This window comes from Rhinolophus sinicus, linkage group LG14 (assembly GCF_036562045.2).
Source record: "Rhinolophus sinicus isolate RSC01 linkage group LG14, ASM3656204v1, whole genome shotgun sequence".
NCBI classification, from domain to species: Eukaryota; Metazoa; Chordata; class Mammalia; order Chiroptera; family Rhinolophidae; genus Rhinolophus; species Rhinolophus sinicus.
The window spans coordinates 15,593,042-15,665,130 of record NC_133763.1 but is presented as its reverse complement, the minus strand read 5'-3'; the positions used below and the strand labels follow the sequence as shown (position 1 = coordinate 15,665,130).

Below are 72,089 nucleotides of genomic sequence, written 5' to 3'. Positions count from 1 at the left end.
TAGGGGAGGGTACACAGACCTCACGAAGCAGTGGATCTCATTTTATTCACATGAAATCTGTGGAAGATAACAAGGACTCCAACGCTTGAACAATTGGCATATAGATGCTTAAACATTGTTTTATTTGCACATGCTCTCTTTTATTAGATAATTGAGAAAGCCTAGCTGTTTATAGGTGTTGTCACTTTCGTGCCTTTGACAGTTTATTCGATTTCAAAGGCATCAACTTAAGTCTGCTGTTCACAATGGCTTTGAAAAGGTGTTAAAACTTCTGAAATTCATTGAGGGTTAACAGTATCTTTGCCTATGCTTTTTATTTCAAAATAATAGCTGATTTCTTTGGCAAGCCCATCATTTCTCATTTAATGGGTAGTACTTCAGTAATTGAACTAGCTTTTTGAAAGCTACAATGGCAGCTAAGGAATTTATAATAGAGGACTAAAATAAGATAAATGGGGAAAAGGATACATCTTTTTGCACATCTGGTTGTTATTGTTAATAATAATAACAGTAAAATTCAAGAAATTGAAACTCTTTTTTTATCATCGTTTAAAATATCCTTGGGAATGTCATATAAACTAGCAGTTGTAGTAGTGCAATGTGAATTATACCGTGTTTTCCCGAAAATAAGACCGGGTCTTATAGTAATTTTTGCTCCAAAAGGTACATTAGGGCGTATTTTCAGGGGATGTCTTATTTTTTTATGTGTAACAATCTACATTTATTCAAATACAGTCATGTCGTCATCTTCCGGAACATTGTTGTAATGTACTAAATGTGTCCGTCCGGCTGACAATCTTAACTGGGGCTTATTTTCGGGGTAGGTCTTATTTTCAGGGAAACATGGTAGTACAGTAGGAAAAAAAATGGCAATGGTGGGCTCTGTCTGACAATTGCTGCCTTCTATTTTGAAAGCCAGATAGTGACTTAAATATTTTTGGGCCATTTTATGAAAAAAGAAAAAAAAGAAGGAACTCATACTTTTAGGTAAGCTTTACCCTTTGTCCTCCTCCTCTGGTTGTCACATATTTCTATGTAGGGAATGGTGGTTACGGTGTGGCAGACAGACTCTAAGATGGCGCCCGCTATCTCTGCCTTCTGGTGTTCATGACCTGTGTCAACCTCTCTTCCTCAGTGCAGGCTAGTTTTAGTGACGTGCTTCTAACAAGTAGGATATGGCAGAAATCATGGGCTGCCACTTCTGAGATTAGGCTGTAAAACACTGTGACTTCCATCTTGGCTGTTTTCTCTTGCTCTCTCTTAGATCTCTCACCTGAGGTTGACCAGCTGCCATGTCGTGAGCAGCCTTGTGGAAAGCCCCACATGAGAAGGGACTGAGGCTTGCTAACAACCACACAAATGAACTGGGCAGCAGATCTCCTCCCCAGCCTCTTCTCCACTCCCCTGGGCTTCCAGCTAAGACCACAGCCCTGGCTGATAGCTTGACTTTTCTCCTCATGAGAGGCCTTGACCCAGAGGCACTCAGCTAAGTGACACTCTGATTTCTGACGCACAGAAACTGTGAGATAATAATGTCTGTTGCTTTAAACTATGAAATTTAGAGGTTTACTTGTTATGCAGCAAAAGATGACTAATACATATGGACAGCACGATGGGAATGATAAATTTTGGACCCTATGTCTCTCTGAAAAAAGGGGGTTATGACATGATCCCCAGGTGCCACTGTGGCATGGTGCTGAGAGCACAAGCGAGGGCTTATCTAACTTCTGGATTCTGAGTTTTGTTCATTTTCCTAGGTTCTTCATTGAAAGCAATGGAAATGGAATCTAGTCCACCAAAGCAAATTTATTGGAAAGACATCCAGGATGTATTGGGTGTTGGAGAGGGGACTGTAGGAGAAACAGGAGGCCTTGAGACCAGGTTTTGGGATAGATGGGGACCCACAGAGTTCCAGGGGCTGGGAAGAAGTGTGGTAGCCTTCTCCTAGCAGCAGCGTGGTTCAGCACACAGGCAGGGCAATATGGTATGACCTCTGATGTTACTCTCCGTCCTTACCTCACTCAAGATTCAAAATCCGGAGAGAGAACATTCAATTGGCTACACTTAGTTACATGCTCAACTCCTGGCTGCTTTGGTGCCCAGAAAAGAAGGATTGACTTTGTCAATGTAGGCAGACACCAGGGGATTTACACTCTGTGACAGAGACTGTAAGTCTTTCCCTACTTTCTGCTTTCCTTTTTTTTTTTTTTTTTTTGGTAAGAGAAGCTGGGCTAAAATCTACATTTTTCTCAGCCTCTCTCACACAAAAGTATATATATCTTAATTCTAGTCAGTAGATCATATGAGCAAAAAGGGTTTGTGCAACTTCTGGATTATACCCTTGAAAGGAAATGTACTCATGCTCCCTTGTTCTCATTCCTTCTTTTTATAGCTGAATGTAAATATTGTGGAAGGCCATGTTTGACCTCGTGGACAAGGGCCATACCCTAGGGAGGGCAAAGCAATAAAGTGGAAAGAGCCTGAGTGCTCAACCCTATTGAGCTGCCACTCAGGCCTGGGCCACCATCTCAAATGCTGTAAGTGAGAAATCACTTCTTTGTTATATGTTATACAAGAAATAACTTCTATGTTATAAGATAGAAAGAAACTCCTATCTTGTTTAAATAAGCTCTCATGGAAGCAGCCCAGTCTGTATTCTGAGGCTATAGCCATTGGGGGAAAGGTAAGGCCCTAAAAATTGGTGCCACCCAAATGGGGAAACACGAGCTGGGCAGCCAAATTGTCAAACATCCTTTATAGATAATGCCATTGCTTTGCTTATGAGGTGCATACCATTTTGTGAATTAAAGACTTCTTTAACTTTTGATGGTGGCACTAATATATTGGCAAATTAGAATTCTTACTTTGGACCTGTACCCTGGCAGCAAGTTTCATGTTTATCAGTTCCCCTGTCAACTTGCATGTTTTCACATCCTTTATCCTTTCCCCATCCATGAGCACCTTTTCATGAAAAGGACTCTTTGGATCATGGCATTTCTGAGCTGCATGGGACTTTAGTGAGCAAACAGCTAGTCCAGGGGGTCCCAAACTAGTCATGTAGCACAATGTCCCACGAAGCTTGTTGAAAATATGGACTCCTGTCTTAGCCCACCTACTTACCTGCCCCATTCACTCAGCAGGGTGGGAGTTTCAGTATTAGCTGCTCTTGGTGGGCACTCTCCAGTTCTTCAGGAAGGTAAAGAAGTCCTAGCTGCTCAGACATGCCTCATAAAGGAGTCTCTGAAAGGTAAAGGTGCCGTTTTACTTCCTCGTCAATGGTGCTGCCCTCAAGTGTTGATCATTCACTATGTCTTTATATGGATCAACGTGGCTTGCCATCCTACTTGCTCAGACCAGTATGATTCCTTTAATACTGAGGAGCTGCCCAGGTTGTCACCACCTCCAGACGTTGCCTACGCTTGTAAGGCCCTCTTATTATCGACTCCTTCCTGTCCCCCACTGGAGGTTTGGTATTTTGGACGGGCTGCCCAGAGCTGCCTGGGTCTCTTGGCCTGTGGAAGCTTGCCATCTTGCATTCTCCAGGGTTCTTCACCTAAGGACTGCCCATGGTGGGTTCCCATGCCTCCCTATCTCACCCTTGGTTCACAGAAGTTTTCACATCCTGCCCATCTGAGGAGATCCATGCTGATTCCCTTCAAAGCCTAAAACATAAAAGCTGGTAACTTAGAGGTAAGGAGCACAGAAAGCAAATTGAAATGGCCTGAAGGGCCAGTCAGGTAGTAACACAGGTGAACTGCTTGGCCTGCAGGGGCAGCTGCTACTCACATCTTGCTCATCTTGTTTGGAAATCACTGCTCAGTGTTGCCCAGTCTTCTGATTTTTCAGGGGAAGCTGACAATTTGAATTTAAAATAATGTGAAATAGCCCAATTAAAAAATATTGGCAGCTAATATTTAAACAAGAAATCACCCTAGGGGTTTTACATTTCAAAGCCAGATTTGCACTGTGGGTCACTGGTTTATAACCTCTGGCTTGAATTTAGCAGTACAGATCCTGGTGGAGAAAGGGGGGACAATCCTTTTAATTTGGTTCCAAGGAGTACAAAGCAAAAAGAGAAAACAAATAAGATACCCATTACTTTCTCAATAAATCATCCTCTTACAGGGATTAAGTGACAAATTGAATAATGATAATATACAAAGCACAGTGTCTGTCATGCACGCGTTAAGTGATTAAACTGTTTAAATTTTAGCTTATACCCTGAGTCACTTTCGGTGCTATCCTGCTTGCTTATTTCTGTACTAGCACCAAACTCTATAACTGTGGGTTTATAAGGTATTCGGTAGGACAAATTTTAGAAATGGTACAGGATTATACTGAAGTAAAATATTTTAATTTACTCACATACATGCACATATTTAAACAGATGAAACCATGAGCATCCAGCTTTTTCACCAGAAGGGATTTTAGAGTTCATTTCACAAATGAGGAAACTCAGGCCCAGAAAGATTTAAGTGGCTTGCTTAAAGTTTTTCAAGTAGTTGGTGGTTGTGTCAGATTAGAAGTGATGTGTTTTGACTTCTTGTCCAGGTCTTTTGTCTATACTGAGTTTCTCTATGGAATTATGGCTGATAATTTGACCCTCCAAGCCACTCCTCATGATTAAGGCTTTGGACACAGAGGATCCTATATCCATGCCACCTTGGCAGAGTGACATGCTAACATGTTAGTCTCTATGAGATTGCTCAAGTTATACTGGGGTGGGGAGTGGGTGCCAGGCCCAGGTGAGCTGTGTCACGATGCTGAGAGATGAACTGCTGGAAGGACTTGAAGACAGGCTTCACTAACTTCTTGACTTTTCCTCTGATCTGCTTTGTCACTGTAATAAACGCAGGTAGACAAGAAGAAAATGACAGATGTTAGAGACCACTTGCTGGATGCTTAAATTAAGGCAGCAACATGAATGTATATCAGTAGTAAGCACAGACTGTATTTCTATTTAAATAGATCAAAACTAATGCAAACATGATTTTAAAAAAGTATTTGCTCCCCATTGCATCAAGTCAAGTAAAATCCTATGTTTTTGTGCATTGTAGGCTTCCAGTGTGAGTTTAATTTACTATTCTTCACGGAGAACATTAGAAGTTCATGGCTATAACTGAGACTTGTACTAATGTAACATATTAGGTATTTATACGATTAGGTGGGTTATCGCAAATACAGCCTAGATTTTTGAGTCCACTCTCATTGGGTACTTTTGGGGGGATATGTATTTATATCTCACAATAATATCATCATCATGATAATATATCAGTTTGTAAACTCAGGTGAGGAATAGATGTAAATTCATTATTTTTATAACTAAAGCTAAATTTTAATTTTTTGTGTCAATCTGTTGGGGCTTATGAGAACTTTATTTCAACCTATTTGGGTTTCTCCTTTTCCCTCTGGTTCCATCATATTTGTGGGGGACTTAAATAATGCCAAGGAACTGGAAGGAGGGGCCCATCTGGTCCTCAGCTGTCATCTGTACATATTCGTATCCCCTGAGGCATCTGTTAACATACCTGGTCCTGGCTGATGATCCATGAGGGTCCTTGCTGTGTCACCCTTTGTTCCTGTGCTATAGGCCTCTTCAGGTTCAGCCTGCTGCTGTTCCTTCAGCACCATTCTCAAGGCCACAGAATCATCAACTTCTAAGCCACTCCAGGGCTCAGGTGACAATAGTGATACCAGGCCACTTAGACCACAGAGCATCATATGGGGTTCAAACTCCTCCTTATCAGGAGCACACCCAGGAAAAGTGTTTTGCGGTCATGGGTATGATGCTTACTGCTGTCTGCCCTCTCTGACTCTGCCATGTTCTTGTTTTCTACCATGAGAGACCCTCCTGGGAGAACTAGGAAGTGACACTGAGAGAGGCCAGAATGCTTCCCCCGTACCAAGTTTCCTCATGTCAACCTTAGACAGCCAGTGGCAAATAACACCTATGCCCTGTATTAGAATAACTTGATAAGTGTGATAAAATTATCTTTTTGATATATTACATATTGCTCTCACTTCTCCCATTATTCAGCTAGATCATTTCAAGTTTGTGGTCTTCGGGGTATCAAAAGGAAATAAGGAGGAATCAAAAGGAAAAAATAAAAGGAAATCAGTTCTTAGTTTTTGAGCATCGAAAGCTAGACCTGTCCTGTCCAATATGGTAGCCCCTAACCCATAGCTATGTAGCTATTTAAATGAAAACTAATTAAAGTTAAATAAAATGAAAAAAAAAAAATCCAGTTCCTCATTTGTACATTCTGGCAGCTCAGAATTACAGATCATTTCTACCATGGCTAGAATTGGACAGCTCTGAACTAGACCATAACATATAATGAGGAAAAGTGAAGCTTTCAGCCTCTGGGACTTGAAAGGATTTCCCAGGCTGCGGGGAGGGAAAAGGATGGAGAAGGTATTAGCAAGGAAAGAGGATGATAGGTCATCTGATAGGGATGGAATTCACATCTAGAGGTACTTAGTGCCCATTGGGGAACGCTGCCGACTGCTGGCATCTGGGAGCTGTGTGGGAGCTAAGTCAGTGTCTAAAGGCCATCTGGTCTCCATTCCAGACTTCACCACTCATGCCTGCCTTGAGGATTGTGTCAGGTGTTTTTCCCGGCGGCATGAGTCATAGGAGGACTGCTGGTCTGTGTCTGGCTTCAAGGCGCTGACAGGATTCATTCGAAGTGTGATGCTGTGGGTGTTACAGATGATGCAGAGGATAATAGTGTAAATTAAGAGGGTGGAAGTTGCTGGGAGCTGTTTGTTCAAAAAGAGATGAACAAAGCCGTGGTCAACTCTAGAAGGTTCAGTAAGGTTGCCATTAGGAATTCTCTTTCAGAGGTTCTCAGAGGGTCTCATTTAGTTGGCTAACCATTATTGTACCTGAGAGTTGTGGGAATAGAAAATGCAGATGGCAAGTGGTGGATGATTGTAATGCTGGGAGAGTGTTGTTCTGAAGCTCTGCCCCAGTCAATTCCCTCGAGTTGGAAAGCTCCTGGATTTCAATGTGGGGATCAAAACTGATCTCGGGTTATCCCTGGGAGACTTCTGCTCGCTCTAACCCACATTTATCTACCCCCCACCTTCCTGTGTTCCAATAGGTCACAAGATAATCTTCCCATGAAGATGTATCTTCATACGCCCTTATAACCTAGTTTTAATATATGTAAGATTATAATTTCCATGAAGCACGGACTACTCTTTGTCCCATTTGTCCCATTGCCATTCAGCACAATGCCATACGTCCTGTGTGGTAGATGACAGGGCAGGTGCTGAAAGAATGTAGATGGGAAAGAGCCAATTATCAGCCTGGGCCAGTTCAGTAAGGACAAAACAAGCAAACAAGTGATAAACTACCATATTTTGCCATGTATAATGTGCACCCACATTTTTGGACCAAGCTTCCAGGGAAAAAAATCTTTCGTTTTAAGTTTTTAATTCAAATTTTTATTTCTTTACGTTTAGGTCCTTGTTTTGTGTATTATAAAGGAATTTTAGCATTTATTTTTAAACATATTATGGTATAAGAAATTTTATGTAACAAATAATTACAAAACACAAGAACAGATGCAAGGTACAAAACATTTTATGTACGAGTAACAAATTTACAGTATTTATGCATCATAGAAGGCCAAGAACTCTTTGGTGCTGCATGTTTGTCATAAGTTCAACAAAACCAATTATCGTATTCCAGAGTATTATTTTGCATATGGACATTGTTTTTGATTTCTAGAGTTACACTTTTAACTCATAAGCATAAGTAAAAAAATTAAAACCATTTATATAGATACAGAATTAATACTACCCATGTATAATGTGCATCCTTGTTTTTCCCTCACAAATTTGGGCAAAGAAGTGCACATTATACATGGTAAACTACGGTAAGAACTGAAATCATTGCTAAGAACCATTTGCAGATGAATGGAAAGATTGAATATAACAGTTTTGAGTGATTTCAGATGGAAATTATTGTAACCTTGGCTTCTCATTCACCTTTGTTAGTTAGGACTGACCCCAAATTGCTTTTTGAGATGAATTTTACTTTTGACCTTGGTCCTCCTTTGCATGATATCATTGTGAAAGAAGAGCTCTTTTATTTAGGAACTTGTGTCTTTAAGCTCCTCAGCTTTGACCCAAGGAAATCACTGCAGTGACTGTTAAAGGACACAGGTCTGGGTATTAGTCAGCAACATAGATTTTCTGCCTTCGAACTGAATGCTGCCCCAAGTGTGTCCAAACCTCACTAGAGAAAATTAAAGTGTTTCTAGAGATTTATCTGAAGGCTATAGAACCATGTAGTCCTGTTCAATAGAAAAACTAAAAACTCTATCCTAAATGTTAAATTCGCCTCTTTTTAGTTGCAAGCAACAGAAAACCACTCTGACTAACAATGAAAAAGTGAGATTTATTTAAGTAATACTGGGGGAGCTCAGACAGTCAGAGAAGCAACTGGAAAACAAAGGCCAGGATGGGCAGGATCCAGGCAAGCTCATGGGACTTCAGCCGCAGAAGGAGCAGGCATTTCTCTCTAGGGTGCTTCTATATGATGCTTCAGTTTCTGTACCCTAAAGACTATTTCTGTTCAAGATGGAAATTTAGGGAGGATAAATATTTTTGGCTTGCTTGAGCCAACTATCTCTATCCTTGGACCAGTGAACCATGGCCAGGGAGCAGGGAGAGGTGTGTGTAGATGGGCATGGTCAGTGGCAGAATGCGGGCCACCACCACCTAATTGGTGTCTAATGCGCTGACCCCAATGCGCTGGTTACTCTGCCTTTGCTCCGCTAGAGCCATTTCCAACCTTCCCTTCTTTGTCTGAGTCACAGTACGAACTGCATCCCCTACTCTCTTTGCTGACTCTTCTAGCGCCGACAGGAACATAGGAGGCTGGGAGAAGAGAGACATCGGGATACTTTCCCCCACTTCCTCCTGGCATTAGGGCTGCTTCCGAGGAGGTGCTTTCCCCAAACCACGGTGTCACTGGGCAGCTCTGGCTCCACGGCTCCACTGGCAACATCGTGGCCCCTCAGCTCGGCGAGTTTTAACAACTTCCTAACACTGCTATGTTCCTGGGTCCTCCACACCTGTTATAGGTGTCCACACCGCTGCTCACACCTGTCAAAGGAGCTCATTTTTTAAAGGTCTGTTTATTTAAACCATTTGAATAAATTCTAGTTTACTCCAGAAACCTGACCTAAACAACTCAACTAAGTCATACCAAAAGGGAGGTGGGTGCCTGGCTGACACTCTACTGACCTTAAGGAAATTGCAGAGCTTTGGTGTGAAAACATTAATCCCATTAAGGGAAATGTATAAAAAACAAAACAAACAAACAAATAAAAAAACTCTATTAAATAAGGACATAGCTGTTTTCCTAGAAGTATGTTGTTGGGACAGGTAGGGAATATGGTTTTGCCTGGTCAGGACCCCTTTAAGGAACTACCATTGCTGACTCTGGATTGCATGGCACTGATTCTACCTCACCCCCCAGGAGACACAAGGACCTTACCTTGACCACATGATTGATTCAGAGGTAGACATGTGACCAAAGCTGGGACAACCAGAATCTATCCCAGGACTTATGCTGTATCAACTAGGGAAGGGGACTATTCCTCTTGGAGTTGCTAATTTGGTAGAACAGAAATCTGGAACTACTGGTGGTCATTGTTGCTTCTAAATGGGGACAGTCTTCTTAAAAATAAAGCTACACAAAGGAAGGCAGCCCTGAGATAAAGGAAGAGAGTCCTCACAGCATTACCTGAGCACCTGAATTCTGGCAATGCCTGAAATCATACATTAACTCATTGGATGTTTAGTTAGACTCATCAGTAAATTCTCTATTCTGCTTCAGCCAGTTTGAGTTCAGCTTTCTATCATTTGCAATGGAAAGAGTTTTGACCAATTCAAAATAATAATTGTTACTTCTTTTTTGAGAGTTCGCAAGAGAAATTTTCTTTGGGTCTCAGATCCAGGAATGGCTTTTTCTCTTCTGAGTAAATGCTTTGTTTGATGAGCACTTTGCATCATATAAGCAATTCTGCGTCGGACAAAAAGTTCAGAACCAAATTTTGGATTCACGTCCAGACAGCAGATGGGTTTTAAAAATGTACTGACGTTATTTATGGCCCTATCTTATTTTTTTCTACTTTTATTATTATTATTTTTTGCTCTGATTCAATCACCTATTTTATTTTACCTTGTTTTATTTCTGTAAGCATACCTAATTTATTTTTTAGCAAAGGCAGTATAGAAATAAATAAATAGGCCAAATGAGGATAAAATTCTGCAAGGTTCTGTTTACATTTTCATTGTCAACCAAGAACATCTGTTTCTTTGGAGAAGATATCTCCTTAGTGAATTACAAACATCACTGCCTGGCTGTAAGAGATAATGTGTATAATCTTGCATTTCTTAGTAGGCTTGTGGCTTTACTTAATCTCTTTGCCAAAAAATTATTGTTTTGAGGGAAAGCACAGGGCCTTATTTAGGTGGTTATATAATTTCTCCTCACAGTGAAAATGTAAACAGGACACAAATGCATGGATTCAGTAGAAATGGACCACCATGTAAGGGGCATCAGCCTAAATTGCTGGATTTGGCGTTTATTCTGTAACATTTTAAAGGTTTATGTTATTTTTTATATGTTGGTTCATAAATGTAAGATTGTGCTATTTAGGACAACATGGATGGATCTTGAGAATACCATGCTAAGCAAAATAAGTCAGACGGAAAAAGTCGAGAACCATAGGACTTCACTCACGTGGGATATGGAACTGAAAGCAACAAATTAACAAGACAACCAAACAAGTAAAACTCATGGACACAGACAAGAGTTTCGTGGTTACCACAGGGTAAGAGAGAATGTGGGGGAGTTAGAAGACAGTAAAGGGGGTCAAAAACATGGCGATGGAAGGAGAACCGACTCTGGGTGGTGAGCACACAATGCAAGGTGATGTACTATCGAATTGTACACTTGAAACATATAATTTTACTAACCAATGTCCCCCCAATGACTTTAATAAAAACACTATATTAAAAAAAAGATTCTGTGGTCAAGGGATGTTTCCTCTGTGCTCACTCTTTCTCTAATACTACTGAAGTCCAGTCCCTTATCGTCTTGTTCCTCAGTTTCTGTAAAGGTCCACTGAATTGGCCACTGTCACTCACGCCCTGCCTTTTGCAGGGTCCTCTCCACAGTGTTACCAGAGCAGTATTATTAAGTGATTGGCAGGTGTGCTATGGCTCGTTGAGGTCTGCACACTGCACTCTTCCCAGCACCGATTCTCCTTCTCAGTCACACCTGTCTCCTCACCATGTTCAGAACGGAATTTTGCTCATGCTTTTCTCTCACCTCAAAAATCATCCTAAGAAGTCCTCCCTCTTTCTTTATTCTTCCACATCTTACAGTTTTCAAGTTTAATCTCAGTGAAATTCTTCCCTGGTATTACACTCTGCACAATTCTTTCTTCTCAACAAACCTTCCTGGAGGCTATGTTCTGATTCTAGCATTATATTATGTACAATGGCATGTATTTCTCTAAATAATTACATATATGTGTTTCTTTTATATAAATAGTTTGTTTCTTAAGAACAAATTAAAAACTCATTGAGGGGAAGTATTAGGGCTTTATTTCCCTCTTCTTTCCAAAATATTTAGCACAGTGCTAATGCACAGTATGTATTTAATAAATGTGAGCTATGTGAACTAGGATTTAGGAGACCTAAAATTTAGTTACTGGTTTGTTTTTCCATTACTTATATGAATTTGGTCTATTCAAAATTTTACCTTTTGATTCCTCTTATTTCTTATTTAAAACAGGAAAAAAATGAATGTCCAGGGCTCTCTGAAAAGATAAATCACATAGCGGCAGCCAAACAAATGTGTGTGAACAAATGAGGGTGACTTAGCGATGATTTAAAGGCAGCTTGTATTAGATTGGATGAGTAATCCCCAATTCTACTCTTGGGCATAACCCTACATTAAAACTTTCAGGCTCCCTTACAGTTAAATGTGGCCACAAAACTGAGTTCTGGCCAATGGAATGTGAGTGGGTCGTATGTTTCACTGCCAGGCCTCGCTGACAAAATTCTCTTATACGTTTCTTTGCTCTTGTTCCCTGCATGCTGGTGGAGTGGGGAGAACTTTGTAGACTACCCTGGGAAGGGACAGGTAGAGGCTGTCCTCCTCTTGCTGGGCACACAGCTGGGCTATATTTCCTAGAGTTCCGTGCTGGTGCGAGTGACTGTGAGACCGTTCTGGACAATGGAATGCGGACGGAAGTCAAGTACCCAAATTCTGGGCCTGGTCTATCAAATCTTCCCACTCTTTTTATTCTCGGAATGGATGGAAACTCCAAGGAACTGAGGGGGGTGGGACCACGAGATGGAAATAGCCTAGATCCCCAGGAATAGCATGGAACAGATCACCTGCCCCCCTCTACGCTGTGAGGTGAATCAGAAGCTGAGTTTTCAGGGTTTATTTATTTATTTTTATAACAGCTAGCATTACTTACCCCAAGCAATACAAGTTTTACGTGCTAAGTAGAAGGATAAGTACCTTAGATAATTTTCAGCCCCAGCCAGCAAGACAACATTTTCTACCTACATTGCCTGAATTTTTGTCAAGCAGTCAGCAGATTTGGGTCACCCAGAGTATGAAATCTGGAAGCTTCCTGAAGATAGGGGGGCGTGTCTTTCTACTCCCATTATATCCTTAGCACTTAGCGAGTGCATGACACCTAGTAGGTGCTCAGTAAATACTTTCGGAATAAAGCAGTCACCTCAAGTGACCATGATAAAGGTGTGAATTTTCCTGATCCACTTTGTACCTGTGTCAAGTTGTATATACTCAGAGACTAAGAATTGCTTTAAAGACTATTATGCTGAACTAGGAACTCTGTTGATTCAGAGTGAGAGATATTAATGTAAATGGAAACTTTTTTAAAATTAATTATTTGATGAACAATAGCACTCAGAACTGAAATAATCCATACTATTACTTGATCTCCTTGGAAGAAAGTAGTATGTAAAGGCAAGATACAGTCACACACATACACAAAAACTAGAGCCATTACTTCTTAGCTGTTATAAAGTCCCACTCTGGGTGGACCGTAATAAGTGAATAGACAGTCATTCCTCAGCAGGGAAAGGGAGGCTTTGAATCATCTTCACACTAATTCCGTAAAATCTCCAGCTGGAGCTTGGTCACTATAGAGGATATTGGTTTTTAAGTAACTGTATAACCTTCATTTTGGCCATCAGAGATTGAACTTGCTGTGCAGTTGGCTGAGATTCTTCACACCTAGTTCTTGATTCACTAAAGCTACGTTTCTAGTGGTTTCCATGGAAATAACAGCAGAAGTGGCAGTATGTGTCTGAATTAGAGACGCCAACTAAGCTCTGAGAGGAGCTGCTTTTCCCTTGATACCCAGAGCCAGTCATCAGCATGGAAAGCATTGTAGGATGCCACAACCCCTGGCCAGGTCCCCAAAGCGACGGTTCCTCAGATGACTGAGGAAATGTGATATTTTGGCTAACAGCTCTGGTAATTAATTGAAAAACGTTTGCAGAGCCTAAATTACTTAGATTGGGTATCTAAGTAATTTAGACTTTGCAAAAGTTTTTCAATTAATTACCAGAATTGGTCTCCAGTTAATTGATCAAATATTAACACTTAAATTTAATTTAGACTCATGTATCTGAAGTAGTAGTTGGCACATGACTTTTATAAAAATGAATTTGTCTAGATTGTTAAAAATTCTTCAATCTTTTATTTAGGGAAAAAAGAAGCTTGAATATTGTGTATCTTAAGAGTATTCATTGGAAATATGTTCTCAAGTATTTCATGATAAATTGGAACTATATGTAGGTATTTTCATGAAATTTTGTAACTATGTTTAGACCCTGCTAATAACTTGCAGGGAGAGGTGGCCAACCTACCTAATCTTTTGTTGCTTTTGTTTCCAAATTTCAATGAAGTGGGGGTAATGAAGACTGAGATCTCTGACAGAAATGGTTATAAATTTCCTTAAAGAGAGTGCATATTTATTAAAGTCTGAGGTGTGATAAAAAAATATGGTGAATGTTTAAATAAAAAAAAATACTACAGTAATAGACACATTGCCATTAATCCCCCTCAAAATACTCCCCCTCTCTTCGAATACACTCATCCCATTGTTCTCGCCACTTTCTGAAGTAGTTCTGGAAGTTCTCTTTTGTGAGTGCCTTTAGTTGCACTGTCATGGCTACATCGATGTCCTGAATCGATTCAAAACCTTTTCCTTTCATGGTCATTTTGACTTTGGGGAAGAGCCAGAAGCCATACAGTACCAGATCCAGTGAATAAGGTGGATGAGGACACACCATAATGTTTTTTGACAGAAAATGCCATACCAGAAGTGATGTGTGACATGGAGCATTGTCATGATGGAAGATAAAACCATTTGCCCATTTCTCGGGCCATTTGTTACACACATCATTTCTTAAATGCTCTAATAAGCCCTTATAATATACAGAGTTCACTGTAATGTTCCTGGGTACAAACTCTGCTCGCACAATTCCACCAAGGTTAAAAAAAACAATTAATATCACCTTTCCATTGGATGGCACTCTGCAGCAGTATTCACCATATGTATATATATTTTAAATCACATCTTATATATTAACATGTAAATGTAACTAACATTTATTGAGTGACTGCTACAAATGTCACAAATTAGGCTGTTTTGGAAAAATGAATATTCTGCTTTATTAATTGTTGACATATAGTCCATACATGGCTTATCAATTTTCAAACAATTTGACACAATATGATACATTTTAGAGTTATTCTACACATAATTTTGTCTTTGATGATTCAGAAATCACTATTTTATTGTGTAATATGCATGGTGAATTATGAAAATCAATTTACAGAGTACAGTATAGTAAAGACTAAAAATGGGAGAGATTGGATAAGCATCCCTCCTAACTCTTTAAAATTATTTTAACTTAATATTAAAAATTATTATTTGACAATTTCATTTTTGCCATAAAAATAGAATTTAGGAAAATCATTCTGGTTATTTGACTTCCACTGGCTTAGATCATGACTAAAAAAGAAATTAATGAATTATAAAAAGTGAGCATGGTTAAATACAGGTAAATCTGACTAGTGAGAAAAAGACTAAAGATTTACCAGTGTACCTGGAGTAAAAACACTTCTTCTAATCTAATGGTTAAAATGTGTGTATGTGAATGAGAACTGGAAAGTATCTACTCTATATGCACAGAGGAGTAGACATGTATGTTAATTAAACCTGGGGAAATCACCAAGGGTAGAGTCTGATCATATTATCTTTAAAAACAGGGAATAAGATATTTTGACTAGATTTAGGGTTCATTATAGACTATGGAAATTCAGGCCAGGAATACAGTAAATGAAGTTCATTGATATTTCCCACATCATTTGATTATCTTACCCTTCATGTGACGCCAGTTCACTTTTTAAAAAATTTTTTATTTCCATGTTAGCAATTATTTTTTATATTCAAGTCACAGTACTCAGGATATTACAGCTTTTGATATTTGAATTTAATATCCTTATAGGACAACTGCTGAATCCATTAGTTAGCCATCTGGTTTAGGGTAGCTTCCCTGCTATTTCTTTAGGCTTTCAAATTCTTGAAATGTTTTGTACTTATGATCATTTGCATTTTAAATATGTGCATGCACGTTCATGTATATACTGACATCTTGCTGTAATATTTCACTCTTTTAGAAATGAATGAAATGAAAGAATGACTTCCAAGAGGAGTTAGTAATTGAAATGCCAAAGTGATCTCATTACAAAGTTTAGTGCCCAGGTGTATTAGTGTCTTATGGCTGCTGCAACAAATGACCACAAACTTGGTGGAGCACAATTGTGGAGGTCAGAAGTTTGAAATACATCTCATTGAACTGATATCAAGGTGTTGGCAGGGCTGCGCTCCCTCCAAAGACTCTAGGAGAGACACCTTTTCCTGGCCTTTTCTAGTTGCATTCTTCTTGTTGGCTCATGGCCCCTTCCTCTCTCTCTCTCTAAAGCCAGCACGTTAGATTTTGCTTCAGTCTTCATATTGCCCTCTGTCTCACTATAGTTAAATCTGATAATCTCACTATAGTTAAATCTTGTGGCTACATTTAGGACCCTCCTAGATAATCTGGGGTATTTTCTGCACCTCAAGATTACCTTGATTATATATGCAACATCCCTTTTGCCATATAGGATAACATCCATGTTTTCCAGGCATTAGAATCTGGATGCATTTGAGGGCTGTTGTTCAGCTGTGCAGGGAAGGGTTAACTCAGTAGCCTTGAGTTATTCAAATCTGGTACATTCCCAAAGTCTTCAGTTGTCCTTGGCCTGGCCTCTGGGAGATGCCCTCTGAGTATCCTACTTGATAGTTTTCTTTGTACACCTGAGGTCTTGGGCCATGTGAGACAGTCCATGCTAACAATCTGATTTATAAGGAACACCTGTTTCTGTATGTCTGCGGCTTTGAGCCACACTTTCAATTTGAGCTCTTGGAGGGAATGACTGGAGACTGAGTAGCTAAGGTCAGTTGCACAGATGCTGTATGCCTATGTGACTAACCTCTAATAAAATCTCTGGACATGATGACTCAGGTGAGACGATCTGGTTGGCAACACTTAGCATATGTGGTCACACATTGTTACCAAGGGAATTATGCACCGTGCCTGCATGACTCCGCAGGGAGATACATGACAACTAGAAGCTGTGCCTGGGTATTTCCTGGACTCTGCCCTCTGTGCCTTTCCTCCTTGCTGATTTGAATCTGTATGTTTTCACTGCAGTAAACTGTAACTGTGTGAATAACTGTTTTCCTGCGTCCTGTGAGTCCTTCCACCAAATCATGGAAACTAAGGGTGTTCTTCATGACCCTCAACATATCAGTCTGCCTCAGCAATCTAGTCCAATAACATAGAATGCAGGTTGATGTTAGAATGAGGGGTTTCTGTGTGTATTCAGTATATTGTTCAAATACAATATGTATAATACAGAAAAGACCATCTTTTGTAAAATATTAATCTTAATTAAAAATTGAAACATTTCTGGTATATTTAAACAAATACTGAGAGCCATGGAAATCAGATTCGATATTATTGTTGCTTTGGAAAGAATGAAAAGACAGTGGAGATATTACAGTTCTGTACATAAATTTATAAGCTCAAACCTCATATAAATACACAGAAATATCATGCACGTTTCATAAGATTAAAAATAAAATATATTCCTATAACCTTTTGAGAAATAACAGAAAAGGACTGACATTTAATTTATTGTGCTTTCATTGCCAATCCACCCAAATCTATTACAAAAGTAAGAAATAGGCATGAATCAGACTGTATTCCTCTTTGTGGTAATAACAATCTAATGAAATAAAAAATTATGTCGAAAATTATTTCCTTTCTTTTGGAAGGAAATGTCATTTCGAAAAGTGCTTGAGATAATAAGTAAGACCCTATAGGGTCTGAATTTTGGTGGAATGTTACTGAATGTAAAAAAGGAAAGAGGGAAAATGGAGCAAGCAAGATGGATATTTGTATCAAGCATTTCTCATTGTAACACTTTCAAATCTTTAATGAAATTGAAATCAATGAATGGCTGGGCTTTATATCTAATTAAATTCAGGAAGAGCTAAGAACAAGGAGGCAGATTGAAGCCTTAGAAAATAATCCCAAGTCAGGGTTCTCCAGAGAGACAATGCCAATAGGATACATACACGTATACCCTTTAACAATCTGTGTGTGTGTGTGTGGGGGGGGGGGGGCTAGGGACGCCCGACCCCTGTGCAGTTGAAAATCCACATATAACTTTTGACTCCCCCAAAACTTAACTATAGTCAACTCTTCAGACTCTTCACATCCGTAGATTCAACCAACTGTAGAGTGTTTTCAGTCCAAGTCTGGGAATCTGCGGTTGGGAATGTGAAAATACTGTATTTGCTCCACATTTGTTTTTGTTTTTTAAGGAGGGTGCAGCTCACAGTGGCCCATGTGGGGATCAAACCGGCAGCTTTGGTGTTATTAGCACCACTCTCTAACCAACTGTCGTGCGGGAGACCCTGCTCGCTGCGCCATTTGTCGTGCGGGGTGGCCTGCGGGGTCTCTGTTCCCGCTCCCCACACAAGAACGCAGGATATGGTGAGGCCGAAAAGGAACACCCACGGAGCCATAGGTAGGGGAGCCATACCACCACGGTCTCACTGGAGGCTGGGCCCACCGGACACCGACCTGCCATCCGCTTTTTTGCCAACCGACTGACCGACGACTCTTCTCCACTCTCTCCTCTGTTCCTCTCTCTCGGCTCTCCTCTTCCGCTCTCTTCAGCTCTGCTCGGCTCCTCGGCAATCCTCGGCAGTCCTCCGTAGTCGCAGCAGTTATACCAGCGGCCAATCGGCTAACTGGCCACAGCGGACAGCCAATCAGCCACAGCCGACGGCCATTCACCACCTGAGCCAGTACCCCTTCACGTGAGGCCGAGAGCCTGTAAACTACTCTCTGGGGCTCTGTCCCCACACCAACTAAGCTAACCGGCCACCCCAACTCCACAGTTGATTGAATCTGTGGATAGGAAACCAGCCAATACGAAAGGCTGACTGAATTTAGTGAAAAAAGTCCAGGTAAAAAATCAAACCTGTATTGTTCAAGGGTCAACTGTATATAGAGATAGGTAGAAGAGGAGATTTATTGTAGGAATTCTCCCCTATTTATGGAGGCCAAGAAATCCCATATTCTGCTGTCTGCAAGCTGGAGAACCAGGAAAGCTGGTTGTGTGATTCAGGGCATGTCAGAAGGCCTGAGAAATGGTGGGGGTGGGGTGTGGGGGGTGGGGTGGGGTGGTGGTGGTTCAGTGCTGATGTGTAAGTTTCAGTCTGAGGCCTAAGGCCTGAGAACTGGGGGACAGTGGTGTAAGCCCAGGGGTCCAAAGGCTGAAGAACTTGGCTCTGATGTCCCAGTTCACGTAGAGAGATTTCTCCATCTTTTGCCTTTTTTGCTCTATTTGGGCTCTCAAGGGATTGGATAATGCCCACCTACATGGGTGAGAGCCTCCCTTCTTAATTCTACTGATTCGAATGCTAATCTCTTCCCCTAAACCTCACAGATAGATGCAAAAATGTTTTACCAGCTATCTGAGCATCCCTTAGCACAGATAAGCTGGCACATAAAATTAACTGCTATACTAAGGAACACAGAGAAATCATAAAATAGCCTTTTAGCTGTCACAAAAACATAGAAATGGGACTTATGTCAAGTTTTCAATTTTTTTTTTTTTTTAGGTGGGAGGAGGCCTTCGCTCTCATCTGAGATGCATTTTATTGTATGGAATTACTGAACTAGATGAACCCTAGATCGAACCAGAAGTGCCTCCTCCCTGTGACTGAAATTACTGCAAGAGTGATTGATGCAAGATAGTCGAATCGGCCACACCTGAGACAAGGTGCTCTTGGGAGTACCAGTGCCACTTTTTGGTAAGTTGTGGGACTCATCATGAGTTCAGTTCTAAAGATTTAATGGGATAGTCTGTTGGACTCTAGATGTTTCTGATAAAGACCCAAGCATACTCAATGTTTTGCAGTGTTACTCGTTGAGGCCTAAGAAAGTTTCTTGTGGACAAACCAGTGCAGAGGATGCTCGGAGCTGCTGTTTGATTTAGACGGGCACTCAGTTTTATTTAATAAAAAAGAATCTTTCTTAGGAGGACCATGGCAAACATGCTTTGATGAGTTCAGGACCAGGTTAACTGTTATAAAATTCTCTTAATCCTATGTTGTACAACTCTATTTTTGTACAATTGTATGTTGTACAACAGGGGATATTGTTGTACAATTCTATTTGTACAACAGGATAACTTGGAATTCTGGCTGTCACTTGAGAAATTTTGTTAACTTCTCTATGTCCTGGTTTCCTCCCTTGGGAAATGGAGACGATACCAATAAATACCTAACAGGGTTATTATGAGATTTAAATGATACAGTATAGGGAAAACGTAATTTACTGTTCCTGGTATCGTGTTTCTCCGAAAAAAAGACGTAGTTGGAACATCAGCTCTAATGCGTCTTTTGGAGCAAAAAGTAATATAAGACCCGGTCTGATATTATATTATATTATATTATATTATATTATATTATATTATATTATATTATATTATATTATATTATATTAAAGACCCAGTCTTATATTATATTAAAATAAGACTGAGTCTTACATTAATTTTTGCTCCAAAACACGCATTAGAGCTGATGGCCCAGCTACGTCTTATTTTCAGGGAAACATGGTATATAGCAAACTCTTATTATTAAGTGCTTTAGGTGAGGAAACAGAATTTTCTGAAGACCAGATAGATGGCTCCTAAATAATTGGGACCCTGTTCTAGCAACTTGTGACATTTTGGAGCTTTAAGGTGCCTTAGATAGTGGAGGGTAATTTGAGTCGTTATTAAAATATGCCACTGAAATGATACAGCATAGGAGGCGCAGAAGCAGCAACAGTTGAAGTTTGTTGGGTCTGATATTAAGACTCATACTTGACTCCATGTCCTCCAGGGTCTGTTTCTATGGCAAAATGCCTGCAAATAGTCAATATTTGGTAAACTAAAAGTTTCTGAGACTTTTTTTCGTCGATTCCTGACCACACGCTAGGAGAAAAGACTTCTTCATACATGTGCACCATTGAGGTACCTTTATAGCAGACTGTACTAGAAATTACTTTGCAATGTCATTTGGAAAAATCGAGCTCTGCTAGAACATGCTGCTATGAGTGTGAAAAGTTTACAGAGATGTTTACCAGAGAAGAAGCTCTGGTAAATTTATGGGAAATGTTCAATTTTTGCTATTAGCAAAACCAAAAATAAGAGGGCAAAAAAGAGGCAACTAAGCTCTCAGGGAATAAGACAGAACAGTAGGATTGATTGTGACTTGAATCCCTGAATTAGACCTGGGGAACTGAAGGTGCATCGCGGGGTGAGGTCTGAGCAGCGTCTCCCTGAGAAGGGCCCTGGTTGAGACCAAACCCTTGATTTGCTTCCATTGAGGGGAGCCTGGTCACAGAAAGTAGAGCAGGGACCACTTGCAAACCCACTCCTGGTAGCTAGCAGGATGGCTGTTGTCACTTCACTTGCAGGATTATTTTGGGTGACTTTAATAGAGACTGGAACTTTACAAGTTTGGGATAATGCAGCTTTTCTTTCCCCAAGCCATTCATCGGCACAACCTCTGCATAGAAGCCAGTGGATTGAATGTGGAATCTAGAAGAAGGGTCATGGGTTCCTTGTGCTTCCTGCCCAGGTGGACGGGGGTGGCTAGCATGAGAAAGACTCCTACAGCAATGATGAGAACTATTCTCTATTTTACATGACCATGGAATTGAGATTTGGGCCTAGAATAAGCAGATTTTCAAGGGACAGGAATCCCATAGTCAATACTTAGGATCCAGTAATAATGGTAAATAAAATAGTTTCTAACTTAATCACATTTGGCGTATTTGAGATTCACTCTGTTTATATTGTTTGATTTAATGAATTGAGAAAGGAGTATTATTTTCATTTTACTAATGCTGAATTTAAGATCGGCAGAGACTGTTTTCACACCAAATGGGACTAACATGAATTTTGTGCCCTTCCCAGTATGACAAACTATTCAAATAGCACAGATTTTCAATCAGTGCTGCCTTACTCGTAGGCTGAGGACTTCCACAGAACTGGCCACAGATTACAGTGGTCACTGCCTCTGAAGGAGCATTGTATTTTATTGTTATTATACCATCCTTTTGCCATCTAGTCATGGATTTGCCCCATGGCTCCGCTTACGCTGCTGCCTGGAGATTTATGTCTGCAAATCTTTCTCTTTAACAGAATAATACTCTTAATAGGAATCATGTCTTGTACATTTCTGTAAGTTATACAGTGTCTAGCCCAATGCCATCTGCATAGCATGTTCAGTAAATATTTTTTTCTGTCTTAGTGTGAGATGAAACTGCCTTTGATGTTATCTTTTAAATTATATGTAGATAACACGCTTGTAAAATTTGTATCTTGCATGTGATTGTTCTATAATTTCTTGGATAGTTCTAGGATGTGGTAAAAATTTTTCTGGTAAGAAGATAGCACATATACAAATATAAAATCCCTGATGTTAGAATTTTCGTATCTCTTTTAGTGATATATTGTTTGGTAAAAGGAGGTAAGTAAAAGATAGTAGCAGTTGGTACTGTCAAGGGAAAAAGTTATCTGAGTGACCTTGAATTTCTAGTTTGACATTGACAGCTTCAGAGGTACAAGTGAGGGACTTCTAAAGAGAATTCAAGAGTGCTTTGACTGTGTTTGAAGCATTGTAGTAAAATTATTTGCTAAGAGGATACAATGACATTGAATGGGAATTCAAGGTCTAACTTGAGAGACTTTCAGTCTTAGCTATTCTTTTAGTCCTCATTTCTCAGGTATTAGTATTTATTTTCTCTGTTCTGTGTGGGGTGCTATAGTTAATTCTCTCCATTAATAAGTTTGAACTCTCCTTCCTCCCTTCTCTTCCCTTCCTTCCTTCCTTCCTTCCTTCCTTCCTTCCTTCCTTCCTTCCTTCCTTCCTCCCATCCTTCCATTAGGTTAGGGAAAGAAGACAGAAGGTATGATAATTTTTGTATATACCATAACTTTTTAAAAAAAGAAAATTGTGTATTTGAAAACATGAACAGAAGTAAATCGTTTCCTCCCACCAACATCAAATATTGATAATTTCCACCATGACAAGTAGATAACTAGAAAATTCTCCCTCTGAAAATATGTTTTTATGTATTTGACATAAAAGAAAATATTGATTTTGTTTAAACTTTCAGAAGAGTGTTTCACTTGAGAACATTAGTGAAAGACTGGTAGAAAGGCAGAAGCAGAAAAACTGTGATATCTTTTTTCTTTTTACCCATCATACTCTTAACAATTTTAGGTTTTTTTCTTCACACAGCTCTACACATTCTCACTTTCATATGGTCCCTCCAGCCTTCTTAACACTTACAGAATACTTGCAAGACTAAAGATTTTCCTATCTAAACCATGCATTTAAAAAAAAAAAAAAAGATTTTCACAGGTAAGAATAGAAACATTCTCATTAATTTTAATGAGTATCTAATATAATTGAGTTTCAGGGAGTTTTTTTTGTTTTTTAAACCGGAGTCTGAGTTGTTAAATGTCAGCCTTGGTATTTTCTTTGCTTTATCCAGTTTCTTAGAGAACTGCTTTAGAGAGTGAGAGAGGTGAAACATGTTCTTTTTCACACCTTTATTTTCTAAAAATAGGATGACCAACTGATTAATTAAAAAGGAAATAAAAAAGGGAAATAATCTGAATAATCATGCTGAAAAAAAACCCACCAAAAGAAATAAAACATCAAAACAAACAAACCAAAGACGTTTCTGGAAATTTTGAACAAAAAAAGAAAGAAAAGGAAAGAAAAAAGAATAAAGTAATCATTCACACTGTTAAAATAGCAGTACTGATCTTACTACCTGATTTTCTCTGTTTCTGAGATTTTTTTTTTTTTTTTTAAAGCATTGGAAATAGCTTCAAGAGATATGGCAGTTCAATCTTAGCTGGGGTCACAAACTTATCCCAAAGAGCCACTATATGTAATGGTGGAAATAACTGATGGTAAAGATATCTATAGATCTATATCTATATCTATATCTATATCTATATCTATATCTATATCTATATCTATATCTATAGTGCCCCAAAAAGGATACATCTTTTAAGAAAGGAAAAACAATGCAATTTTGGTATTAAAATTACACTGATGGTAGTAACCACTTTGAGCACCTCTTGTAATTGCATAAGTCAAAAGTGACTTGTATTCATCTTAATACAGATTTCATTCTTAAAATGTGTATACATTTTTTTTGCTCTCTCTCTCTCCATATATATGTAATTTTATTTTTTTTTGACATTCACCTGGGTGTCTTTTCACATCATTTCAACACCTTCCTTAAGAATATTTTTACAAAGACAATTTGAAAATACAGAGAAATGGAAAGAAGAATGTAATGAATCTTTCATATATCCCTCATCTAAATTTAACAATTTATTAACATTTGGTATTTTATTGTATTTGTTGCACGTTTTAGATTTATACAACTGTATTACTCCTAGGTTTTTGAATTTTTATTTTTCATTGAGGTGTAATTTACATACAATAAAATTCTTCAATGTTAGGTGAATAATTTTATGAGCTTTGACAAATGTAGACAGTCATGTGACAACCACCAAAATCATGATACAGAACATTCCATCACCCTAAAATTTTCTTATGGTCATTTGAAGTCAATTCCTTTCCTCCATCAAAATCCCAGTAAACCACTGAGCTCCTTTATTTCTCTATAGTTTTGTCTTTTCTAGAGTTTCATATAAATGGAATCATAGTTTGCGTCTGGCTTCTTTCACTCAGCCTAATGCTTTTGAGATTCATCCATGCTGTCAAACATATCAGTATGTTTTCCTTTTTATTTCTGATTACTATTCCATTGTAAGGATATACTAAAGTTTTCCATTCTGTAGCTGATGGACATTTTGGATATTTCCAGATTTTTTTGCTATTCTGCATAAAGATGTTATGAACATTTGGGTTCCTGTCTTTCTGTGGACTTTTTTTCATTGCTCTTGGCTAACATAGAAGTGGGATTTTTGGGTCATATGGGTAGTGTGTATTTAATTTTAAAGAAAACTTCAAAACTACTCAAACGTGACTGTACCATTTGCCTTTCCCACCAGCTATGAATAAGAGTACCAGTTGCTCCATATCCTCACTAGTACTTGGTTATGTCAGCATTTAATTTTAGTCATTCTGGTGAGTGTGTAGTAGTATCTTACTTTGCATTACTCTAATGACTAATTACATTGAATATCTTTTTACATGCTTATTTGACATTTGTATACCATCTTTTGTGAAGTATCTGTCTAAATCTTTGCTCATTTTAAAAATCGGGTTGCTTGTCCCCTTATTATTGAGTTGTAAGCATTCTTTATATAATTCTAGAGATGTCTTTCATTGGATGTATATTTTGCAAATATTCTCTCCCACTCTGTGGCATATGTTTTTATTTTCTCAACTGTGAATTTTGAAGAGCAAAAGTTTTCAGTTATGATGGATTTCAAATTATCATGTTGTTTTTATAGGTAATGCTTTTTGATAATAAAGAAATTTTGGCTAAACCAAGATCAGCAAGATTTTTCTCCTGTGTTCAAGAAGTTCTATAGTTTTCCATTTCAAGTTATATATGTGATATTAAGTGAAGATCTGAGACCTTTTTAAAATTTGCATATAATTATCAAATTGTTCTAGCAATGTTTGGTAATACAAAACAAAACAAAACAAAACAAAACAAAAAACAAAACAAAACAAAACAAAAACTATTATTTCGGGGCCAGCCCAGTGGCTCAGGCAGTTGGAGCTCCATGCTCCTAATGCAGAAGGCTGCTAGTTCGATTCCCACATGGGCCAGTGGGCTCTCAACCACAAGGTTGCCAGTTCGATTCCTCGACTTCTGCAAGGAATGGTGGGTTGCGCCCCCTGCAACTAAGATTGAACACAGCACCTTGAGCAGAGCTGCCACTGAGCTCCCAGATGGCTTAGTTGGTTGGAGCGCATCCTCTCTACCACAAGGTTGCTGGTTCGACTCCTGCAACGGATGTTGGGCTGTACCCCCTGCAACTAACAACAGCAACTGGACTTGGAGCTGAGCTGCGCCCTCCACTACTAAGATTGAAAGGACAGCAACTTGACTTGGAAAAAGTCTTGGAAGTACACACTGTTCCCCAATAAAGTCCTGTTCCCCTTCCCCAATAAAAACTTTAAAAAACAAACAAACAAACAAAAACTATTGCTTCCCTGTAAAATTAGTTGGTATCTTTGTTAAAATCAATTTACTTCTTATATGAATGAACACTCTATTCCATTCCATTGATCTCTGACTGTCTTTTATGCAAATACTACAACTGTTGCGATTACTGTAGTTCTGATATAATACAAGTCTTGAAATAATGTTGGGTAAGTCCTTAATGTTGTTCTTCCTCTGCAGAATTACTTGGTTACTCTAAGTCCTTTGCATTTCCATATTAATTATTTGAACCAGCTTGTCAATTTCTACAAAAAAGTCTGCTGGAATTTTGATTGGTATTGTGTTGATCAATTTGGATAGATTTGATATTTTAATAATATTGAATCTTGAAATTCATGAACAGGGTGTTTCCTTGCATTTATTTAGGGCTTCCTTCATCTTCTCAGCAATATTTTTTAGTGTTCAGTGTACATTATAGCATATATTTTCTAAATTTATACTAAATATTTCATAACTTTTGATTCATTATAAATACTATTTTTACTTCAATTTCCAATTTTTCACTGCTAGTGTATAAAAACAATGTTTGTATATTGTATCTTGTTATTGCTAAATGCACTTCTTAGTGATAGTAGGTTACTTAGGACTTTATACATAGCTAATCATGTAATCTGTGAATAAACAATTTAATTTTTTTAGTAGACATAGACTTTTCAAGTTACCTACTTTTTTTCTTGACAGAACCTTGATAATTTGTTATTTTCAAGAAATGTAGCCTTTTAATCTATTTATAAATTTATTGGCATAAAGTTGTTCATTATATCCCCTTACTATTCTTCTAATGTCTGTAGGGTCTGAAGTGATAGTTCCCTCTCTATTGGTAATTGTTTTTTTTTCGTTTTTCTTGGTCACTTGAGCTAAAAATTTATGAATTTTATTGATCTTAAAAAAAACCACCACCACCAAAAAAACACAGTTTTGGTTTCATTGATGATTCTCTGTTGTTTTTCTTATATTCTATTTCATTGATTTATGCTATCTTTATTTTCTTCCTTCTACTTGCTTAGGTTTGATTTGCTCTTCTTTTGCTAGTATTTTTAAGATGAAAGTTTTGATCATTGATTTGAGAACTCTTTGACGTTTTAATATAAGCATTTAATATTTTCCTTCTACATATTGATTTTCTTACATATGACAGCAAGTTCTCATTTATTTTTCTTCTAATTTGTTTTTTGTGTTTGTTTTTGACCCATGGATTTTTCAGACTAATGTTGTTTACTTTTCAGATATTTGAAGGTTTTCTAAATGTTGTATTTATTTTTGTTAACTTTTAATTTAACTTCCTTGTGGTCAGAAGACATACTCTATATGGTTTAAATCTTGAAATCTATTGAGATTTATTTTAAAGCCCAGCATATGATCCATCTTGGTGAATGCTTTATGTGCACTTCAAAAAAATGTGTATTCTGCAGTTGTTTGGTGTAGGTTTCTAAAAATGTCTATTAGGTGAAGATAGTGGTTAGTGTCATTTAGTTCCATCAAAAATATTGATATTTTTGTCTATTTTTTAAATAAGTGACTGAAAAGAGGAGTGTTAAAGACTTGATGATTATAGATTTGTTTGTTTCTCCCCTTAGTTCTGTTACTGGTTCATATATTTTGAAGTACTTTTATTAGGCACCCAGATATTTATAACTTACCTTTTCCTGAGGTATTGAATCCTTTATCATTGTCCATAGCAGTACTCATTGTTTTGGTGTTTATTTTATCTGATTTAATTAGCCACTCCAGCTTTCTTCTGCTTTCTTTTTGCACTGCATATCTGTTTCCAGTTTTTTCATTTTTAATGTGTTTGTTTCTTTGTATTTCAAGCACATATTTTACAGAGAACATATAGGTGAATTTTGCCTTTATATCTAATTTGGCAATCTCTGACTTTCAATTGGAGTATTTGGTCTATTTACATTTAATGTAATTATTGATATGGTGACTTTAGGTCTGTTATTTTTGCTGTTTATTTTATGTTGGTCTTTTATTTTGTTCTCTGTTCTTCCTTTTCTGTTTTCTTTTGTGTTAATCATTTATTTTTTAGTATTCCATTTTAATTGTTTTTGGTTGGCTTTTTGCTATGTCTTTCTGTATTATTTTTTAGTGGTTGCTTTGGGGTTTACAATATATATCTTCAAATGAGCTCTAATCAATTCAGAATTAACATTTGAATTACTCCAGGTAAAATACAGATAACTTGAAGCAGTTTATTTCATTTGCCAACTCTCAGTGCTATTTTTATTATATATAGTTCATGTAAGTATGTCATAAATCTGTGTGTGTGATATATATATATATATATATATATATATATATATATATATATATATATATTACTTACTACATATTTACTTCTGGGGCTCTTTATCCTGTTGATCTGTGTAGTTGCTATTTAATAGCATCCCCCCCACCCCTTTCAGACTTCTCCTAGTGACTCTTCTTTTTACCTAGGGATAAATTCACTGCATTTTTGTTTATTTGAAATGTATTTTCTTTCAGTTTGAAGGATAGCTTTGCTGGATATAGAATTCTTGATTGACAGTTTTTTTCTTCTGCACTTTGAACATGTCATTTCAATTTCTTTTGGCTCTCATAATTTCTGATAAGAAGTTATTAATTTTATTGTGGCTTTCTTGTATGTAATGTATATATTTTTGGCTGCTTTAAAGACTTTCTCTTTATCTTTGATTATCAGAGTTTGACTATGATGTGTCTAGGGGTGATTTTTCTCTTTGTTCTGATCGAGATTCACTGAAATTTTTGGATCTGTAAATTAATGTTTCTAACAAATTTGAATAGTTTTCAGACATTATTTTTAAAAATCCCCACACCCATTTTGTTTCCTCTCCTTCTGACATTCCCATCATAACTGTTTGGACCATATCATATTGTTCCCAGAATTTCTGAGGTATTGTTATTTTTTTATTCAGTATTTTTTCTTTGTCTTTTTCAGCTAGAGCAATTTCTATGGATCTATCTTCAAGTACACTGACTATTTTTCTCTCATTTCCTGTCTGCTTTTCAGCCCATTTAGCCATTTTTAATTTCAGTTATTCACTTTTCGGCTCTATAATATCTTTTGAAAATAATTTCTACTTTTATGTTGAGAAAAGTAGAAAAAGTAGAAAAGTAGAAAATCAATTATTCTAGCAATATTTTTTTAAGTCTTCCAATATATTTTTTGTTAATTCTTTAAACATATTTATAACTCCTTTGATATGTCTTTACCTGCTAAATTCAATATCTGGCCAAATTAGAGTTAGAGTCTACTGACTATTGACTGCCTTTTTTTCCTGAAGATAGGTCACAGTTTTCTTTTTTTGAATGTCTAGTAATTTTTGATTAAGAACTAAACATTATAGATAATATAATGTAGTGAACTCTGTCATGCCTTTCTATGTTTTATTGTTTTTTTTGTTTTAGTATATGATTAGCTTGCTTGGATTTAAACTGTAGGCTTTGTCTCTGTGAACAGCTACTGTTAGTTTTTAAGGCTTCCAAATACAGTCTTTTTACCTAATCCTTGTAGTTATCCCCATTGCTGCAAAATTTGGCAGCCATTCAAACATTTTGGCATGGGGCAGCTCACCTTTTCTGTATTGTCCTTGCTTCTGTGATTCTTCCTGTTCATGGCCCCCTCCTCAATCTCTACCTGCTTCAGGCTTTATACTCTGATTCTTCTGGCCTATTTAGAATCAGCTTTCTTCAGATGAGCTGTTTGTAGTTGGGAAATGTCCTCAATTAAGAAAAGTATCAGATTAAGAATTCTGGTTCTGTTTAAATTTAAAAAATAAAATTTTCTCTTGTCTCTGATTACTTTTTCCACCAGGGCCTTATACATAATTCAGTTGCCAGCCAGGGATTTGTACAGTTTTTGCTCTGAATTTTGGTCTCATTCCTTCTGAGTCTCCATTGCTGCTAAGATTTCCCTTTTAATTTTTCAGTTAGTTTCCAAACCTGACCTTACTCTCTGGCATCTTTAGCTAATAAGGCTATTGTTTTCCACCATTGTAGCAGGCATAGTCAAGGATATTGAACCTAGCCATGGGTCAAATAGCCATAAATTCAAAATTCTTAACTTTTCCAGTTGTAGTTTTTTTCCAAGAGGATGTTAAATTGTTTATTGATTACACACGATACTGGATGATACAGAAACTTCATTCCCATTTGTAATTTTACCTAGTACTGTAATCCAATTTAGATATATTGCATAGGATGTGCCAACAATCATGAATAACCAAATAAATTCCATGACTCTGCTTCGGTGACACTTTTAACAGTGAACTCCAGGTCACAACAGAGTAACTGTCAAATAACTACACCAAGGTTTCTAGAGACATTGGCTTCTGAATTCAAGCAGGTTGTAAATACATTTCAAATGGAACCTGGCATCACCCTGAAGGAATTCTAACTTCATACTGTTGGGGTAATTTACCAAGATGGCTTCAGAGTAGACTAACTTTACACAGCACATTTAAAAAAAGGCACATTTATTCAGCGTCATGATGAGACTATTACATTTAGCAATCAACAGCCTGTTTGCAAAAAAAAAAAAAAATTCTATGTTAAAACCTTTTGTTGGAATGCTTTACACTTTCCACAGAACAGAAGCTAAAATAACTTGTTATACAACTAGTCACAAATAGAGTTGTTTTTTGCTCATACACATGAATGTTGTCTAAAACATATCTTCTTTGTAGCAGCTAGGCCTTGCCACCACTGTGCTTGGCTGAGTTCACAAATCTGTTGTAACCTGTAGCTTCCCTGAACTTCTCTGGCTTTCCTCTCCTGCTAAGCTTTGTGTCCTGGCCAGAACGAGGACCTTCTGCCACTGCCATAGCTACTGCTGCTGCTGGAACTGCATAGCCTCCTTGGTTTTGTGGTTTGGCAAAGTATTGGCCTCTCTCACCATAGGGGCCAGAGCTTCTGCCTCCAAAGTTTCTTCCTTTTCATGGGGACAAAAATTTTCAAATTGATTATTGTAATTGGCAAAATCACTGTAGCTTCTTCCACCTCCAAAATTGCTTCCGTTACCAAATCCATTATCGCCATCCCCGCTGCCACCATGTCCTCCATCACCACGACTGCCACCAAAGCCACCTCGACCACTGAAGTTTCCTCCACGACCAAAGTTGTCATTCCCACCAAAACCACGTACTCGACCACCACCAAAGTTTCCAGAACCACTTCGACCTCTTTGGGTGGATGAAGCACTAGCCATCTCCTGCTTAGATAGGTCTTTCCTTACTTCACAGTCGTGGCCATTCACAGTGTGGTATTCCTGAATGACAATCTTGTCTACAGAGCCATGGTCACCAAAGGTTAGAAAAGCAAAGCCTCTCTTCTTGCCACCGCCTTGGTCAGTCACGATTTCAATCACTTCAGTTTTCCCACACTGTTCAAAGTAATCTCTTAGGTGATGTTCTTCAGTGTCTTCTTTAATACCACCCACAAAAATCTTTTCACAGTGAAGTGGGCACCAAGTGTCTGAGGATCTTCTCTTGAGACAGCCCTCTTTGGTTCTGCAACTCTTCCACCCACCTTGTGTGGCCTCGCCTTCATAGCTGCACCACCTACTCCACAGTGGCATAGGTGACAAACCCAAAGCCTCTCGAATGTTTGGTGTTTGGATCTCATCACCACACAGTCTGGAGTGCTCCCCATTGCTTAAAATGGCTCCTCAGACTCATCAGTTGTTTCAAAGCTCAAACCTCCAGTGAGGAGCTTCCACATCTGTTTTGGTCTTTGGGAGCCTCTGACTTAGATAAGAGGACCACGGGAGAGGAGGCTTTAATGCTGCTTACTCGGCAGCATCCACTGACAGAAAGGTACAGTTGCAGTTTTTAAAAATTAACTGTTCCTTTTGCTTGTGTTTGCATACTTTTAAAGATCTTTTGACCATCCTAATTTAATCTTTATGCTGTATTTTATAGTTGTTATCTGCGAGGGTCTTATAATCATTTTATTTATTCACCATTACTGGAAGTTCACCCACAGCTTTATAAAAATATTATAAAACAAATTATAAACATTATACCCTTTCACAACTAGATATTGCATATGCAGCCTGCAGAAATAAGGCAATTTCTTAAAGTACCCACAATAATATTACCATATTTAACAAAATTAACAATAAGTTCTTATTCTCTTTTAATACCTGGTTCACATTCTGTTGTCCCCAATTGTCTCTAAAATGTCTTTTACAGTTGTTTTGTGAACTAGAATGCCAAAAGATACACAGACTCTTGTTATATCTTCTAAGTCTCTCTCTCTCTAAATTTTCTTCTCCTTTTTTAAATGATATAGAATTATTAAACAAAAAACAGGCTAGCTTTTCTGTGGAGTGTCCCATATTCTGGATTTGTCTTATGTTGTTTAACTTTTTCTTTTATCTCTTGTATTTCTATAAACTTGAAACTAGAACTAAAAACTTAATTAGAATCAAGTTAGATATTCTTGGGAAAATATATCCCTGGTGATGTTGTATAGTTCATGATTCATACTATTAGGACACACGTAGCGTCTGATTACTCTGCTATTAGATGGATTAGTGGGTTCAGGGGGTCTTCAGTCTCCTTACTTCCAGATTCTTTCTTAGGAGATTACTTGATTAGCCAATTTGGGAATTATTATCCCACCTAGATCTAGTATATTTATGTTAGAATCATATTTCTACTCTGCAACTCTTAATTTATGTCATCGCCGAAATGGGGAATGATCCTTAATTTTTTTTCTGGCTCTGACTGAGCTCCCCAAATTAAGAAAACATTTGAATTGAAATAATTGATCTCAGTCAGTTATCTAAGGTGTACATCTATATAGTGCCAAGTATCCTTGGTTTTCTAGGTATATATCTATCTCCTCTGTAGCTGTGCTTTATAAGTCTCTGGCTTCTAAAAATTAGTCATTGTCACTTTGATAATTTACCATTTATTTGTTTATTTGATTAATATAAACAGCTACAAGTGAAAAATTCAAGACTATTACAAATACCCGTTTAGGGCTGATACTGATTCTGTTGACCTAGTATCCATTATGTGTTGAATTCTTGAATCACAGAAAACTTCTTTTTTATATTCTACAGCTCAAGTCAGTTCCTATATATTAGATTATATGAACATGATTAAATTTTCTTTTATATATCTCAACTGGTAGTCATTTCCATGGGCAAAATAAAGACCTTTGAATTATCTTCTTATTTGATTAGGACATGCTGTATTTTTTTAACCTCTTTCTCTCTCCTTTCAAATCAAGATTTAGTCATGTTAATTAGAACTGGTAAACCCTACAGCCAAATTTTAAATCAAGCCAATGGTCTCATTTTTTAGTAATAGCAGTGGACATTTGTATGGGGAAATCTTCCTTTATTATCATTCACCATAGTGGAAGGAGCAGAGCAATTACTATTGTAGAGTAATTTAATACTGCTTTATTAACATAGTCTTTCATCTCAGTAAGGAGTTCTGGGATTCATGAGGAGGTCCATTTTCTGTGAAATACTATCCCATTTAAATAGATTAATTTACAATCTATAGTTATAAAAACATAAAAGAATAAAGATGAACTAAAATCTGAGTAGAGAATAAAATGTAAGAATCAATTAACTTGCATCCTTCTTAAAAATTATCATATGTACTATTACCTTTAATAATTAGATATACTTTTTCTATTTCTTAACTGAGCTATTGTTCTTTTTTTATGTTAGGTACTTGACACATTGGAGTAGAGAAAAGGAATTAAAACTTGAATAATTGTCCTAAATAATTTAAAATTTAAATCATTCAGATAAATTGTATAAGTGGATATTGTTTTTAAGTAGTGGATGGCTCTTTTAGCAGACGTTATTTGTTGTTTAAGTTACAGTTTGTTTTATCTGCCCAGTAAGTTTCCTGAAATAATGGTGGTGTGAGCATTTTAGGGAACTTATATGAAAGGAAATTTTTTATGTAACGCTTAGGGAAATTTTTTATGTAATGCTTAGGGACAGCATAAGGACTTGGGCCCACGGACCAAAAGATGCCAAATGGCCAGGAGGAATGGGGGCTACGCTGACCATAAGAATGCCACCACTCCATCACTCTCTACATAAAAGCGCAGAAGTAGCTGATTATTATTATTGTTATTCTAACCACTTACTCCCTTGCAGATGTTGAAACCACTGTTCTGTTTGTGCAGTTGATCAAAGTTTGACTTCTGTATGACCTGGCGTGGCGATAATGAGTAGTCCGCCATCTTGCTCCACTGTGCAGGCGCAAACATAGTTACCAGGCAACAGAGGTGGAAAAGGCAGCCCACCATTTTCAAAAAGCCAACCACTTTCAAGAAGCCGGCCATCTCATGCAAGCCTGCTTTGTCCCCAGCTTATAAAAGCAGCCAAGCAGAGCCAGCCCCCAAGTCAGTTTGGAGGACCTCCCTTTTGTGTGTGCTGCCTCCCTTGTACTTGAGCATTAACTTAATAAAATTTATCTGGAAAATTTTCTGGTTTTTTTTTTTTTTTCAATTTCTATCTTAGGGAACCCAAGAACCCCAATGCTAGTAACAGTGCTTTCTGTGTAAAAGAGCTCCAGGAACATAAATTTTTCTCATAATTATTTCAATAGCAACTATTCTCCCAAAGGGAAGTGAAAAATTAAATCACAGAGAAATGAAAGGATTGTCTTTTAAAACCAGATAGTCTTTAATTCAATTCAATTCAATATTTATTTTGTTTTCATACCTGCGTAGTTCTTTATTCCTACAGATCAGAGAATTTGTGTTATGTTGTTTTCTGTATGTAGTTTGCATACATTTGTATGTCTGTTTTTCCTTATATATGAAATAAATTTGTTCTATGGCATTTAATGCATCAAAAAAAGCCACAATCATTTAATTTTGGGGTTTTAAAATAAAATTTGTCTCAGGCCCCATTTAACCACATTTTCAATCCTCAGAGTCGTATTCTTCTCTCCAGCCTCTGAGTTCCCCACATTAAAAGGAGGTAGATCTCAGCTTCAATCTGAATACTTTCCTGGCTGCCTGCAGTAGATTGTTAGGATTCAGGGCTGAGTGATGGCTTGTATGACTATGGCCAGCTCCACCTTGACCTGCTGTCCATTACCAGATGGACATTTAGGTCTTTTTCCCTCCACCTAGGATTCCAAGCTCTCAGTGGTAACAATGCAGATGGGTGTCAGGAAACCTTTTTTTTGTTGGATCAGGAGAGTCTCTCTTCCAGAGCTGTCTTGTTTTCTCAAGACCCCCAAACTATACTTTAGATTTCACATCACCTGTGGTGGATTAGTTTCATGGGTACTATACTATTGTGATTTATAATAAGAAATATGTATTTGGTCATCATTCCCATTTCTGGCACAGAGTTTCTAAAATCCTTGGAATTTCCTAAGTGATGAGAACATCAAAAGTGTCTTTTGTTGTGTGAATGAGGTGACTTTTGGACTGCACCTAAGAATGGAGGTTGGCTGCTGGGAGAGCCAGCCATGTGATTAAAGGGTTGGAACTTTCAGTGGCATCCCTCCAGACTCCATGGAGAGGAAAGCGGCTGGATATTGAGTTCAATGGCCAATGGCCAATGATTTAATCAGTCATGCCTATCTGATGAAGCCTCCATATAATCCCAAAAGGATGGGATTTGGAGAGCTTCTGGGTTGGTGAACATGTGGAGATTTGGGGAGAGTGGTGATCCTGGAGAGTGTATGCAAGCTCTGTGCCCTTTCCCCTACCTTGCCCTGCACATCTCTTCCATATGCCTCTTCCTGAGTTAATATATATCCTTTTATAATAAACTGGTGATCTAGTGAGTAAATAGGTTTTCTGAGTTCTGTGATCCATTCTAGCAAGTTAATTGAACCTAAGGAGGGGATCGTATTGGAACCTCCAATTCGTAGGCAGTCGGTCAGAAGCACAAGTAATAAACTGGGCTTGTAATTGTCATCTGAAGTGGGACTGAGCCCTTTACCTGTGGAATCTGATGCTATCTTTGGTTAGATGGTCTCAGAATTGAGTTGAATTTTTGGATACCCAGCTGGTGTCCTGGAGGATTGCTTGGTGGTATGTGAGGAAACCACCTTCTCCGTACACTGGAATTTGGTCTAGAATCCCTTTCGGTACCATTGAAATGTCTGCTGAGACATGTCATGCCCCTCTTTTTCACAAGCATAGCAAAAAGGAGCACTTCCGCTTCCTTAGACATTGGTTGACATCTGAAATACACTTCTGCTGTATTTGAGCAAAGGAAGGAGCTTTTTTACTTTTCCAGAGATTTAAATCCATTCTGCCTACTCATGGTATCTGCCTGAGTAGACCAAGAAATGCACCCAAATGGCTGGGTACAGCGTCCAGTCCCTTCACTCAGCAGCCAGTTCTGAGTATTCTCCAAAGGTAAAAAATAGTCATGATCATTTTCTCAAAATCATTTTGCTTCAACTCGAGAAGCTATAATACATTTTGGGGAACATTATGCTTAGAAAGATTCTTAACACTCTGGAGAGCAAGTCTTGCTGTACGATATAATGTGTTTACTCCAGCCATTTCACACCTTTATTTATTTATTTTTAAAGCAAATCTGGCTTGAGGTTTACTCATCAGGGTTGTCATGAAATTCAATCTCTGTCATTTGGGGCTCACTTTTTTGTATTCACGCAGGATGATATAGGATCCACAGAAAGTACTTAGTCTAGAGCACGGTTTCTCCATCTTGACACTATTGATATTTTGAATCAGACAGTTGTATGTTGTGAGGGACTGTCCTGTGCACTGGAGGGTGTTCAGCAGCATCCTTACACTCTACCCATTGGATGCAAAAGCACCATCCAAGTGCTTATCTGGGAAAAGTAGGATGATTCCCCTTTTCCCCCTTTCCTCCCCTTTCAGCTGGGACAACCAAAACTGTCTCCAGGCATTGTCAAGTGTCCCACAGAGGTCTAATCACCCCTAGTTGAGCACTATTAGTCTAGAACAATTGGGAAGGGGCCTAGTTTCAATCCTAGTTTTCATAACTGCTACTCTCCTGCCTTTGTCTCTGACAATGCCTGCCTGTCATTGTCTGAAGGCTTGTACCTCCACATCCCCTTTTCTGAGTCATGAAGATCTTTTCCAAGGCTCCAAGCTGCAGTGCTTATTGTCTAGAGTCTTTAGGTACACAGGCAATGATCCTTCTTACTGTTATTGTAAGCCCCAGGTATGCTATGTACACAGGGCAGAGTCCTTCTTGGGAGATGCTGTTCTCCACTGTTTGGGGATCCAGCTGTTTCTGCATTCAGATCTTTTCTATCTCCTTCATTTTTACAGCTCTTCTCATCTTAGAAAATCTTGTTCAATGCTGTTATGAAATTAGTTCTGACAACAAGTTTTAATTGCCTGGGAAAAGTAAAACCATTCTTCTAGGACACAAAACCCTGGTTTTCTCATCAATACCCAGAACAGGGAAAATGTAATTCACCTATCCTCTTTCTCTTGCTCATTATTGTTATTATTATTATTATTATTATTATTATTATTTTATTGGTGTTACTATCTTCTAATACTTCTCCCTTCCTGTATTCTCTCTCCTTTTCTTCTCAACTCATTTTTTTTCATCTTCCCCCTCTGTTTCTTCTTCAAAGAAAGTAGATCTAGATATGAGGAGGGAAGGAACTTTATCTATCCTGCATCTCTGTTTCCCAGGAGGCAGAGATTGGGAGTTATGTCCACTTTCCTGGGAGGATAAAAAGTTGTATGTATTTGGATGGGACTCAAAAACCACTTATTGTAAAGTACAAAATACACAGGGTGCCAAAAATATGTATACACATTTTAAGAAAGGAAAACTGTTAAAATTGTAATACTCAATATGTATTGGTAACAAAAGATGACTACAAGTCACGTTTGACTTCAGCAATTACAAGAGGTGCTCAAAGTGTTTACCATCAGCATCTAGACACTTCTGATTATGGCGAACTACTGCTTGAACAACGTTGACCAAAGTGTCCACTTGAATACATTTTTTTGGCACCCTCTGGTATAATTGAAAAGTTTGCAATGCCAATAAAATGGTCTGCTTCTTCCCGCCCCCCTTTTCTAAATATTTATTGTGTTTCTGTTCTTCAGCTTTTAGCAATATTGCTCAAACCTTGAAGTCTAAAGCTTTGGCTTATCTCCATAGGAGAGGGAGCTGGCTGGGGAGAGCAACTCACACTTTAGTGGAAATATTTTTCAGTGGTAAGTGCTAGGCCACTATCATTTCTTAGAACATGAAAAAAATAAACAACCTATTCCATCAAAGCTGGGGCAGGACTGAGAGTCATCCACAAATGGGGATGGAAAAATTTCTTGCAGAGTTTCCAAGGCTGGAAAATCACTAATTTCCCTTTTCCTTATCCACAGAGGGTCAGGAAGATTATTTAGTCCCTGGGAAATATAGTGAGCATATTCTCAAACATTTTCTAAATCTGACTATCTTCTGGGCCGTCCTTTTTGCACCCATTTCCAACTCCTCACAAACCCACATCCAGGCCTCTGGAAGGTGTTGATGAGGACACACAGGCCTGCCATCTGACTCTGTTCTCTCCTCTCCACAGTCACTGAGGTCCCCTGTTTGCTGTGTAGACCTTTCAGGACTAGTTTTCCCAAGCACATGCCTTGGGGATGAAGTCAGTTCTCCAGATTCGGTGAAAAAGATTTTGGGCTCTGAGCCAGGCTCTACCCTTGGCAAATGTTCAGCCATTTGAAGTGGTGTGTGTCAGGGGAGATGCTTCATAGCTCGACCTCCATAGTTCTTGCTTTTTATTCAGTTCATTTGGATCCCTCTTAGGTAGTAACTTGGCACACCTCACAGGAAAGTCCTAGGTATTTCTACCTGACTGTGACATCTGCTCTGGCTTGTGTGCCTCCAAGTATTTGAATCTGGCTTTGTTGGAGTCTCTAACCTTCTCACCACCCTGATTGGAGGTAGAAGGTAACTGGAGAACAGTTTGATTTCTGTCCCCAAGTACCATTCTTATGCTTGTCTAGACTCATGCTAATTGATGCTAAGCAGACTGCCAACACTGTAGCCTTATTTGCACCCAAATTCATAACCCAACAGTATCCAAGATGATGTTGCTACATGTAATAGCATTTAAAAAAAATATACTTTATTTTTTAGAGCATTTTTAGCTTTAAAGCAAAACTGAGAGGAAGGTATAGATTTCCCATATGCTCCCTGCCTCACACATGCACAGCCACCCAGCCCACCCCTCAACCCCCACCCCATTGTCAACATCCATTACCAGAGTGGTACATTTGTTACAATTGATGAACCTACATTGACATGTTATTACCACCCAAAATCTATAGTTCACATTAGGGGATAGTAGCATGTTAAGCTAACTCACAGTATACTTAGATATGCAAAGAAAATATAGCTACCTAACAATTTTTAGCAAAATATTCCAGATGTATTAGAATAAAAATATAAATGATAACAAAACAAACATCACCAAACCTAAGAAATTAAAGCTCCCCTCTCCCTGGTCCCATTGCATTGCTCTCTCTGCCCTCATAGGTAAACACTTATTCTGAATTTTTATCATTCTATGTAATTCTTTATATTTTTACTTCATATTTATATAGTATGAGAGCAGTCCAGCATAGAAGTTAACGGCATAGACTCTGGAATCAAGCTGCTTGGATTTGAATCCTGGGCCCCCATTTACTAGCTAAACAACCTCTAAAAATTCTTTAACTTCTTTACATATACCTTTGCTTTCCCTCTGTAAAATAGGGATAATAATAGTACCAAACCTTTAAGGTTGTGAAGAGTCAGTCATTTAGTATATGTAAAAGTCTTAGAACAATGCCTGGGGCACAGGAAGCTCCACATTAAATGTTTGCTATTATTACTATGAAAAACCAAAGATTCTGCATGTTTTTAAACTTTACATAAATGCTGTACTATGTATATGTATCTTTTTGCAACTTTCATTATTTGCTTAATATTATGTTTGTGAGCAAATATTCATCTATGTTGATATGCATAACTTTTTTTATGGTATCTCATTGTGTGATTTTTATCCCAATTTATTTGTCTATTCTCCTGTCCAAGGACATTTGAATATGTCCTTCATGTTCATATGGCCTTCAACAAGTCATTTTTAACGAATATTTTTGTGTCTCCTTATACTCAGGAGCAAGATTTTCTCTAAGGTTTATATACAACAATAGAATTTCTTGGTCTTAAGTTTATTAAGTAATTGAGTAGATTTCTTTACAATTCAGTCTTGCAATCCCCACTTGTCCCAAAAAACATATTAATCTCTCTATTTAGTAGAGAAACGTAAGCATTCTGATTAAGGATAACCCAATCCCTTCCGTTTAAATGGTCTCTTTTGGATGACCCATATCTTAGGGTAGATGCTAAGCTTTTGTGTTTCACCTCCTTTCCCAGTTCCTTGCTAAGGTGGCCTCCGGGTTTATAGGATGGGTAGGGGTTAAAGACCTCGTGGCAGTAAGGGGAGCTGAGGAGGGTCGGATCTTTCACTTTCCTGTGGAAGCTGCCTGGCCTTCTGTCTGGTCTGCTGTTCACTACTGAAGATTGTGGTCCTGATTGTTTTATACTGGTCTTGAAATTGCCACTTCTTGAAGCTGTTTTCTCTGAATCCTGGCAGGCTGTGGGGCAGGCAAGGGTGCCGCCTCCAGCTAACGAAACCTTCACGTCTCCTGTAATATTGCTGTAATTTGCTTCCGCATTAGGCTGGTTGCGGCAGTGCCCTTGGAGTCTCCTGGGCTCCCCTCTGCCCACACGTAGGTGAGGTCCACAGCCGTGTACCATGACCTCACTTGATGTTCTCTGGCTTCTTCTAATAATCTGGATGCTTCTCTTATGCCTCCTTTTGGGGTTCCATCTCAAGAGGGGGAAAGTGTGAATGCTCAGATTTGATTTCTCAACTTTACCTCTGTCTCTTATTCAAGACACTCGTGGGGACAAGAAAGGCCATGGTTTCCCATGGCCTTTCCAAAGGTACAGCCTGTCTGCCTGATGTGCATTTGCTTTGTGCTCTTCCCTTTGGCCACAATGGCTGGCAGGGTGCCAGGAGGAGAAACCAGTTTAAGGTTAAAGGCACAAAAATGAGGCAGTCACAGCACTGAACGTGCTATGCAAATGCCAGAATATATATACCTTTTCACAAGTGTGAAGGTACTGCTGACGACAACAGGACAGGAAATTTAAATCTGGGATCTGATGGGAAATCAGTATGTCATTAGTGTAGTTCTTATTCTTTGTGAGGCAGACAGACCCTGTATTTGAAAGAGAACTTTCTGGGGCCAGAAATCTGGCTTTGTGGAGTGATTATTATGGGCAACGAGGAGAATATGGGCTACACAGCGCAGTATCAGAGCTTACCCGATGCAATGGAAGATGGTGTCACCAATGTCAAGATGGCAGGTAAAGGAAGCCAAATGCATAGCAGAGCAAAGGGCACAGTCCTGTCATCTGTGTGGCCAGCAGGGCAGTTGTGCCTTCATGATTCTCCCACGAGCTCTGCATGTGGACGGCCCGTGCTGATTCAGTCAGAATTCTGTTAGGATCTCTGTACAAATGATTTATATGCCTCTCAGAGTAAGATATTGCATGTCTTTTGCCTTGTAATAGTAGGTTTAAAGAATCGAGGATGGGGAGAAGTCAAGGTGACCACTTCAGATGGTCATTACTTTGCCCATAAAAGAACTCTGTAAACTTGTCAATATTATTACAGGTTCATTAGTTTAAGCCATCGCTGCATTTCAGGGGTGCCTGGGGTGAAGGGCTCTGTTCCCTGTCCCTCCTACCCTTATATGGTTGCTCTCACAGAGCACCAATAAATTAATTCAGGTATGGTAAATAAGAAGGACATTTAGAGTATCCACAGCAGAAGCAATGCCACCGGAAGAAAGCAGAGAGCTTATTTAGGGAGGCCTTTGGTTTTTGTGAAAATCCTCTCTTTACATATTAGTTATGGGAAGAGGAGTTAGAATTTGACATTCAGGAATGAAAGGGTCTAGTTGCTTGCAGAAAAGGCACAGGTTAATTAAAGATTCAACATTTTCACCCCTGAGTACAGGATAATATTAGCTAACCAGTGGCAATTTCATAGACTGAGCTTAATGGTTTGACGATGAGCCATCCTGGGGTTTTACCAGCTATGGGATAACAGAAGAGGGAAAATAAAGTTAGCTGGAAAGGAAGAAAACTAAGACTATCTCTGGAAGACATTTTAACTCATTCTTGCTCTCTAATAAGATTACATGAATTTCTGGAAATGGTAGATGCTGGTAAATGTCTTATCAAAAGTTTATTTAACACACATATGTAAATATGTATAATGGAAAGAGATACAGCTAAAAATACATGTTTGAATAATTTTAAAGGGCAGGAAAAAAACCATCAAGGACAAAAAGAAAAATAACATAACAATATCTCTAAATCCAAGCATCGCACACACACACACACACACACACACACACACACACAGCCACACACACAATGTTATTTCCTTATTAATTTAGCAAGTAGTTTTGGCCATGTTTCTTGTTAGTTTTCTACTTTCATATTTGTAAAGCCAAGCTTATGTTGCTGGTTCTTTATCTCACTGAGGGGCTAGGAGGGTTAATGGAATCTTACATTGGCCCTAAGTATCAACCTTCCAAAGTACAGAACCAAACTCCATTTTCCGTATCAGACCATACACATCTACTCAGTGAAAGTGGAGAAAGCATGCTGGCAACTCACACTACACATATAACATTTAGTTTTGATACTGCAGTTCCTCTCCTCAGCCTTAACTTCTCATTTCTAAGAATTAAATTGGACTTTGGAATTGGGACTGAGGTGTATTCTATGAGGGAGTGTCAACAGATTTTTGCTATACTATCTCTATACAGAGAATTTAGCAGCAATCCTGAGAGAGTGCAGGCCAGAAAGAGAAAGAAGAATGTGCTGGCGTCTAAGGCAGTAATGCCTTCCTTGGAATACTGCACAGAAAAACACAATTCTCGGGTGAGAAATTCGAATGCCCGTAATTAGCATCAGTAGGAGTAAGAAAAATGCCCTTTAATTTCCTATTGTTTTGCTCCTACGAGTTCCCCGCTGGTCTTTTATCAGTTTTCTTTTCCTGTGTCTGGAAGGTTCAGGGCTGGTTGTTTCTAGTGGACAGCTCTCTTCCTTGCAACAGTACTAAAGGGTTACAGTTATTAGGAGCAGACTTTTTCTGGGGGAAGAGCTACATCATTTTCAAGAGGACCTAAAATAAATTAGTTCAGCAAAATGCCAATTTGATAGGCCCGCTCAAAACTGGGCTGCTGAGCCGGCAATAATTCATCTTCCTTCTTTAACAGCTACCATTTAAATTGCATTGGAACACTGAAAACAAATATGCTTTCATTGTATGTCTAAAATCTTTAATATGGCTTTGGCGTTCCAGAGGAAAAGACTGCATTGCAGCAATCCTGGTTTTGCAGACACTCTGTTGGCCTGTGGCTGGCACAGGAGGGGAACAACGGCAGCCCATTTCCAGCTCAACTCAGCAGATCCCTGAGCTCCAGAATGTAATGAGAAAAGTGTGCTCAGCTAGCTTGGGGGCAAAAGAGACTGGGGAGAGAAAGCTAGGTACACAGGTACTAATTAAATCAGGTTTGGTTATCTTCATTTAGTCATTAAAAAAAATATTGGATGTTTATCAGGCAATACATTTTCTTCAAATAGTAAGACTTTTTTTTTTGGTGTTCTGGAAAATTTATAAACAAGATCCAAGATGCCGGATATGTTCTGGCCGTTCCCACAGGCCCTGCTTAGTCACAGCAGATGGACGTTCCACGTCTTGGCCATTAGCAGACTGGCTGGTGAAGGGCTCACTGCAAGCTGAACAAAATTTGGTGAAACATTTATGAGACAATGATGTGTATGCATACATTCTCCACGTGTTTCCTGAATATTCCTACCATATTCTAGACACTGGATATGAAGATAAACAAAACCGAAATTACCAACTGTGACAGTTGCTTCTGAATCCTCACCAAACTGCAGTTCTCCTGGGTGTCTAGAAGTCCCCACAATCTCTCTTTATCCTTCTCCCCAGAGCCCTAAGCTGGCTCCAAGGCAGTGTCTGTGTTATAGTCCGCCCAGTGCTGTTTCATGCCACTTTTCTTTACATTTTTGCTGCTAAATCCCATTTATTGAGGAGTGGAGCATACTCAAGACATATACACATCTCTCTTGCTAAAACTGACTTGTGACTTAGGTGTTATACTATTATTATCCGTTTTTTGCAGATGGGAAGCGTGAGGTAAAGAGACTTGCCAAAGGTCATTTGGCTAGGGAGTGAGATTCGGACCAAGGTCTGTGGATTTCCACCAGAATTCTTAGCATTGGGCCTCCTGTCCCCAGATAACCTAATGACGAGCTCACTTTGGCTTGGGGAGAGCAGTACCCAACCAGCAACTGCTGGGAACCTTAAATACAGATCAGTGATTCATTAGAGAGGGCTTATGTTACTTTTTGACCTCCTTCATGAAAAAAAAAAAAAAATCCCTTCAGTCTTTGGATGGCAGTAATTTAGGCTTAGAGAATGTGTACCTCTATCCAAATCTAGTCTTCCAAAAATTTGCTTTCTCTTTCTCTTTCCTCCCTTCAGTGAATAGTGTTATCTGAGGCCCTTCCTAGGGTGTTGTCTATTTAAAGCATTTATGATGGCTTCCTCCTGAAATACACCCATCTAAAATTATGCTTGAGCAGCCCAGTGCATTTTCCCTTTAATGGTATAAAGAGAATCACAAAAAAATCTGCTGTGTGAGACCAGTGTTTTTTCACAAAAACACGTGTCTTCTAAAAATCATGTCTTGAGTTTACACAGAGAAGCCTTGGCTATTACTCCAAAAGCATGTTTGTCGGTGGGGGTGGGGGGTGGGGATGGGAATCTTTCCCAGCAGAGAGCAGTTTGAAAGAGACTTGTGGTGAGCTTTTGTTCTTGCCTGTTTAACAGCTTCTTGTTTCGAGAAGCCAATGTGAGTCCACCTTTTGCATTTGAGTCCAAAACTGAATTCATTAAAGATGTTTCTTGAGCCTGCGGTGGATTTCAGCGCTCCTAAGAGGACACTCCAGGCTCACTTAACGGGTTTGAAATCCCATGGCCTCAGGCTCCACTGTCTTTATTTGGAGGAGGATGGGAGCCTGGGGAATTAGTTCAAAAGGCTGCAACCACTTTTTCTCTTTCCTCTCTAATTTCTGGTGTTCAGCATCCCTTCCACATAATTTGTCATATTTTAAGAACCGTCATAGCACTTGCAATTAATATCATTGTATCATCTTTTCTATTATTATTTTTCAGGCTTGAACCTATGTAATCGATATGTGGAAATTTGGAGGATGAAAATATACTACAGACCTTCTTTCCAGCCCCATGTGGATTTTTTTGTTTGTTTGTGTCTGTTTCTGATTGTTGGGGTGTGTGGGGGGGGGAGGGGAGGAGAGGGAGAAGAAGAGAAGGAGAGAGGGAGAGAGAACATAGGAAAGACAGGATAGGAGGGCTTTGATCTGTGACAGGCAGTTGTGCAGAGGACGCTTGTACTCTCTACAGGAGGGCTGTGCAGGTAGGAAACAGGATGCATCCAGGGAGGATGATGTCTGTGGTTTTCTAACTGTTCTGAAACCACTTTCCCTGCAAGTGAAATCACAGGCTATGTGTCTATCATACCTGCCTCATGAAGCAGACAGAGCAGGACCAGCTGAGCTTGGGCTCCGCCCTGAGCAGCTCTATAGAGGGGCTGCTCATACTAAAACCTGTTATTGCCTTTTGATGTGAAATAGGACTAGTCAGTTCAGCTACATTGGTTACCAGGAGCAACAGATAGAAAGAGGTGGCCGAGGAAGTGACACCAGCCATGGGGCTAACGTGTGGAATGGAGAGGAGTCCTGGAGGGCAGCTGGCTGACGAACTGGTCCCAGAACATTACTCCGGAAACACTGGGCCCCGTTCCCAATTCTGCTGTGAAGAACAGTGTGACTGATTATGTAACTCCTCAGCCTCATTATCCTCATTTGTAAGATAGTAATGATAATAATAAGACTTCGTTCTTGAGGTTTTTTCAAAGGATTAACAACACAATATTGATAAATTTAAAGTACTTGGCAGAGTGACTGGTACAGAGTATGCAATCAATAAATGTTAAGTAAAAGTTGGATTATTATTACTCTTCAGTGACTAGGTGTGTCAGAGACTGGCTAGTGTTCCCCAATCCCATTTTCCTTTTCTCCTGGACACACAGCTACTGCCTCCATTGTATTGGGTGAGGCCATTTACTGGGCTACAGGAAATGGCTTGTGGGCAGAAGCAAGTGCATCCCTTCCAGGTCCAGCCCATAAAAGCCTCATGTGCAGCCTCCATGTTCTTGCTCTTTCTCTAGCTGTCCTTACCTGCTGGATGCCAAGATACAGCAGAGGGCTCCAAAGCATCAAGGGATAATGGAACAGCAAGTGGGAAGGAACCTGAGGTCCTGGATGACTGTATGGAGACGAGCACTCCTTCTTCTCTCCCTCTGTCATCAGTTGGACTTGAGCTAGAAGTAAATTTGACTGTGTAAGGCCACTGAGATTTCTGAGTTACTGTGTTCAGTGACGAGTGAGTTTCACCTGATGACATAGGACCGCATGTGCATGTCAGAGCATGTGGCGGTAATCTGGACATCCACATATGAAAACCTTCTTACCTTAATTTTGAGACAAAAGTGGCTATGAATTAATAAATCAATGACCACATGGTAGAGTAGACAGAAGAAAAATGATGTAGTATTAGATGGAAATAATCAGAATCAGGACTAATTTAGGACTAAGAGAGACACTTACATAAGCCACATTAGAAGCTTTTTTTTCCCCCCTCTGTCCTTCAGTGAGTCATGCTGCTTCACGTTGGTGGTACAGGCACGTGTTACGCAGCTAGTTGTCTGAGGGGCCATTCCTCCTCCTGGAGTGTGTGAGTCAATCATTTACTAGCACCAAGAAAAGACATGAAATATATTGGCTCCTTTTTATTTTTCATGACTTCTGGATATAATTCCTCTTGTGAACTGGATCCAACAAAACCAAACAAAGCCCCCAGCTTCCCCCTACCACCTCTTTGCAATACTTGGCTTGATTAGCCTAAGACTTGGGATATTTGTAAACCACATGAATGGATTATCAGGAAAAAAAATCAAGGAAGAAATAAGTAGGAAGCTAAATGAGCAAACGGAAGGCTTGGCCTCTGGGAACCATCTGATTAGTAGGCTGCTGTCCAACAAGAAGGGAATGACTCTACCCTCTTCTCCTTGGCCTTCAGTGCCAGGTGCATGTGGTAAAAAGGAAGTCAGGACACCAACATTTCCAGGCAAGAAATGGGACAGGTTTGGGAAAGACAAGGATTTGAAAGAACAAGGGAAGAAATGGAATCCCTTCCACAGAGCTTGGACACGTGGACTGTAAAAAGGGTGCTGGGGAAAGGACCAGCCTGTCATTCTCCGGTCTGCAGAGCACCTAACCGCTGGTTAGGTTACGGATTCAAAGAAGGCACTTTGAGGGTTCTCTCCCCAGCACTCTCAGGTCACTTATGTAACTCAAGAGTTTTCCGATTCCAAAGTGCCTGATTTCTATTTTGTTGCCAGCATGACTCAAGCTGTTCACCGGCTTGAATGGGCATTTTAAGCACCTTAATTTATTTTCAACCATCAAAATTGTTTCCAAACCTCTTGTTTCACTCCTCCACTTAAAATTTGCTTCAGGTTGAAGGACAGCAAAACAAGATTGATTAACTTAAGTCTGAGGCTCTGAGGGAGTGAGTCTGAACTGCGGTGATGAAGAATCTCTGTGGCTGTGAGGGGAATACTCTAGTTTATGTGTCTGGAATCTGGAAAGGCAGTGAGGGCTCTATATTTGTGGTCAAACTTAACAATTACTTCTGACACCAAGTGAATGGAGACTTGAAATTAAAAATTAGACCCAATGCACACAATTCAGCTTTTAAAAGGTGATTTTTCAGCTGATTATGCTGAGCTCTGTAAGTTAACTAATTTCTATACTTAGTTTCCTTTCATTTTTTTTTTGGCCTAAATTTCTTGACTGCTTCATCCATCCATCCATCCATCCATCCATCCATCCATCCATCCATCCATCCATTTAATTAGTGACTTTGTTGAGCTCCTATTATGAGCCAGGCACTGCCTAGGTCCTGGGAGTGTTGGGTATACTGTGATGGAGTTGGCAGAATCTTCCTGCTGTCTCCAGTTTGTGCATCCTCCATCATTTTCATCCATGTACCAGTCCCTTTCTTGGCTTACTTCTGTACTGTCCCCTGTAAGAGTAGTATCCCAGTATCAGGTCAGCAATTCACTTCTAGTTAGTTTCCACAACCCCCTTAACATTTATAATTGCTACATTCCTTTCCACCAAGCGCCTATTTTTTTAGACAGGTGGTGGAGAGCTCAACTACTGGAGAAAGGGATGGAGACATTGGGAAAGTAGCAGGTGATAGAACATAGTTTCATATTTGAGGTGGGTGCCAAGGGACCTGAAAATGACTGATGATTTATCCCCATATGACCTTGTGGAATATCACAGTTGGAAAGAGCCCAACAGGTTATCTCATCCGATTTCCCAGGAGTCAGAAATTTTCTCCACCACATCTGCAGCACATCAAGATCCAGCCTCCTCTTCAATGCTTCCAGAGACAGAAAGCCCATTCAGCAACACACTTATGGTTTCCTCCAACTGTGATAAAGTTCTTCATGTATTTTCTCAGATATCTGCTTTTTTTATAACTTCAGCCCATCAGCCCTTGTTGTATTTCCCTATGGAAACAGAAAGAGTGTCCAATTTCTTTTGTGTGTCGATATGAACTTTTTCATTTACAAATAACCCAAACCCTACCTTAACTATCCTAAGAAAAAGGAGAAGTTAGTAGGAAGAATGCAGAGTTATCCTATGGGACACACATAGTCTGTGTGTCTTTTGATCTGAAGTGAGTCTCTTGTAGACAACAAATGCATTAGCCTTCAGGAATGATCTGAAATCAGAGACTCGAGCATTAAGACTCTCTCCATGTCTCTCATCTGTGCTTTAACCTGTGCCTCTCTCTCTTTCCATGTTCCATAAGTCCTGGAGAGTACAGCAATTACACTAGTTCAAGTGCCACCCCTGAACAAACCTACTGTGTTTGCAGGTTGTGTCATATAGAAACATGGCCGTTCCTGCTGCAACCGCGAGAAAAAAGGGGTGAAGAGGGACAATTTTTAGAAAAAGAGCATGAGGTAGATAATTCTGTGTATTCTATCAACATTATACAAATATTTGAATGCAGAAATATTTGCAAATATTTCTCCTAAAACTTATCCCGAGGCTATATACCTCCAATTTCTCCATCCTTTATGAGGTTACTCTGTTTCCATGAAGACACTTTCTCTATCTAGTTTTCTTCACTCTTCAAAATTTTATCGTAAAAAAATGCGTCTTTTAGAACTCATTACAGCAGATATATTTGATCAATATAGAGTTAATATCGCCTCATCCAAAGTTGGAGGCCTCCTAGAAGATCCCATCCCTTAGAACTTACCGCTCACCTGACCTGGAAGTTTCCATTATTGGTAGGAGTTACGATCCCAAAGAAGTTTTTCTGTATAGAAAATTCAAGATGAAAGACTGAATAATGACATTGGCCAAGGACAGTCTGAATCCAAAGCAAAGTGAAATCCTATTAATGATGTAACTGGAAAAGTCTGCCCTGAGCACACTGGGCTATTAGTTACACCAAGCTTTTCGAGACATATTGTCTCTGTTAGTAGTTAAAATTCATGAGCTACAAATTGTAACTGCATACAGCAAATATGTTATCTTTATATACCGTTTACCTCATATATAGTGATACTTAAATGGTACTTTAAAAATTACTTTATGTTTTATAATTGGTTTAAGTTTCATTATTTCTTAAAATAACAAAATCATCTTCACCATTGCACTATTTAATGTAATAAATCATTTTTCAAGAACCAATGAAAGGCATGTATAAAAGGTATTGTGCTAGCTACTGGGGTTGTGGAAATGAATATGGCTTTTGAATTTCAAGAGTTCGTAATTTAAATCTATCTATCTATCTACCATCTAGCTATCAATCAATCAATCTGTCTGTCTGTCTGTCTATCTATCTATTATCTATCTGTCTGTCTGTCTATGTATCTGAAAAGTATATTTTAGGGCTGCTACAGAAAATCAGAAGACAACAAATATAATTAAAGGACAATATAGAGGTATGGTGAGCGGCAGTGTTTTGGAATTAGATAGACTTGCTTTTCTTTTTTTTTTTATAATTTATTTTTTTAAATTTATTGGGGTGACAATTGTTAGTAAAATTACATAGATTTCAGGTGTACAATTCTGTATTACATCATCTATAAATCCCATTGTGTGTTCACCACCCAGAGTCAGTTCTCCTTCCATCACCATATATTTGATCCCCCTTTACCCTCATCTCCCACCCCCCACCCCCCACCCCCCTTACCCTCTGGTAACCACTAAACTATTGTCTGTGTCTATGAGTTTGATAGACTTGCTTTTCAACCCAGTCTCTGTGAGTTACTCTCTATGTTACTTTATCAGGTTAAATATCTTTGAGTCTTACTTTTTTCATCCGTGAAATAGGAAGAATAATATTTATCTGACAGGCTTTATGTGAGAATTAAATAATGTCATGAAAGTAGACAAAGTATTATTTCATTTTTCATCCCACAAAACATTTATAAGTTTTTACTTCTATTTATTTTTTAAAAGACGATTATGCTAAGCAAAATAAGTCAGACAGAAAAAGTAGAGAACTGTATGATTTCACTGATATGTGGTATATAAAACTGAAAACAACAAAGGAACAAGACAAACAAAGGAAGAAACCAAAACTCATAGACACAGACAATAGTGGTTAGCAGAGGGTAAGGGGGGAGGAGGGTGGTAGATGAGAGTAAAAGGGATCAAATATCTTATATGGTGATGGAAGGAGAACTGACTGTGGGTGGTGAACACACAATGTGATATATACACGAGGTATTACAGACTTGTACACCTGAAACCTATATAATTTTACTAACCATTGTCACCCCAATAAACTTTAATTTTTAAAAAAGGTTTTTATTAAAATATAGCTAACTTACAATATTAGTTTCAGGTGGACATAATAGTTATTCAACATTTATATACCTAAAGAAGTGATCACCATGGTTAAGTCTAGCAACCATCTGATTCTGTACAACACTATCACACTATTATTAACTATATTTCTCATGCTGTATGTCACATTCCCATGACTTACTTGTTTTATGCCTGGAAATTTGAAACTCTTATTCCCCGTCACCTTTCCCCCTTTTAAAATTTTTCAATTACAGTTGACATTCAGTATTTTATTAATTTCAGATGTATCGCATAGAGGTTAGATATTTATATAATTTAAGAAGTGATCCCCCTGACTAGTCTAGTACCCACCTGGCACTAGGCATAGTTATTACCGTATTATTGACTATATTCCCTGTGCTTTACTTTATATTCCTATGACTATTTTGTAACTACCAGTTTGTGCTTCTTAATGCCTTCACCTTTTGCCCCCTGCCCCCCCGACCCCCCTCCCATCTATCACCCCAATAAATCTAGTACCCATCTGACACCATGCATAATTATTGCAATATTATATACTACATTCCTTAGGTTATACCCTATGTCACCATGACTACTTTGTAACAACCATTTTGTACTTTTTAATCCTTTCCCTTTTTCACCAATTCCCAACCCGCCTCCGGTCTGGCAATCATCAAAATATTCTCTGTATCTATGAGTTTGTTTCTGTTTTGTTGTCTGTTTATTTTTTCTTTAGATTCCACATATAAATGAAATCGCATTGCATTTGTCTTTCTTTGTCTGACATACTTCACTCAGCACAATACCCTTCAGGTCCATCCTTGCCCTGTAGATGGCAAGAACCCATTCCCTTTTATGGCCAAGCAGTATTCATTTGTATATATGTACCACCTACTCTTTATCCATTCATCCATCAACAGGCACCCAGGCTGCCTCCACATCTTGGCCATTGTAAACAATGCTGTATAATAAACATGGATGCACATGTCCCCTTAAAGTAGCATTTTGGGTTTCTTTGGATAAATACTCAGAAGTGGGATTACTGGGTCCTTTTTTTGTCACTTGTTATAGCCTTTGTTTTAAAGCCTATTTTATCTGGTATAAACATTGCTACCATAGCTTTTTTGTTTATTTCCATTTTCATGAAATAGCTTTTTCCATCCCTTTACTCTTAATCTGTGTGTCTTTTGATCTGAAGTGAGTCTCTTGTAGGCAACATATGTAAGGGTCTTGTTTTCTTATCCATTCAGCCACTCCTGTCTTTTGATTGGAGCATTTAATCCATTTGCATTTAAAGTAATTATTGATAGATAGGTAGTTATTGTAATTTTATTATTCATATTTTTTATCTTTTTTGTCTTAAGGAAGTCCCTCTAATGTTCCTTGTAATACTGGTTTAGTGGTAAGGAACTCCTTTAGCTTTTTCTTGTCTGGGAAGATCTTTATCTGCCCTTCAATTCTAAATGAAACCTTTGCTGCATAGAGTAATCTTGATTGTAGGTCCTTACTTTTCATCACTTTGAGTATTTCCTGCCAGTCCCTTCTGGCCTGCAAAGTTTCTGTTGAGAAAGTAGCTGACAGTCTAATGAGAGCTTCCTTGTAGGTAACTAACTGCTTTTCGCTTGCTACTTTTAAGATTCTCTCATTGTCTTTAAACTTTGGAATTTTAATTATGATGTGTCCTAGTGTGGACCTCTTTGGGTTCATTTTGTTTGGGACTCTGGGCTCCCTGGGCTTGTATATCTAATTCCTTCACTAGGTTAGGAAAGTTTTTAGTCATTATTTCTTCAAATACATTCTCAATTTCTTGCTCCCTCTCTTCTCTTTCTGGTACACTTATGATGCAAATGTTAGTAAGCTTGATGTTGTCCCAGAGGCCCCTTAAACTATCCTCACCTTTTTTTGGATCCTTTTTTTCTTTTTGCTATTCTGTCTGATTGGTTGTTTTATACTGTCTTATCTTCTAAATCACTGATTCAGTCCTCTGCTTCATCAAATCTGTTGATTCCCTCTAATGTATTCTTCATTTCAGTTATTATATTCCTTATTTCTGACTGGTTCTTTTTTATGTTTTCTATCTCCATTTTTATGTTTCCTGTCTCTTTGTTGAAATTCTCCCTGAGATCATTGAGCATCTTTATGACCAGTGTTTGGAACTCTGTGTCTGGCAGATTGCTTGCCTCCATTTTGTTTAGTTCTTTTTCTTGAGTTTTGTTCAGTTCTTTTATTTGGGAAATGTTTTTTTGTCTCCCCATTTTGGCTGCCTCCCTGTGTTTGTTTCTATGTGCTAAGTAGAGTTGCTATGCTTTCTGGTCTTAGTAGAGTGGCCTTATGTAGTAATTCTTTTATGGGACCCAGTGGTGCAGTCTCCTTGGTCACCAGAGCTGGGTGCTCCAGGTGTGGTCCCTTGTGTGGGTTGTGTGTGCCCTCCTGTTGTAGTTGAGACTTGATTGCTGTCTGCATGTGAATGGGAGGGATTGACCCTCAGGCCATTTGGTTGTGAGGACTGGCTGTGACTGTAGTGAAGGAGCTATTGCGCAGGAGCTGATCCTACAAAGCAGGGTTCACTTTAGCTGAGCTTTCGTGCCTGTCTAGTCTTCCCTTTGGTTGTGTCATCCTTGGAGGTGGCCAGGTAATGCTCTGGCTCAATCCAAAGCTGGCCACTCAGTCTGCTGGCCCAGTGACCTCCTGGGAGGGGACACACTACAGACCAAGTTCAACCACAGTCTCTTCCCTGCCCAGGGCCACTGATATGAGCCACAAAGCAATCCAGAGATGGCTGGCACCCATGCTGTGCTTGGAGGTACCTTGAGAGGCCAAGCTGGGAACCAAGGCTGGCTGTCACTAGTGCTGGGCTTTGGGCTGCTCTGCCAGAAGTATGGAACATGCTGAAGTCAGATGCTGCTTGTTTTGGTTTTGTGAACGTTTAATAGATTTTAGGAAAGTCTGCAGCATGAGCCAAGGCAGGCCATTTATATGGAAAAGCCACTGGAATTGGCTTGGGTGTGCCCAAAATTTGGTTGGTCTCAGGGAATCACGAGGGCGGGGCAGGTGAAAGGTGATAGCCAGCTTGATGGAGACTCAGATATGATGTCAGCCTGCATCTGCATACAGGGAAGGGGAGGGCTCAACAAGAAACAATGGCTTCCACCAGCTCCTCCATCCGGGAGAAAGCTGCCCCTCTAGCCCTCACTCCTAAGCTAGACAATTTAGTTCCTCCCTGAACATCCCTGGTGACTTCTGAGCTGCTGCCCCAGCACTGGAGCTCAGATCAAGTAAGTCCATCAGTGAGTCTGTGTGTGAGCCCTTTGAAAGAAGTACCTGGGAGTACTACAGCCAGCCTTGTCTCACTCAGCTATAATCTCTGCTGGTTTTCACAGGCAGAAATAATAGGGACTTCTTTCCCCAGCACTGAAATCCTAGGCTGGAGAGGAGCTGGGATCTCTCACTTCTTGTGGGGTGGGGAGGGTCCTTTACAGCCAAGATATCCCTCTTGATTTTTAATGGTCACACATGGGTGTGGGACCAGCTCGTTTTGTGTTTCTGCCTCTCCTATCAGTCTTGAGGTAGCTTCTTCTGTATGTCCTTAGTTGTGGGGCTTTGGTTCAGCTAGACTTTAGGTGAGTCTCAATTATGGTTGTTCTGTGGCTTAGTTGTAATTGATGTGGTCCTAAGAGGAGGTGAGCACAGCATTTACCTACTCTGTCATCTTGACTAGAAATCTAGATGCTTTTACTATGTAAGAGGATTCAGATAAAGAAGAGACCAGTCACAATACAGTGTTCTAAGTACTGCAACAGAAGACTAGATTTAAGATTTTGGACTTTTTTTTTTTTTTGAAATTAAAAGTCATTGACAAGTTTCAAGCAAAATCTTACACTTTTGAATATTTGAGAAGTAACTGTTCATACTATGGTGAATGGATTCAACGAGAAAGACTGGAGGGCAAGAGACTTTTTTGTAGTGATTTTAGAAGTCCTAGGCAAGTGAGGAGGAACAAAGACAGTTAAATTGGACTAAAGAGGAGGGTTCAGGTTTAGGGTTTATTAAGCAGGTGACTTCTTGATAGACTGTATATATAAAAGGAGAGAGGATAAGAGTAGACCTGCATGCTGCTGAGATTTAAGTGTCAAGAGATACAATAAAATTAGTAGGTTTTGGGTAAATGATAATGAATTGTCTTCTGGACATGCTGAATTTGAGGTGCCTGTGGGACATCTAGGTGGAGATTCTGCAATAGGTATTTGGATCTTGAAGAGAAGTGCTAAGGAAAGAATAACCCAGACACATGGCTTTAGGCTATGTGAATTCGCTAAGTAACCTTGCAGCTGCTACCACCTCAGAATTTCTTCCTAGGGGCTGCAGTGGGTAGAAGGCACACAGATTGAACACTGGACACCTGCAATCAGTATGATTGCCTTTTACTCTATGAATAGACCCAGCAGTTTTCTTATTTACCAGAAAACCACTCATTGAGCCATTGCTCTCTAGGATAAAACAATGGGCAACAGATTGTACTGAGGTAATAGACTTGGAGATCAAATAGTCTAAAGTGGTCACATTGGGTCCAATTCATATCAGAAATTGGAAAAAAAAAGTCTCTGTTCCAAAAACTGTCATAGAGGCACTACCACATGAACAAAATGGTGAAAATTATGGTTTAAACATTTATTATTGAGAGACATAGAAATTTCATTAAAAAATCCAGGAAATCAAAAGCTTCTGGTAATATATGAATCACAGGGAAGGGATACTTCATCTTCTGGTCAAAGGTTGACTGTCTAATGATAGAAAGTCATCTTTGCTTTCTCTTATTCCCAGTCAGCTGCCAAGTGTTAGTCATTTGACCTCATAGATAATTCTCAGCTCTCTTCTTCTTCCTTTTAATTCCTTGCTCTGGCACTACTTATCTCAACTTGAGCTTTCATGCTAGATTCCTTCCTACCTTCCTAATGATTGTACACACTACACCACAGTTATCTTCTTAAATCACTGGACACAGTCCAGGCTGGCATTCAAGTTCCTCAACAGTATACCCCAACCTGGTTTTCCTACGATGTTCATGTAACAAACATTAAAATTGAGAAGCTAGAATGTTTGTAAAAATATCTCGCATTCTTTTCTATCTGCAGTTTCACTGTTACTGTTTCTTCTGACACGTTCTTTCTCCATCTTCTTCCTTATCCATCCACCTTCTTCACTGAACTCTTACCTATCTTCAACAACCAGCCTAAATACCTCTTTTCTTAGGATGCCCAACCTTATCACACTAGTTGGAAATCCATCCTTTTTAAAAGAAATTTTATTATACCGAATTTACCATATGTGACCTTTAGTGATTTATGTAAAAATGCTACTATTTTCTGTACTCAAATATTTTTTCATAGGGCAAGGAAATGTTATTTTGTTTTACTTTTATATACTATACACAGCCTTCCACCAAGTGGGCACTTATTAAATGACTGTTGAATAAATAACTGAGGCCGTATGTCACGGACCTTCCTTATGTTAAATTTATCCATTTTAGCATTCCTCACAGTCATCCCACATCCTCCTAGAAATAGTCAAAGTTTGGCCAGGGCATTATTCTGACATATGTTCTGTTACACGTGAGTCTTAACCTTTGTTTAAGTAACTGAAATTCAGTCATTCAAAGAACACTGAATGAGAGTTGTTAAGCCTTAGACACTGTGTCAGGCTCTGAGGTTACAGACCTAAACAAGAAGCAGTTCTTGCCCCAGAGCACCCCATGGTTAAAAGTCAACAATAAAAGCATTTTTGTAATGCTGAGGGAATCCTGAGGGGTGGGGGGAATTCTAATCTTGCCTGGGAAGTAGGAAAAGCATCAGCACATCACTTTGTGTGCGTACCGTTCCATTTATTTGTCAATGCAGGTGTTTCCTTAACATTCACTCAATAGAATTTATTGAGTATCCAACATTGTGTTTGTGCCAGTAGCTGAAATATGTTAATTCTTACACAATTAATAAACATTTCCACAAGATTAAAGAATCTTTAGCTTATTGTGTCAGGCTCTATTCTAAGCATTTCATGGACAAAATATCATTTTACCCTCATGACAATTTTAGGGATTATGTAATATCTCACATCCATTTAACAGGTTAAAAAAAAACCCAAAACAAAACACCTTAGGCATCAAGGAACATAGTTAATTGTTTCTATTAATTCGCACAACTGGGATTTAACACTGTCATTCTGACTCTATAACCTATTTTCTTATCCATCATATTGTACATTCAAAACAATTTTGGAAGACTATAAATTTAAAAAAATATGGAAAAATCATACCAACAATTTGATATTTAAATGTTTTAAAACTGATTAAAGCAAGCCTAAAAAGATAGCCACTCTTCTTTTAGGATTAAAAATATCTTCAACATAGTGAAATTTCAGGTACTATTTAAAGTACAAAACAATCAGTAAGTGGCCAAGACATGGAAACAACCAAAGTGTCCTTCGATAAATGATTGGATAAAGAAGTTGTGGTATATATACACAATGGAGTACTATTCTGCCATAAGAAAATAAGAAATATTACCATTTGCGACAACATGGATGGATCTTGAGATTATAATGCTAAACAAAATAAGTCAGACAGAAAAAGTAGAGAACCATATGATTTCACTGATATGTGGTATATAAAACTGAAAACAGCAAAAGAACAAGATAAACAAATGAAGAAACAAAAACTCATAGACACAGATGATAGTTTAGTCATTACCAGAGGGTAAGGGGTGAGGGGGTGGTAGATGAGGGTAAAGGGGATCCAATATATGGTAACGGAAAGAGGATTGACTCTGGGTGATGAACACACAATGTGATATATAGATGATGTATTACAGAATTGTATACCTGAAAGCTATGTAACTTTACTAACAATTGTCACCCCAATAAACTTTAATTAAAAAAAAAATCAGTAAACTAAACACTTTCTACAGAATTATAAGGTTTGTGAAAACATGACATTCTTTTAAATATGGGAGGAGAGAAGAATCTTATATTTTCATTCTGAAGATGGTCTTATTACTTCTTTACATTTGGAGAGACAAATTTATTTTAGAGTCTCCAACACTGTATCTATTTAATAGAGGAGAGGTCTGTATATGGATGCAGAAATTTGTACCCAAGTACCTTAAGTAGTGTGAAGGAGCTGGTGGGATAATAGAAAAAATATATATTGTTCTCTGCCCCTGGTTTCTGGCATAGAACTCCTAAAACCCTTGTGATTTCCTAAGTGATAAGAGCACTAGGAACATCTTTTGTTCTAATGAGCCAACTTTGGGTAGCTTCTTGGATGGTTCCTCGATGGGGGTTGGTCACCAGGAAGACTAAGACATGATTAGAAGCCTTGAAATTTTCAGCCCTACTCCCTATTCTTCAGAAAGAGGAGAGGAGCTGCAAATGGAGTTAATAGTTGCTCATGCCTCCATGAGGAAGCCTCCATAAATTCCCAATAGGATGGGGTTTGGAGAGGCTCCATGTTGGTGAACACATCCATGTGCCAGGAGAGTGATACACTTACACTGCTCCTGCTCTCTGGACACTCCCAGACCTCACCCTATGTACATATAAGGTCTGACAATGAAGGTCGCAAACATGCCACCATGCAGTTACGTTGGCAGCACTGTACAAACAGCTTGGCAAGGTTTCATAACCTTGGTATATCAGTGTCTCACAGCTGTGTTTGAGTTAACGTGTGGCTGTGTCTTGCTGAGTGGCATTCATTATTGTTGTTGCCTGTTTTTGTGTGCTGTTGTGAGAATATCTGAGCTTAATTAGAGCAATGAACAAACATTAAATTTCTTGGTAAACTTGGTAAGAGTGGAAGTGAAATCAGGGACCTGTCAGTCCCAGTTTATGGGGATAATGCCATGAAGAAAACGGCAGTGTACAAATGGATTAAACGTTTTTCTGAGGGGAGAGAATGCGTCACTGATGAAGAGAAGTGAGGGTGGCCAGTAATGAGCAGAACTAATGAAAACATTGCAAAAATTCATCAAATTGTGCGTCAAAATTGTTGGCTGACTGTGAGAAGCATAGCAGACCAAATAAACATTGATAGAGAAGCAGTTAGGAAAATCTTAACTGAAAATCTTGGCATGAGAAAGGTGTGTACAAAAAAGGGTCCCAAAGGAGCTCACTGATGAACAAAAGCAAAGTAGAGTTGAAGTTTGCCAAGACCTTTTGGAGAGGAAAGACGATGTTTTGGGCCATGTTATAACTGGTGATGAAACATGGGTGTACCAATACCACCCTGAAACAAAGTGTCAAAATGCACAATGGAAGTCAGCCAGTTCTCCATGACCAAAAACTTTCTGTCAGCCCAAATCTAGAGTCAAAACGATGTTGTTAACCTTTTTTGATATCAGAGGGATTATTCATTATGAATTTCTACCAACTGGACAAACAATTAACCAAGTTTACTATTTGGAAGTGCTGAAAAGGCTGCGTGAAAAAGTTAGATGAAAACGACCTGAACTTTTCACCAACCATTCATGGCTCTTGCATCACGATAAAGCACCAGCTCACATGCCACTGTCTGTGAGGGAGTTTTTAGCTAGTAAACAAATAACTGTATTGGAACTCCCTCCCTGCCCACGTGATCTGAACCACAGTGTCTTCTTTTACCTGAAGATAAAGGAAATATTGAAAGGAAGATATTTTGATGACATTCAGGACATCAAGGGTAATTTGAGGACAGCTCTGATGGCCATTCCAGAAAGAGTTCCAAAATTGCTTTGAAAGGTGGACTAGGCTCTGACGTTGGTGCATAGCTTCCCAAGGGGAGTACTTCAAAGGTGACCGTAGTGATATTCAGCAATGAGGTATGTAGCACTTGTTCTAAGATGAGTGCGTGAACTTAATTGTCAGACCTCATATCTCTCTATCTGGGTGTTCATATAATTTAGTAAAATAGTAAGTGTAAGTATTTCCCTGAGGTCTGTGAGACACTCAAGCAAATAATCAAATCCAAGGGAGAGAAGGTCATGAGAATCTTCGATTTGTAGCCACGTCAGACAGAAGTTGTGAATTGACGGTTTTGTGGGAATGAGCCCTGAACTTACAGGATTTACTATCTCCAGTAGATAGTGTCAGAATTGAGTTACATTGTGAGACACCCAGCTGGTGTCACAGAGGATTGCTCAGTGCAGGAAAAAATCCCCACACATTTGGTGACCAGAAGTGTAAGAAGTATTGTGAGCGTGACAGTAGGGTGAAAGTAAAGGAGAAACACAGGAAGAATACTGGGGATTTCTTCCTACACAGAACTGTAGTTGGTGTGCATTCTGGGTTAGGAAACATGGAACATCAAAGTTGGGAGCAGAGTTGCTAGGCATAAAACTTTCAAGTGTTTCTGAGCTCTCTATTGTAGAGCCCAGAAATAAATCCACACATATGAACAGTCAACTAATTCAACAAGGGTGCCAAGAACACACAATGGGGCAGGGGCAATGGGAGATGTTCATGAAAGCGCACAAAGGTTCCGTTATGTGGGATGAATAAGTTCTGGAGATTTAATGTACAGCATAGTGACTATAGTTAATGATACTGTATTATATACTTGAAATTGTCTAAGGGAGCTGACCTTAAGTGTTCTCACTACATGCACAAATCAGAAGTATGTGAGGTGGGAGATGTGTTCATTCGCTTGATTATGGTGATCACTTCACAATATGTACATATATCAAAACATGTTTTACACTTAAACATATGCAATTTTTATTTGTCAAGTATACCTCAGTTAAAACTGGATAAAAAAAGAAAACTCAAAATGAGTATAAAAAACTTTCAAGTGTTACCAGCTATGGGCTACATGACACTTGGGATGCTAACAAAGTATGAAGTCTTCCCACCTGATAGTAAAGATAAAAACTATCATTAGAAGTATATTGATGGATTTGCAACCAGAGATGAGATTTGAATTAGTGGAGGAAGGAGAGGAAGAGGAAGAGAAAAGAGAGGAGGAGGAGAAGGAAGACTAGGAGGAGAAATAATTACCCATATCTCAGCTTCTAGAGAGAAGTGTAGTTAACATGTTGGTGTAAGTACAGACACATGAATACACACACATAGCAACTTCAGCACTTTTCCTAAAATTGGCAAGTGCCCAAAACCTAGACGAGAGCCTGTCAGTTGTAAGCATGTCAAGTTTGTCATAGTCATGAAGCATTTAGGAAGATGTGTTTAAGAGAGAGAAATTTAGGCCCAACTAACTCTGAAAGAAGGGAAAGAAAGCAGATGGGTGAGTGATATTTCTAGGAGTTGTCAATCTCTCAGGAATCTTGAAATAGAGATCACGGAAGAGAAGCAACTGGCTGAGAAGCTTTGAAAGCATCAGTATGGAGTGAGGCAAGAATAAAAATGGCCTTGTGAATGGGAACATTGATAGAAGGGAATAGTATTATAGCACAAAATAAAACAGATTAAAATAAAAAAAAAGGAGCCTAATAATTAGTTAGAATATGTAAAATATGTATTATTTTAAAAATTGGATGTAATGCTAAAGAGACTGTTTTGAGAGAGCATCATGGGGTGACTTTAGTCTTGGGCATTTTTATCATTTTAATATCCAGTGCTGTGCTATACAACCTGTGTACTTACTCAGCTTAGTTCCGTTTCTTTGACTTCAAGTGAAAAAATTGACTATTAAGTTCTCTGTTTTAAAATTGATTTTTTTCTCTTCAGTATTGTATGAGTTCCTTACATATTTTGATATTAACACCTTAATAGACAGATGGTTTGCAAATATTTTCTCTGTAGGGTGTGTTTTCTGTAGGTTGCGTTATGTACATTTCCCTTTAATTCTGTAGGTTGCGTCTTCATTTTGCTCATTGTTTCTTTTGAGGTGCAGAAAGTTTTTAGTTTGATGTACCCCCACTTGTTTATTTTTGCTTTTGTTGCTTGTGCTTTTGGTGTCCTAGCTAAAAAATCTTTGCCAAGATGGACGTCAAGGAGCTTTATACCTATATTTTCATTTAGTACTTTTATAGTTTTGGGTCTTACATTTAAGTATTTCATTTTATGGTAACGTGGCTTGGAAAAGATCATTTTGGGTTAAAGTTTAGGGTAACCAATTAGCTTCACGATGTCCAAATTCCTCTGCAAATGTGGAAAGTTCTTAGCTGTTATTTTTTTAAATAAGCTTTCTGCTCTTCCTCCCTCTCTACTCTATCTGGGACTTCTGTGATGTTTGGATTGTTTCTTTTAATGGCATCCTATAATTCATGTTGGATTTCTTTACTCTTTTTCATGCTGGGTTCTCAGGAACCCACCGGGAACCTGGTGCCATGGTAGCCAGCCAGCACAGTGGTGGCCTGGGAGCCTGGGTTTGCTGGAATCCATTGGGAGACTGGTGTCATGGGAGGCACCTAGTGCCCAGGTGGGCTGGGAGCCTGGGTTTGTTGGCGTCACCTGGGGCTATGGGGCCGGCAGATGCTGGGGTGGGCCAGGGGCCTGGGTTCCTTAGAGCCTGCCAGGAGCCAGGTGCCATGGAAGCCACCTGGAGATACAGAAGCTTCCTTTGGCTGGTGATTCCAGCAGACATCAGGGTGAGATGGGGGCCTTGGGTAGCAGGAGCTTGCTGGGAGCCTGGTGATATTGAAGTGACCTTGAGCCATAGGAGCTTCTCGGGGCTGCTGGAGCCAGCCGGCGCTGGGGTGAGCCAGTGCTGGGGTTTGCCGTAAAGCTGCGTACTCACTTCACTCTCCTTCTCCCCTGGGCAGGATACACATATATCTCTTCATGCTGGGCTGCCCAGGGTTGGTGGCGGGCTGAGGGGAGTAATGTGAATCTTTCTTACCCTCCTAGATGTGTCTTTTCTTATTTCTGTACTTTACCCAAGTGCCATAATCTCTTACCTGGAATCCTTAGCTCTTGTGGAGATATTTTCATGGACAGACAATTGTTCCAGTTGATGTTTCCAGGAGAATACGGGCATTAGAAATTCTTATACTGCCATTTCTCTGGCCACACATTCTTTTTTTTTCAATGCACTTGGTTATTTATTTATTTATTTACTTTCTTTGACTTTTTTTTTTATTAGTTTTAGGTGCACAAGACAAAGCAATACTTAGACGTTTATCATTTATATCCCGCACACTGTGTGATCCCCCTCCCCCATCCACTATACCTCTGACATCACACAGAGTGGCCACACATTCTTGAATTCGCTTATTTTCTGACTTTGTCCCACTTCTAATCATCACACATGAGGCAGCTATAAGGATAAGAAAGCAGCAATAGGGCAGTAATATTTTTGTCCAATATTTGGAAAGCGTACAAATAGAATGACAGCCCGATAGAATAACAACCACTGCTTATTATATCAGCCAGTTTTACTATGCAACAATCTTAGACGTTTAGAGGTCCACAAAGTATACCTTAATTTCTCACTATGTAAAGGCTGTGAGTTGGCTATAGGTCTGCTCAGTGATGTAGGCCATCTGCATTTCTACTCCCTGTGTCTTCCGATTCCTGAATTCAGGCTGACGGAGCGGCCTCTTTCTGGGACATGGTGTTCTGGTAGCTGAGGGAAAGAACGCAAGAAGCTGTGCTGGCATATTTCAGACTTCTGCATCCACTGACATCAGCAGGCCACTGACTTAAGGACAGAGGTATATATTCTGCCTCCTACCAGGAGGCTTCACAAGGACAGAGGTCTATAGTCTGCTCACAAGGCAGGGAAATAATAATTTGAATGATAGTAAGAGGTACCGTATTAATAATCAGCTAGACTTTAGTTTTATTATCCTGGTCTTTGGGGGATACTTGGGGGAAGGGTGGTGTATTATGGGAAGGAAAGAAGTCTTGGATTATAGCTTTGGCAAAGAAAAGGATCAGAAAGTGTCCCATGTCCATCCATTCCTAATTATATCATCTTGCCCCTGAATTAAAAATGAATTCAGTATTTAAAATGCAAGTATAATTAGAAACGCAAAGAATATCACATTATTAAAAATGCAAAGGAATGCAAATCTAAATTATGTAATTTATCTTTTTGTCATATCTTGTCTGCTGAGACTTGTGCTGACATAATTTCATCATGTTTAGTTTGCTAATAAAAAGATAATCTCCGATACCATGTAAATTATATTGTGAAAAGCTCTTCTAAACCATCCTATAGGGAAAAAAATAGAGCTGGGTTTCTTACATAATCCACTGGTATTAAAGGAAATAAAGAGGTGGCCAGATGGCTCAGTTGGTTAGAGCATGAGCTCTCAACAACAAGGTTCCCGCACTGGATACTGGGCTGCGCCCTCCGAAAATAAAGATTGAAAACAGCGACTGGACTTGGAACTGAGCTGCGCCCTCCACAACTAGATTGAAGGACAGACTTGGAGCTGATGGGCCCTGGAAAAACACACTGTTCCCCAGTATTTCCCACTAAAAATTAAAAAGAAAAAAGAAAAAAAAAATAGTTTTACCCTACCCAGGTTTTTCATCTGATTGAGTTAGCAATTTACCCCTCCAGATATTTTCCTTAGGAGTGTTTACTTAACCATTTTAAAGATGACAGGAAGCAGTTGTCCTTCAGAAGTATGTTATCAGCAGTCTCCTTCAGAGTAACTACTCTCTGTAACCAACTTCCCACTGCTTTGCATTGAAAAGTTGAAGGTATTAAGTTCTGAAAACTGAGGTTTTGAACTAAAGAGAAACACCCCAATTTAAACTCTACTGCAGGATTTTGGCTTTTTAACATAGTTCTATAAGAACTTTTGAGGTAACTTCTGCTTTAGTTCTTTCAGTAAATGAAACAAGAATACAAAGCTTAAAATGCTGTTAAAGTTGATGTGAGTATGAACGCACATTTTGGAAGTGTAATCACTTTTCATTGGATGTCTTTTACCACTGATATGAAATTAATGACACCATATTACACATGTGTGTTGAGGGCTGTATTTGGGAATTAAGTCACTGAGTGGCATTTTTCCATTCTTTGTTGAAGACTGAACTCAAATATTGCTCTCATTTATGAAGTCTTATCCAATTACTCCAGTCCTCAGTGAACTTTCCAAACTGTGATATGATTTTTCACCCTTCCCACAGAATCTGTCATGTATTCTCCTGAATTACACAATTTACGGGGCAAAGCCCTATGTTTACCCGTGTCCCAGCTCCCAGCACAGGCTTGGCAGGTAGTTGGTTCTTAATCTATATTTGTTGAAGGAATGAATGTGTTGATTGGCATTATCATCTGCCAATGAGTGCACATGTGAGTGTTACTGTCTTCACAGGACAGTAAGTTCCTCGCAGCCACGGGTCATGTTGTATTCTTGTTTTATTCACATGGCACCTTGCAAGTGCTGACTGGGTATATAGGCATGTATGTGATAATTTGTTGAAATGATTCTCCAAGTTCAGTTATGTTTGGGTCTTTCATGGTATTACCTCTAAAGACGTCAAGTTTAGTCTTTTAATCGATACAGCTATGGATACTTTTTGCTAAGGACTAACTGGTATTCATATATATTTGTTGAATGTCTCAGGTGGTACCTCACACCCAGGAGGTAAATTGTTGAAATGAACTGAATTCTTAATTTTAACCATGATTTAGTACTGCCTAGCTATGTTGACAAAAATCTCTATATACTTACAACCCAAATGAAACATCACACAGTTAATTGGACAAAGACAAAAATAGAATAATTGGATAGTTAAGTGAATAAAAATAACAATCTGAAAGAATATCATATTTGAATCATGGAGTCTTTAAAGTAGGAAGAAGTCTTTGAGGCCTTTTCAATACCTCTAGGGCATTACTGGGTAGGGGGCCAACATTATGGACTCTGAAGTCAGATGACCTTGCTTCCAGCCCTGAGTCTTCCATATGTGGCCATGTGCCACTGATTTAATCTCTCTTTGTCTTAAATCCTTCGTTTCTCTAACGGTGATACTAGTGGCATCTGTCTTACAGGACTGTTGTGAGGATTACGTAAGATGATGCCAGGAAAATGCTTAGCACAGTCGCAGGTAGAAGAAGTGCTTAATAAAAATAAGTTATTATATCACTGTTATTGTAATTCTTGTTGAATGCCTGTGGTATGCTAGGAACTATGGGTAAGCTGCAATGAATAAGACATGGCTTCAGGAGAGCATTAATACTACTAGCAATCATTTTAAAAAATGAAAAATGACCAGTTAGTGAGCGCTTAGATAGTTAGACACTATGTATTCAAAATATTGAATCCATTATCCCAATACTTAAAATGATTCCTTTATAAGTGTGAGACTTAGGAAGGCCAAGTAAGTACTTGATGAGTTAAAAGTCAGACATATCTCTCCTGGCTGAATTCTGCAATTTACGCTGTTTCGTAAGGAAACACCTCCAAAAGTGATATAATGAGGGAACAGTAGCACTGTTGCCACGTACATCTTTTAGGAAGGGGAGATTGTCTCAGAGTCAGAGCGATTGTGGAAAACTCCATGAGGAAAGTAACACTGGATGAGCAGAATTTTAAGAGCGAGAAACAGGGATAGAGTTTTAGTTTGAACCATGTGAACTTGTCATTTTTGTAGGTCCCAAAAGTCAAATATTGTTAATTTCATATCATTCAGCCTAGAATAATTTGTGGCAGTGGTAATGACATGGGCAATGTTTAAAAAAATGGGAAGTTTCAATTCTCTTCTGGGTTCCCCATTATCAAATGAGGGGTCCCGAATATTAGAGAGAAAGGAGAACACCAGAATGTGAACAGATTACGGTGCATGGATTCTGGGAAAAGGAGAATCAATCTTTAATGGGGTGAAGTTCAAGAATGAATTACTAATGCCATGATTGTTAATGTGTAGGAATTTAAAATCATTTTTAACACCTTTTTTATTTTTAGGCAGTTTATAGAAGATATAAACAAATGATTTAATGGAAGCTGAAAGGAAAAATAAGGGGAAAGAAGATGTTCCCAGAGAGGCACTCAGGTTTCCATGAGCTATTAGAGGAGTCATCTGAAAACACAGCATTCATTATTTTAAAAAGGGGCGTGCATGAGACAAATAAGATCGCACATGTCCCTTCTGCTTCAAATGCACCACGAATGGAGTTTCCTTGACACAAAAGTCTAAGAATTTTACTCCACGTGTTAAAAGGATGATTTTTGCATTTTTCTGATGGAAAAATAGAGGCCAAAGTGGACATTTAAGGACTGTCAGTATCGGTTTCTGGAATGATCTTGTATGCTCTGCTGCCCTGAGAGTGATAGCTTATCTGGAGGGCTAACACATCTGCACTGTGCTTTTTTCTGAGGAGGCACAGCCTCCAGAGCAGGAATATTTCTTCAGATGGAAGCACAGGCGACATCGCTTCATAAGGCACCGCAAGTACAGGGCTCTTTCCACCCACCTCATGCCAGTCTCCCAGGGCACTTTTAAACTATCCCAAACAAGCGATATTTTATTTCTAGAGACTTCTGAAAATGAGGAAAGGGTGCTGATATCTTTTGACATTATTGTATACTAGGCAATATACCAGGTCCTTTACATGCTTTATTTCATTTAATCTCTCAACAGCCTTATCATCATCATTATTATCCTTGTTGTATTGTTATTGTTATTATTTTTACATGGGTAAAAATGGAACTGAGAGAAAGAAAGAGGCCTTGGTCCCATCATTGAATCTGAGCCCTGGTCTCAATAACTCCAAAGCCCATTCTCTCTGCTTCCTCTTCCTCAAGGTGCCTTGTAGTCGGACATCTTCTATCTCCTGTTGGTTCACCCACTGTGATGTTTAAAATTTTGCTACCAGCATCGATCTCATGAATCAGTGGTTCATAACTGGGGTCATTTTTCCATCAAAAGCCTGGAGACATTTTTGGTTGTCACAACTGGGGAGGTGCTCCTAGTAGGTAAATACCAGGAATGCCGCCACGCACACCACCGTGCACAGGGCACCCCACGACACAGGACTGTCCTACTCACAGAGTCACAAGCCCCAAGGTCAAGGAGGCTTGTCCTCAGTCCTACATGCTTCCCTGTCCCTTCACTCACCCCCATGCTTCTTCGTTCTGGAAATTTTTGTCTCGCTTCTGACAATCCATTTTCATTTCTAGACAATTAGAAAAACTGAATAATTAATGTAATCTTCCCATTATCAGACTTTCATTAATATCTATTTGTAGAGGTAGGCCAGCTAGACACCGCACAGTACATTCGATCTTGTTTCTTTCTATTGAGAGCTGATAACCTCAGGCAGACTTCTTTTCTAAGCCAGAAGAGAAGCCAGCAGGAATATGACACTGCTAATCTTATATGCATCAACAGGGGAGGCTTTGCATTCTCAGAGGTTAATGCGGCAGGGAAATGTTTTTCAGGTGAAGAAATGGGGGGCCAAGGGAGGGCAGTGCCATATCGCTTTGGGGCAGCTGAGGAAGTCATCACCTCCTCCCTGTACAAGGCAGCATAGCCTCGTGGAGGACGCGGTATTTCAAAACCCTACCAGCAGTAGGAAGGAATTGGTTCTGGGGGCTATGCAGGACACACACCAAACATATATATTGTCATTACATACATACCTACATACTACAGTATTTTGCTGTGTATAATACACAATTTTTGGCCGAAATTTGTGAGGGAAAAATAAGGATGCACATTGCACATGGGGAGTACTACAAAAATGAAATGAAAGAATTTTTCCCTGAAAGTTTGGGCCGAAAACGTGGGTGCACATTATACACGGGAGCGCATTACACACGGAAAAATACGGTATTTTTTTTACAGCTCGTATTTTGTTTCACTGATGAATAATCCTGCAAATGTTCTAAACTTTCTCTTGTACTTTTGCTTTACCCATGTGAACAGAGCCACAAGCTACGCAACTGGCCCTGTCCACGCAGCCTTCTTAATTGTTACCAATTCTTTAAACAGAAAGGTCATATTTATTCGCTATTGCTTGCAAGACAGCTTTAGTTGGGAGATAGTTTCACAATCTTTTTAGGAAGAATAGCTCTATACATTTCCACAAAGCCCAAGGCAAACATAATTTATGGGAAGACAAGCTTTCTAAATCCTGAATTCTTAGATTTTGGATTTCCTAAATGTGGCTTTAATGTATAAAAACACAGGTCAAAGCCTTATCTGGTTGCACTATCTCTGACTAGCCACAAGAGGGCGTGTGAAGAACACAGTCCTTGGAACTGGGATTCTAGAGGCCATTTTCTTTATTACCGGTACACAGCTGCAGCCTTTGCTGTTTCTTGTATTCCAAGTAGGTGAAACGGATCCTTAGAACAATCACTTAACGCCCCTTCCCCCTTTTTAAAACTGGTTATCTAACAGAAGAGGGAGAAAGGAAGATTCTGAGAGATATTCTGTCCTGGGTTTTTTCATGTCTGGGAGAGGTTCAGCAAAATCAGCTCACGTAGGCATTGTGCTCTGTTTGATTTAGTTGCAACTTGCATCGCCGGAAATGGCCAAGGCTACTGGGGTGACCTGGGGTCTGACTAGAATAAATCACTCCAAGCTTGAAAGCTTTTTCCACAGTAATTCATTTCTGTCAAAAAGGAACTTGTTGATAATTTAGTTGGTCTTTGGCATTTTCAATAGGGAAGGAATCATTATTCTCTCTTTTCTTTCAAAATAGTTAGAAAAGGAAACAGGAAGTCAGAGCCCCACATCTCTTTTCCCTTCCCACTCTGTTTCTGTGCCACTGTCACAGGTGGGAGGCCCACACAATGAGGAGAGCTTGGATACCTCCAAGGATACCCAGAAAATCGCTGTCAGAAAGGGTACTCTGAGCAAAGAGGACACAAATCAAATACAGGGGTCCCATAGGGCAGTGGTTCTCAAACTTTGGCATATGTCACTGTCACCCAGAGCGCTTGTTCAAACACAGACTTTGGGGCCCCACTATGAGATTCTGACTCAGGAGGTCTGAGGTGGGACCTGAGAATTTGCATTTCCAACAAGTTCTCAGGTGATGTTGACACTGCTGGCTGGGGAGCACACCTGGAGAGTCACTGGTTTGGGGAGTACTGTAAGATTCCTAAGACTTCTCAATTACTCCTGAGGTTGGTCCTGGGTGTCTGCAGCTCATTTGTCCCAATAATGGATGTAGGGCTGGTTCCTGAGATTCCCAGCCTGGCTTCTAAGGTCCTGACCCTGTTCCACCCTCAGACCTTCCTGCAGACTCAACTGCCCCATGGAAGCCAGACTTCTGAACAGAGTAAACCCTCAGGCTGCTGCTCCTCTTCCCCAGAGTACCTGAAACCACCGAGCTGGAACAACTTACACAATGCTGCCAGTAGCTGTGGCCTCTATTTTTAAATCCCAATGCATGGGGAAGTAAGGGCAGACGCCTTCTCCACCGTGTGGACACAGTTTGCCAGAGCGCATAGACAGACGCCGTCCCTGGGTGACCTCGGCAAGTTAACCTCTGCATACATTCATTTTCTCATCTATAAAGCGGGAACAATAGCTGCACCTACTTCACAGGGTGGTTGCGTGGGTTAAACGAGTTAATACCTGAACAGTGCTTAGAACAATGCCTCACACATTCTTCTCAATACATATTAGCTATTATCGTCATCCCTCACCTTTACTTCTCATATCCCTTTCCTTACATGGAAACTTGAGCTTAGAAGCCTCCCGGTTCCCAGGAGCATGCCCTGTGCTGTGTCATTAAGAGGCCACGAGTATCCTGGCATCACCTTTACCCTTCTCACCTGGCCGAATAACACAGCGTGGCCAAAGATCAGGGATAAGGGTCAATCATAATTTCCGAGTGGTATCCAAGCCATAGAACTGGTTCAAGTTTATTACCTTTGAACAATCTGTTGTGCTGACTCTATTGCCTTTGGGATAGATTGAAACATCCTGTGGGATGGCTGTTCTTTGTGCCTTGCAATATATATAAACAAGCAACAAAATGGCAGGAGGAGAAAGAAACGACATCTTCCTGGTCAGATAAAAGTATTCCTGACACACTGGTGTGTGACTCTGGGCAACACACTCCACGTGCCTGTCTCTGTTCCCTAAGTGATAAGATGGGTGTGATGATTCAGAGCTGCCTCAGGATTTCCAATCTTGTTTTCCATGCTTCCACATATAATATACAACTAAGTAATTTTTAATTATGTGCGAACTTCAAACCAATAACTTTGATGTGGATATTTATTTTTACCTTTTTATTTAAAAAAGGTATTCACTGAATAAGTAATATATTGTCATGATGCAAAATTCAGAGAGAGATGGTTGAAAAGGGTAAACAAGGAAAAAATCTCTCTCCCATATCTGTCACCTAGCTACACAGTGTCCATCCACTGAGATTCTTTTTTTGATTAATAGACTTGATTTTTTTGAGCAGTTTTAGGTTCATAGCAAAATTGAGTGGGAAAGTACAGAGTTTTGAAGACCCGCTCTGCCATATACACGGCCTCACCAGTGTGGTACGTTTGTCTCTGTCAATGAACCAGCATGGACACATCAGAATCACCCAAAGTCCAGAGTTGACATTAAAGGTTCACTCTTGGTCCTATATGTTCTGTAGGTTTTGACAAATTATATGTAAAGACATGTACCCACTATTCTAATATCATATGGAATATGATACTATAAAAATCGCCTTAAAAAACATCTATGCTCCTAGCTATTCACCTTCTCCCTCCCACCAAACCCCTGGCAACCGCTGATCTCTTTACCGTCTCCATAGTTTTGCCTTTTCCAGAATGTCATCTTGTTGACATGATATAGTATACAGCCTTCTTAGATTGGCTTTTTCCTCTTAGTAATATGCATTTAAGGTTCTTCCATGTCTTCCTCTACTCACCTTGATATTCATTGTCGTCTCTTTGTGTTCACCTACTGAAGGACATCTTGGTAGCTCCCAGGTGTGGGCAATTATGAATAAGCTGCTATAAACACCTTTGTGCAGGTTTTTGCATTGACATAAATTTTCAGGCTGAGGTTTTTTAAACCAACTCTGACATATAAAGAAATCTTACCTACTTGAGACTTGTTTTGTATTCTTACCTGCATTTTGTATTAAAGTTGGTATCAAGCAACTAGGATGATCATGGTCGCAGGGCTTTTAATAGAA

General features: G+C 39.1%; 1 pseudogene; it reads right to left on the bottom strand.

Annotated features, from left to right (window-relative positions):
* Positions 1–30,639: 30,639 nt before the first annotated feature.
* On the bottom strand, positions 30,640–40,865 carry LOC141568642 (heterogeneous nuclear ribonucleoprotein A1-like; annotated as a pseudogene).
* Positions 40,866–72,089: the final 31,224 nt, after the last annotated feature.